This window comes from Plectropomus leopardus, chromosome 4, assembly GCF_026936395.1.
Source record: "Plectropomus leopardus strain MGB_pleo_1.0 chromosome 4, ASM2693639v1, whole genome shotgun sequence".
Taxonomy (NCBI): domain Eukaryota; kingdom Metazoa; phylum Chordata; class Actinopteri; order Perciformes; family Serranidae; genus Plectropomus; species Plectropomus leopardus.
In genome coordinates this window covers 8,018,016-8,090,104 of record NC_142179.1, presented here as the reverse complement: position 1 = coordinate 8,090,104, position 72,089 = coordinate 8,018,016, and the positions used below count along the sequence as shown (strand labels likewise).

The following is a 72,089-nucleotide window of genomic DNA, read 5'->3' as shown; positions in this document are numbered from 1 at the left end:
TTCAAGCTCTGTTACAATCAAGATGGCAGAGAAGCTAACAAAACCTGACACTAATTATTGTCTTAACATGCCTGATTTTAGTGGATCTTAACATATGGCGTACAGATCTCATCTGCAGATACTCCAGCTCAAAATGACACTAAACTTTTCTATGTTTGTCAATTTTTGAGCCAAGACAAAGGCCAAAATGTCACCTACAACAGAGGGTAAAGCATGTTGTTTTTATTCAAGCTAATTGATGGAAAAGTTGTGGCCTTTACTGGCTGGTTAAGAGGAGCGAGGAGTCAGCAGTCAATGACAGTTTAAAACAGTCAATAACCCTGGTTTTTCACCAATTTATTAATCTTCGCAATCATAAGGGATCCTTGAGCATATGGTCATACATGTTCACATAAAATATGAGGCTAATTGGTCCAGTAGTTTGCCAGATTAACCTCAGATAAATGGAACTGCACACACACAAATGCATGATCCCCTCCAGGCTTATGCCTGATGGAGATAATAATGGTCTGACCAACAATGATCAATGGTCACTGCAAAGAAAATAAAATTATGCTCATAAAGTCACAATGGAGTTTTCCCCACATGATTTTCTCTAAACAGTATGGGAGCAGCATGGACTTGATAGGTTGTCTTGGGAATTCCACTGTGATTTTGTTTAACAGTGTGGGCAGTAGGAAATACTACAAAGTATTTAACCACATAGACTCAGCCTTAACCTGACAGTACTTTTCTGTGCTGGTTGGTAATCAAGATTTGTATAATGGACACAACAATACCATACTTCAGGGTCTGGCTTTCCACTTCATCTTCTTTACTACAGACTCTGATTTTCAACATGAATATTACTAATTGGTATTTCTGGAAGTATACCAGATTTATATAATGTCAAATGTTGGGCTCTTCCCGGCGGAGCCTGTGTAAGAGGAGACACAGTGTAGAGAATAAGTAAGCGAGGAGGCGAAGGATAAAGTGTAGGAGGTGCATTCAAAATGCCAACAGCTACAGTCTCATCTGTAAAACACCCAGATGGCATTTACCTGACAGCAGGGCAGTGGATGAGTATAGAGCCTTTGCCTCCTTTTGAATCTCCATCCCGAGTGTTTCCCTCCTCCTTCTTCATGTCCTCTTTGTCTTTCCTTTTTCTGTCTGCACCAATTTCGCCCCCACCTTCATCCTCTCGAGCCTCCCCCTAAACTCCTCTCCACCCCTCTGCCACTACTCCTGATCAGCCGCACCGCAGGCGAGGGCGCTGTCTTCTGCAAGACATGTGCCTGATAAATGAAGATCCAGACATCTGCTACAGAGGGGGCCCTGGAGCTCACGGGGGGCTAAATCACCACCATTGATTGTGCAGCTTCAACGCACTGACAAAAGGCCATGATCACTCATCTTGTTAAAAGCGGATTATCGGCCTGTTTGTATCTTGTTACACCCATAAAGATTTTTCTTCCTCCCTTTTCTCTCCCATTTTAACACATTAGCTGTTTTTCTTTGGCCTAATTTGCTGAACGGATAATCCTCCACGTTGGGTTTTTGTCTCCAATGGAACTATGGATTTTAATGCTGTTTAGTATTGTCTTCTCCTGAAATGGCTGACTGTGTGGAGATGTGCTGATTCATTAAGTGGCTGCTTTGATTTTCTGGCTGGCAAATAAGACGTGTACACTGGATGTGTTGTTCAGCCCTTGGCCTTGTCGGCTTTTCGTTGCAGCAGAGAGATTATCTGTTCTGACCCCGGTGGTTGTCATACAAGAGCGCTTTGTTGGATTGAGGAGATGAATTAATCACACTGTCCTCGCCCCATTGTTTTAGTGTTGCAAGTTTGCAGAGTTCGTGTAGATCATTTTTTGAACATCTAAATGGCATCAGGTTGATCTACTGCAATTAAGATTTACAGATAAAGTTATTACACTTAACATTGTGCTGTGCTCATGGTGCAGGATTGCATCATCTGTGTTAATGATTTATAAGAGAATTAGACATGATGGTGTTACTGTTCTGTCTCTGTTGTGAAGGACTATGTCATCTGCATAATAATTTACAATCTGTCCAAGATGGTATGAAAGCACATGTGTGGATGTGTGTGCATGTTTAGAAGCAGGGGTCTAATGACATATCACTGCCAAATCCTAAACTCCCTCTTAGAGAACCCATTTACCTCCTTGAGCTCTTTGTCCAAGCTGAGTCGTCAGCGCAGACAAATGACAAATGAGTCACAGAGAAAATGGAACAAAAGCAGGTTAAAGCTGTTTGTATATAAACCCATTTTGCAGGAGTGGAAGTGCTCCATATAATTACAGCAAGTGGAGGTTAAAGTTTTGCTTCCACTTAACTACTGAAAAAGCTAAATAAAAACACTATAGCATATCTTGCACATTGCACACCATTAACAAAAGTGGGCTGTTATTGGATGGATATCAAAGCAGTGATGTGAAGTCGCCACACTAAAGTCAAGCTCACAGAAAACTTGACAACAGGCATCACTCAAACATGTCATTAGTCGTTAAGTAAATGCTATGAATAGTGTGATAAATCATAAGTTGGTCTTTCTGCACCAGAGTTCTGAGGTATGTTAATATAATGCAGCTTATATCATGTGCACGCAGAGCATATACACACAATGAAATGCAAAGGCTGAATGGGCATTAAATCGATAACGGCTTCAAAAAAGTATGGAAAAAATAAAAAAGGGAAAGAGACATTTACAATAAAGGTTGCATACTGATAAGAATATGGACTGATTATTTCATTTCCCTTGCTACATGGCAGTCACATCTTATCTAACGTTTATCAACATAATATCCTGTATTTGTGTTGTCCGTTTGATCTGAGTCCAATGATAAGATATTTTACTGAAAACATATCAACCATTGGGTATGGTTTTCATTCTGAGGCAGACGCTGATGCCAAAGGCCATATACAGCACATGCTGAGCAGATAGGAAGGTTTAATTGCTTGAAAGTGTATGAATATGTGCATGGATTTATTCCAAGAGTCATAGATGGTTTGAGGACTAAAAGGAAAGCAGACAGTGCATGAAAAGTTAACCATGGAAACTGAGTAGTGTTACACCCACTGGTCAACTTGCTGCAGGCTATCCAGCTAGCCAGGTTACAGATGTCTGAATCACCACCCACATTTCAAATGTTGTTGATTTAATAGGTCTGTTGTTGAAAAGATATTTTCTCTTTTAAGGAAAAATAGCAGCATGTAGCTCCAAATCCTGAAAAAAGCATGGGGTGCATGGTTGCGGCAAACAATAATGGCTTTGAGCTGAAGCATCTTCTTTTTTGTCCACATTGTTAGGAAGACTGGCCTATTCATCTGTAAATGCTGCAATTCCATTTGATTTTCTCTCATAAAGGAATACTTTCAATACAACAAATGATCAATTACATCAGTCACCCCATTTTTTCCCTTAAACTTGTGAAGAAAACTTGTTTTTCTCACATGCCTCCACAGTGAGCGAAGAATCCAGAAATGTAGAAAGATATTGGTGAAAAGGGGGAAAGTGTAAAACAACAACAAAACTATAACTAAAATATCTGTTTAAAATTTCTTAAACAACTTGTGCCATATATAAAGTTTCATTTATCCAGTCACAGCTTTCCAAACACAAGCTGTTTTGCTAAAACCTTACTATTTAGCACATTTTGTTTATTTCTTACAAAAACTGAGTCGAAAAACATCAAATGGTGGTTCTGTGGAAAGTTATGTGCACAAACCATTTCTCAGCCAGGTACAGTGACTTCCTGGAATCTCTTTCTGCTTCAAATAATATTTATCTACAACTAAGTTGCAACAATAGTCTTGAAAGAAACTACCCATTATTTCCTGTTTTGCATGTCCTTGAATTTAATCTAGTTGTTTTGCCCATATTATTTTCACTTGATATTATACTCATAGGGATATTTTAAAATATATTTGTGTCAGATTCAAAAAACACACCACAACCACAGAGTGCCCCCAAAATGAGTGCTAAAACCCAGAAATTAGCTAGCATTTCAGCCCCCTCGGTTTCCTCGTCTCAAAGTCAATGGATTTCTTAAACAGGTTTTTGATTAGATTGCTGAAATACGGTCTGTGGTTAACACAAGCTTAAGAGACTTTCACATTTGTTCTATGATATTAAAATACATTGTAAATACCCTACGTGTGAATTTTGAAGCTTTTATGTGTCTTAAAAAAGACGGTTGCTAACAAGTGGCTAAATGAGACTACAGAACATCATCAAACGAAATTGTGTCGAACGCGGCTTTATAGTTTTGTTGTGGTGACAACATCAAAACAAGTCTGAATAAATGGTCTCACGCATGGATAAATAGTGCATCTTGGCAAGATAAATGAGACTTGGATTATACTGCGTTCGGTGTGAGAGTTTGTAAACTGATTTTTTAATATAGCTTTGGTGTTATTAAACCCAGTCCACTTTTACTCCAGTTCATAAAGAATTTTATGTTTTTGGATTCTTCATTCATTGTGAAGCCATGTGAAAAAAAGAAAAAAGTGTTTAACAGGGTGAGTATTTGACTTAAAAATGATCATTTTTTGGATGAAATATTCCTTTCAAGCTCTGTGAAATAACTTGAATTGGAGGCTTTGTTGACTGGCAGTTATTATAGCACCATAAGTACTAGAGCCAGTGACTAGTCAATTAAATCAAAGGGAACAATGAGAAAGAGCATGTGGAGATCACCACTTCTATGCCTGATTATATTCTGCTGTTATCGGCAATTGAGTGTAATTAAAAAGTGATTCACAAAAACTCCAGCATGTGAAGTGCTGTTAAATGATGCAGTGTTGTGTCATTTGTGTCATGATATATGGCTGCCTCTCGCAAGAAGGTTTGGTAGCACACGTGTTTTGTGTTTCGGGGAGTTGGGGTCTAATGACAGATCAGTGCCAGATCCTAAACTCCGTGGCACAGAGCCCATTTACCTCCTTGAGCTCTTTGTCCAAGGCGTGCACTCAACACCGACAAATGACAAATGAATCACAGGGAAATTGGAGCACCAGCTTGATGGAGCTACTGGTACACAAATCCATTGCAGTGGAGTGGAAGCGACTGCTTCATCTAATTACAACCAATGGAGGTTAATCCCTGCTTTCGAGAAAAAAAAAAAATCTCGGCTGCGCTCTCGCTCAGTGTACCTACCACATCTATCATGTCTGGAAATATAGAGAGGATATGCAGCCCACCTTTTAACCGCAAACCCTCATTCTGATGCTTAATCCTAAAAACATCCAGTTAGAGGCCTCAGCCGCTGTGTCAAAGCAACCTATCACTCAACGCTGATTGCAATGAGAGCAAAACCATTTAATATAACCTTCTATCAATTGGAAGGGTTGTCAGATATTTGTGAAAAATCCTAAATTTATCATCATGACCCAGATTGTGATTGACCTGCAATTTGCCCAGCTGGTTCTCGCTTACTTATTGCCTTTAACAAGCCCTAACTGGGCTATTAAATGTTATGTTATGCTACTCTTAACTATTCATTTTATATTAATATTTTAATGATTCCCTGATTTGTGTTAAGAGTGTTTTTGAGATAATTATCATGGCATTTAGACGTCTGGATAAATGCCATCTCCAAGTTTGCAAATTGCTGAGGATGCCAGTTGAGTCCCAGCTATAATCATCTCACAGGGGAGCTTTTGAATCTCCGTGCCCATGAACAATGAGGCAAGTCAAACTGGAAGAGCTCAACAGGATTGCGTGATTGATGATGTGTTTTCCCTGCAGTGTCTTGGGAAATGAAGACCTCTTTGGAGGAAATATTTGAATTAATGTTAGTGGCTCGTGGCGTATGGAGTCAGCCATGCCAAGAATTACGTGAGCCATAACGACACCTCTTAAATGAAGTTTCACAGAAGCCGATGCTGCACTGTTGTTACATGTGATCTTGTGACAAGGTTGGTTTTTTCCACTTTCACAGTATTTGCAACTGATTGCATAAATGTAACGGTGTCAATTCTGTGACACATCTGACTGAGAATGTATTGCGAATGGTTATACAGTTATAACGCCCTGGAGCTTTTTCAGAATTCGAGCTGCTACATGTAATCTAGTGGGAGAACTAATTTTCCCTGACACATAATGGTGCAGAATGAGAGATTGCTATGAACATGCATGACATTAGATGTTTGCATGACAACAACACCAAAGCCTCAATCACGCAAGGAGGTTCGGATGGTTGAGGAAATTGCTGCAGCAAGCAGTATTGCCCTTATCAGTAGAGTAATAGTAGGAACTGACAGTATTAAAGAGAGTTGAAGTCCTGGTGTCATGTCTGGGTTGGCTGTGAGTCAATCATCTGTCATTAAAGGAAGTCTTCATCCCCAAACTCTTTTTTTTTTTTGTATTTCAGTTACTTGTCCCACCATCTTACTTTGGATTTATGAAGAAAACTTTTTTCCAGTATGCCTTCCACAGTGAACAAATAAACCAAAATTGCAGAAAATGATTGATGAATTGAAGTATATGGGGGTCATGTTTAACATTGGCTAAACTTTATCAAAACATTTACAAGCTCTCACACAACTTGTGTGGTGTAATTAAAGTCTTATTTACCCAGTCTTATTCATCTGGCATCCTTGGGCTTCACTTTTTGTACAGTCGAGGTACACAGAGACATGTCATCCACCTCTCTGTACAGTGTAGCGTTTTGACAGCTGTGACTGATAATACACAACTCTGTTTGTGCATTCCATTGAAATCTCGCCTCCTAGCTCATTAGTTGGCCAGGAAATCTGCTTTCACTCACCCACGCTGTTGCTTCGTGCTATTAAAGATTTAACGAACTGACCCCTCAAGTCACCCATGGAACAGCCTCTTTGTTGAGCCATGATGGCTTAACTCACAAGTTATGGGAAATGATATTTGTTACAGGCCACTAAACGGAGATATTGAAAGATTTTGATGACAATGATTATTATTACTGTTCCTGTCTAGACATATGGAGTTAACCCCTATGACATATTGTTAGTAAGGTTATGTTCCAAGGCTGCATTTTTAGTTCTTTGCATTGGGTTTTTTGAAGGTATGGAATTTCAGTCTACCCTACTGTCCTCATAAAGTACTCCTTAAACTGAAGGTGATTGGGTGTTACTAGTAAGCCAGTAGCTGAGTATGATGACACATGCACACACACAAATTAATGCATGCGAGAGATACACTGATTGATTAAGATAAAGTGAGAATTTCTTTATACATACTGTTTCTGTGTATGCTAGAACATTTGGTGACAGAAACTGTCTTAATGTGAGAGTGTCAGACGGAAATGACAGGAGTGTAAAAACAGTGGAGAGAGCTGACTGTGGCTTATTGCAGCTATAGTTACAGCTGAGGGAAAGACGTGTTGATAATTCCAGTGGGGCAGTACTTTGCAGAGCAGAGCCGAGCTTGTCTGATTTATCCAGAAGGCCATATGTGAGGAAGATTAAAGTACCAAACCACCAGATTAAAAGACTGCTGTCCCAGCTACAGCCGAGGTCTAATTAAGAAAATGTGACGGCTCCTTTTTTTAAAGGGAGAGTAATATGTTTCAAACCCCCTGACTCGCCATCAGATATGCACGATACAAAGATTAATGGTTTCAGGAAAGATTTCTAGTGAGAAAAGGGACCAAGAACTGTAGCAATAGGGGGCTTATAAATGGTTAAATTAATTTTTGACCCGCCTCCCCACCAAGGTCTATGAAACAAGGATTAACTAAAAGAGGGCTGTAGTTTGTCCTCTGCTTTTGCCCAGCTGAAAGTGTTCGTAGTGGTTGTCAGCGCTGAACACTCACAGGGGTTTTGCAAATCACTTCCTGTTGTGCTTAAACACGGTGAGACATATTGAATATGGCTCACAAACTTGAGTGAATTAAGCTGCTGTGTCATTTAGAGGGTTGCTCAAAGCTGCAACGCAGCCCTCTGTGCCTGTGGATGTGCGCTGAACCTGAGCCAAGTGGTGAAAATCACAATTTAAAAAACAGAGCAGCAAGACCAATGCCACTTGAATGTAATGCATCGCTGAAATAAAGTGAGAAACTGCATCCTGAATGTTAATTGGCAGTTTTCCTGCATTAGGGAAATAGCAGAAGAAAGATGGTGAAAATCAAAAGGTCTCACAAGCCATGTGCGCTGTCCATGTGTAATTAAAGAAACGGATGTGTTACAATTTAATTGCTGGGGATCTGTATGCATGCATCCGTAACAAGATCATTCACGGTTCGCATTACATACATCACTTTGATGTCAATATCACTGTACTGATTCGTATCAAAGCATGCCATCTTTCACAAAACAATATCTCCCATCTATCTAAAGTGCTTTGAAGTTGCACCACCTGCCCTGTCTCCACACTGATACCATCACACAGAGCTGCTGCTGTTTTTTTTTTTGTTTTTTTTTTTTTAACCAGCTGTCATGTTCCCGTCTACGCTTTTTTTTCTGTGACACCTGAACCATCACTTAGACCATGACCGAGAGTAAATGTAGCATAGAACAGGTCACTGGAAGCTGGAAGTACAACATGGAATACACATCATGCTATGGCTCCAGCCTGCCAGATGGCACATGTATCAGAGAGCCACACAACTGTTTACTTACCAATAGTAGAATATGCTGCCTCGTCTATTTTCTCTATCATTATACATATGTCAATGCTCTGTCAATTAAAGTTGGTTATTTGAACTATTTGCACTCTTTTGATGCTTCTGTAAGGCATTTTAGGTGGATTAAATTACATGTTCCTGGTTTAACTGATGTGGACCGAGTTACAGCCAAAATGCCAAACCAAGGCTTCAAAACGGTAGTCCATAAAGCAGTGGGTGATGTCAAGGTGAACTTTGTCCATTATTTCATGAGTCTATGCTTATGATGTATATATACAGGTGAGCTCGCAGCATCTCCTCCACCGCCCGAAGCATTCCATTTTAAGTTCGTTTGTTTGTTTGTTTGTTTGTTTGTTTGTTTTCACCTTAATCCTTCCTCTGAACACCAAATTTCTTTTTTTTATCTGGAGTATCCAATCCAGAAACTTTTTTGGAAACATCCTAGGGTTTTATGTCACATATCTTATAGCTTCCATCATATATTTAGCTCCTGCTCTGTTGGTCTTCACCCACTACCTGCCCCCTGTAGCTCTAGTTTATTGACATAAAAAGCATCAGTTCTAGTGTACCTGTGCTGGAAGACACCATAAGCAAAAAAGAAAGAGCTTTCTGTGGCAAGGATAAACTGTGTGAACGTTTTTGGCAATGGCTTGAGCATAGTGGACATTCATTTACAGTATATGTAAGAGTCCTACATTCCAGTTGTAAAATTATTAGATACATCTGTTCTTTCCCTGCTATGACATGTCAAAATGTCTGCAGTGCAAAAAGGTCTTTTGAGCTGGACTGAGAGGAAATTGAATCTCAAAGTGCTTACAGCAGTGTTAAGGATCAAAGTCAGTTAATTCACTGGGCAGTTAGAGAAACATTACGAGTAGCTTGCACTCTTGTCTACAAGCTGACCTGTAACCTATACAGCCAGAAATAGCAACCCTGTCTTAGATGTGGAGAACAAGACCACACAGTGCTGTGAGTAGCGAGATGGGTTTGGGTGAATTTTATCTAACATGCCAGATCTTGCAAAGGCTGTAATTGTGTACAGCTCATTGAAAGCAATATGTGCTCAGCTGTGGAACTAGCTAAGGTAAGAATAAAGAGCTGACATCCAAACAGACTCATGAAACTGAATTCTTCAATCTGCGTGAATGGCTGACTTGTTGTTAACAGTTAAGTCAATAGCTTGGTTGTAAGACTTCTTGGCGAACAATTGGTTTAATTAGCAATTCCATTTCGTTTAATGTTCTTCCTAAAACCACATGAATGATAACTTCTTTTGACCCAATCAGTTTTGTTGACTGCAAGCACATTCACGTTCTTATCGACTTTGGATGCAATTTTCGGGAAACATAGTAAAGCAACCAAATCTTACCCCCAGACTCATAATCCATCCAACACAATATACAAACAAAACAGTCAATTCTGATGTGTTACCACTATCTTCTCTGCCTGCCACTATCAGTTAATAACTCACTATCTTCCCTATAACCCAAAGAGAACATATATGAACTAAATGCATTTTAGCTAAAGGCGCAAAACAGTGGTTTGATGATATCACAGTAACTGCTTCAGTGACGTGTGTTGCATTCTGGGCTTTAGAGGACTAAAGAACTTATGATTACTTTTCTGGTGGATTTCTTCCTGTGTGACACTCAAACATCAGTGCAAAACTATGACACAAGAAAGAAGGCTTAGCTCTTTGATATTGAGGGATTGACATCAAAGCCTGACATTTACTACTGATGTTACAGACAAGCATTTTTTTTTCCATTAAGCTCTATATTATTGGTATACTCACAAGTTTTTGACATGCCATTACTTCATGATCAGTTATCCCTCGTAATAGAAAGAACATGCCACCCGATAACAAAATAGACCTAGACATTAAAGCTACATTGCCAACAGCTGTATTTTACCAGCGCTAAAATGTTTCACACCAGATTGTTCCTTTTAAACAACCCGAGGGAAGGGCATGTGAGGTGTGTGTTTTTGTTTGTGTAGCATTTCTTGGCTGGCAGCAGAAGTTGCATAACACCAGTACAAGCGGGTGGTGGTGCCAAGCTGCAAGCACATAAGGATTAGGAGAAACTCACCCTACAGAGATCTGGGTTAATTAAAACTGTTTTGGTGAGCTTGGTGACCTAAGCAGCGAGATGCAAAGAGATGCCGGCTCCATCTGTTTAAGCAATGATAAAGCTGCAGTCCACAGTCAATGACTTGGCTCAATGCATCGACGTACAGCAAATAAGAGCAGAACTGGATTGTTTTGGCAACAGCTTTACATCATGCAGCTATAGGCATTGCCCCTGTATAGTGTAATCAGCATGGGATTATGTGGGTTTTTGGGCAGAGAGATTTTCCTTATCCAAACGGAGGGTCTTTACAGATTGTAAAGCCTTGATTTGTGCATATAAATATAAAACTGACTTGACATTAAGTACACACTGTTTGTAGAATACAGGCATGCATGTAATATGTAGCTTACATGTGGGTGACATGTAGATTTATGTCATATAAAGACCTACCTAGTGGGTGACGTGGATTTATGTCATATTAAAACCTACCTAGTGGGAGCATAAGCATGTATTTATATGCAGTAATTAAGAAATAATTAGATTTGTTTACTTAAAGGACCAGTGTGTAGGATTTAGTGCCATCTTGTGGTAAGGACCGCATATCATAATCAGGTGAAACTTCTCGCGTGTACCAGGAGTGAACTCCCTGATAGGATTCCCTGAATGAAAACGTTTCATGTTACAAATCTTCTCCTATGATGTTTAGCTCGTCAGTAATGGGCCTCTAACCCTGCACCTAATATGTGTGCTCACCTTTTTCTCTCTTCTCTTATAACTTAAAAGTAAGATGTTCAAGAGGTTTTACCATGAGCTGAATTATCCATAGAGGTCCCCTTCTCTCCAAAAAAAACCCAGACCTGGTAATTCAAACCAGTAAAAACACTGAATAATGCAGCTTCACATTAAAAAAACAGTGTTTCCCTGACCCTAGTCATTGAGGAGGGGCTGCTTATAATGGCCAATGGGACCTCTGGACCTTTAAGTAAAGGAAAAATACACAGAAATTCTGAATGAAATGACCTAAATTGAAATGACCTAAATGACCTAACGTACATACCGAATGGCACTTATTATACATTATACTTATACACTAGATTATAACTGCTGATGCATTACATGAAAGCGGCAATTACCTTTTGACTAACCACTGTCCTGCTTATGGATCCAGGCCCTCAGTAGAACTTCTACTTCATATACATCTACTCTCATCTTTTCAGGTCCCTTTTCAAAGAGAATGCCATTCAGAAAAGAATCTTGTTACATAAACATCAGAGTTTATGAGTAAAACCTTAAAATAAGGCATTTCCCTACTTTCAAAGCCAGCTGGCAGCCCAAACAATGGAATGAATCCATGCAAACTTTACTTTACGTCCAAATTCATCACAAGGATTTAATGATCAAAAGTCCGTTTGTTTTATTATTTAGGTGATTCAAACTTAAAAATAAGAAGTTTTAGCTGTTTTGAGGTTGTGATATTTTTTAACCACTTGTGCAGTTGAATCTACAGCATTGCATCATATGTATTATATGTAAAAACATCTGCTAAATGGCTGGTAAAAATGGCAAAATACAGTATTTCCTTGTTTAAAGCGAATTGTAATTCAGTAAATAGTGGCAAGAAATAGAAATATTCAAATAATTCAAGTACCTGATTAATGCACTTAGATCATTTCCACCAAAACTGATAAAACCTGGGTGCAATATGAGAAAATTGATTCATTTGTCAGAAGAGAGTTCAAATATGCATTGTAAGGTCATGATTATGGACTGTGCATGAAATGTGGTTGGACTCATATGATGAAAAGTAAGGCTTATTTATCTAAATCTGTCTGTTTGCAACTGTTATAGATATAAATATGATAGATCTTGTATTCTGCTCTGGATGAATTTAAATTTCAGAAGCAGGCATAGGCATATATCTGCTATATCTCTCAGACATACACGTTTCCACCTTGCATCATTTTCCCCTCTGTCCTTCAGGTTTGCTCGCTTCTCTCTCTGTTAACTCTCCTTTCTCACATACATCCTCCTCCCTGTCTGTCTCCCTCCCCTCCCCTCCCTCTCCCTTCGCAGCACTCCGTGTTCTCTCACACACATTCTCTCTGTCTGTCTCTTTCTGATTCTCTCTCTGATCTCTATCCTCCTGAGCATGTCTTGGAGGCGGATCGGCTGCAGCCAGCCAGGCAGCTGTGTGTTGTTGGTCTTGTGCCACCACAGAGGCGCTTTGGCTAACCCGCTATCTATTTGTTTAGAGGAATTAAAGGATGCACTCTCTCCAGGGACCTCTGGCCTCCGAGTCGCCAGAAGGGGCCCATATCAGAAATTGCACTCAGTAAACACACATGCACTCAGACGTAGATAGACAGAGCTGGACTCACATAGAGGACAAAACTGATAATCCATCGCTCATCTTTTGAATGATCATCACATCTGATTACACCACTGACCACTGCAGTACAGGGGTGGAGGTTACAGATGTGAGCCTTTTGAGGTAGTTCTCACGGGTGCCATTATACTTACTACTTGACTGCCTTCATTTTTTTCCTCTCTGTGCTCGTGGGGGACCACAGGAATGATTCAATATCCATTCTGCCACGCAGTGTGCACTGCACGTTAATGCAATCCATTTTCTATTTTCTCCAAACGCTTTTAGTTACGGTGCAGTGGGGAAATTGGTTTCCCTTCCAGCTTACCCATAGACTGTATATGCATATGTATAACATGGTGCGACATAAATATGATTTGTGCAAACTTAAGTGGGCGAAAAAAAGTAGTTCTGTACCGTATCTGTAGCTAAATGAGAAAAATGAAAGTGGCAATCAGATGCCTAATATACTTTGACGAGGCTGTTGGCTTGGAAATTGCCTCACTGCCTTTTCCAAGCTCAGTGTAGATGGGTCTTCTGGAGCTGCTCAATGTTTGTTTGTTATTTTGAATGTATGGAGAGAAGCTTCCAAAATGGAAGGTGCGTAACTCACTCAATGGGTGGGAAAGACCTAATTTTCTTCTGTCTGCACCTTCACAATCACAGTGAATGGGCTCAGTGTACAGGCATGTTATTTGCTGCTCCCACGCTGCGAGCCATGTATGTAGAGCCTGCTCAGCTGCTGGTGGGCAATGAGCGGAGAGCACATGGGGTTGATATCTGCTCGCCTGCCAGAAACTCCACAGGGAATTGCTCTGAGGCTAGCGAAGGTGAGATTTAATTCTGACAAAAGACGAGCAGAAACAATAGTCATATTCTTGGGAGTTCTGTAAAATTTGGCCAACTGGCGTGACTAAAACATGCTGGGAAATAAAGCTATGTTTTTACATGTGGTGCAGAGGGTAATAGAAAACACAGCTACAACTAATTAACTGCTATCTTGTTCATTCCAGAATCTACACACACTCTGGGATCCCGCTCCTTGCATAAACTTGTACCAGGAGGCTCCAGTGAAGTAGGCTCAGGGGTGTTTCTAGGATTTGAGGACGCTGGGGGCTTAGCCCAGACCTCTGTAGGGGTGTCCAGGGGGGAAATCCTTCTTTTTGATGAACAAGCTCTATTTTGAAGCTTTTTTATACACTCTGACAACTTATTTAGCCTGAAAAACTTTTTTTTTTTAAACTTAAATTATGAGTCGTGATGTTAAAAATGTTAGTAGTTGCTAGGTGTTAGTACTGAGTGGAAACATAGAACAAATGCTCCCTTTTTAAAATGTATTTACTAGAACTGAAAGAATAGAATGTAGTTTTGTTAAAAGTGGCAGGATCTAACGAAGTACATTTTGTCAAGTGTGGATGTAATGACAAATAATGAGATCTTGGGATTTTACTTATTATTAGGGTATGTTTGGTAAATCACAGAGAGGCTCAAGGATAAAATACTTGCAGTTTTGGGAAAGGTCAAAATCAAAAATCAAAAACAAACAAAACAAACAAACAAACTAAAAACAGCTACATATATTCAGGGCTGAAGCCTCGGACGCCCAGGCCTAATGACGCCTCGGAGTAGGCTAATGCTAAACTTTCTTTCCAGTACTTCAGTGGAAGTAATTATGTTGTATAATGGTGAAAGAGAAACAACCATCTATATCCATACAGCTGGAGAGAAGGGGTGAGACAGAGTGCTCGGCACGCACTAATCATTATTGATGGAGATTCACTTTCACTTAGCCACCGGATGGCTGGCTGACTGCTGATGCTTGGAAAAGGAGGACCGCACGTGAAGCGCCATTGGCTGGTTTTCACGGCCTATTGAGTCAATCAAGGTGACTGTGTGAATGCCCGCTGTCGGGTGCCACCGAAACCTTTGTGGAGTCTCGGGTTGAAATTTGGTCCAGTTCCACTGCACTCCTATTCCCTCCACTTCAAAGCGATGGGTTTGAGCAAAGTGGCAAGATTAAACTCTCTGTCATATCAGCATTAAACCACTCCGGGGTGAAGTGACTGCCTGTCACGGCACCAGGCATGGCTCATTTTTAGATTAATTCGAAGGCATTCTTATTGTATAGAAAAACTTTTACCTTCTGATTTTTTTTCATTTATTTTCATCTTCAAGTTCTATAAGTTTGTCTCTCCTCTTATTGCCGCGAGGAAAGAGCCAATCTCCAGCGGGGAGGCATGTGCATAAATCATGTGGATGTATTTACAGTGATGTTTTTTTCCTGCTTGTGTTGTTATGTTCATGCTTCACAGCATTCCAGCATGCTGCATACTCATGAATATTCATGACTCATTCTATATTTGATCTTTATTAACCTTGTTAGCTGCATACAGTGCTCTACGATCCACCCGCCTCTCCTTATCTTGCTCACACACAACTGTGCACACTCATATTGTATAAAGGTAATTACTGTCATGAACAATTGTTCTTTTTGTCTCTTTACATTTGTGTAGTCCTATGGATCTGCATCACGCAATTACTTAAGGACTTTCTTTTCACCTGTTGGATGCAGATTACGATGACCAGTTTGCGTGCTTTGTCGCCATCATGTTGTTGTTGCATTTGTGTGTGCAGGCCGTTACGTTGTTCACAATGCACTGGAGCATGAAAGCATGTACCAGCTTAAGTCATGCTTCATTCACAGTAACATCCCCGCTGTGAGTTGACCATACAGGTGAAAGGCCCATCTGTGGCAAGTGTAAGCTGAAAATACTGTACAGGCTCTCTGCACGCAAAGAATAAAACTGAACCTTGCATATTGCACGCAATTTCAGTTCTTCCACACAATAAAACATTCAACCCAGAGTCAGCAAGTATAATGTGTAAGAGAAACACAGGGCTCACGTTTTGGTGTTTTCTTCATTTAAATTTGACGGGTGGTTGTAATGGCCAAAGTTCCAAAGAATTCATATTGTTAATGGCCAGGAAAAAGGTGGGTATACCACACATAACTGCTTATGTCCTCCATTACACCACTGGCCAAAAGTCATCAACAGAATCATGTAGGAAAAGCATAAAACAAACGTGTTTCTGGAAATCGTCTCAGCTTAAGACAAGAAGCATTACCGTGAGTTGCAGATGACATTTTGGCCTATGTCTTGGCTCAAAATCAGACAACCATGGAAGAGTTTTATCTCATTTTGAATCAGAGCATCTGCAGATCAATTTCTATAACTGATATGTTATGAACCACTAAGATTAGGCACAACCAAAATGAAAGAAAAATGTATTATTGGTTTTGTTGCCACCATTTTGGCTGCAAGAAAGCTGGGAATTCCACCACGCTGGACCACATTAGTTTTCTTGATCAGCTTTGGCGGCCATAGCCTGAATGCGACCTCCAGGCGAAAAAATCCACTCCCTACTGATGCACCTTTCTAGTTATTTCTTTCATCATTTTTTTTGCTTGTCTTTTGTTTTGTTTGTTATGTTTTGTTTTTGTCATCATTGCTGTTTGATCTTGTTCTCTCATTGACATTTCTTTTCTTATCGTTTTAGTTGAGGAGTCATCTCTGCATTAAAGTTGCTGTAATGTAGATATTATTACGTGATAGTGTAAAGTATACTGATATTGAAAGTTTCTTATTGTGCTTATTAATTGTGTCCTTAACCCACAACAATACCTATTTGACTTTGACATTACATAAACAATTAAAGTATTTCACAAAATACAGGAAGAGCTTGTGAAACCACATGCAACTGCATTCCTCTCCTAACCAGGTAGCAACCATCACTGTCACATATGACTGTGGGAAGAAAGAGCCTCCCTTGAGACATGGGAAATGCATTAACACAGAGCACTGTGGCTGTTTAAAGTGGTCCTCCCACCCAAATCTATTTTTATTAAAGACAGATCTGCACTAGCAGCCTTGAAAGAATGTTAAAAGTTTTTTTATATGCACCTTCACAAAGAGCAGTGGTTGTGGCCACCTTGATTTATGGTGTTTACTGTATAGTAGAATCCAATTGTGACAAGTTCTTACATCAGGGAAAAGTATCCAAACAGAAACTCCTGCTGCATAATCCACTTCTTTCATGCCCATCCATATTCTCAGCATATTTTACAATTTTTCCATATTTTGGCGAACTTCCGGAAGTACTTCAGCACACAAGAGGGGAGCAACAATGATTATGATTAATGGTCAATTTAGTTTCCAACTAAAACACCCATCCTTATGTGCAGCTTTTTTGTTTCCTTGCTGCAAGGGAACCCCCACATTTCACACCTTCAAGCATCTTTTATTAGCGATATCCGGTCAACAGGCATTTCCCAGAATGCTGCAGAATTTCACCCCTCCCCATCACCTCCATCACGACCCGCTACCATCGCTTCTGAGTCACAGGTACTGACAATTTCAATTTACCTCTGCGCTCCTGGCGGGCTAGCTGTTTTGAGTGCGTTGCCAAATTAAGGACCTGGGAATTACTCTCGGAGCGGAATAATGATGAGGCGGCCCCTATCAGGACATGGAAGTGTGTTTATAATGAGATCGTAAACATATGCTCGTGCCAGCGCAGCACCTACCCATCAGCTTAATTGGCTCGATGTGGAATCTCGGCTCTCGTTGGTCCTCTCCAGAGGAGGAGGGGTATGTGGAGGAGGAAAGTGCAGAGGTGTGTTGTGACATTAGTGCCGGGCTGCAAAGCGGTGTTTATGATTGGAAACACACAAATACAAGTGTTAAGACATCCACAAAAAGATAAACCTGTATGATCCATACATGCGAATATGAGGTTTTGCCAACACAAAAACACAATGCACTAACCAGGGAAAATGTAACCAGATACAGTAATTGGCACCTACATGGATAATACTGTAGGTAAACAGATGCATTGTGCATTGTACTTGCCTTTGTGCATCAATGTAATTAATGCTTAGCCATGTGGGATGCAAAATATAATGAATTGGCCCAACAATTGACAAAGTATGATTTATGTATGTTTCTTAGCATAATCAGTCTTGCTGAGTCTGGATTTAGTCCAGAGGGGAAGAGAATGAACAGAGGTTAAACTGTACTAACCTCTGTCTGCTTAGGAGCTGGTGGGAACAATTTGGCAGCCTGGAACAATATAAATGCCATTAATCATCACTCTGCTCATCACACACGTAGCGACATGTGAACAACGGAACACAGTCGTGCAAACACTGTCTGTCCATGTATCTGCCTAACAACATGCTTAAATATCCATAAATGTGACTAAAGTGCAAAGAGGAAAAGCTATAAATTGTATTGAAATAATGAATGTAGCAACCCTGACAACACCCATTGGTTTGTGGACTGGTTGTTTTAACAGACCTGGATACAGCATTCTCAGTGGTGCACAAAGCCAAAAGAGATCATTTCCACTGTGTAAAATTACCCAAATGATCAGTGCTGCTTCTGCATCATTGGGTCCATAGAAAAGGGGCATTAGAGACTTACAGCCCCTGAGCATGGGCACGCATGGCAGAAGTTGGTCAAGCACCTGACTTCCAGTTTAGTGTACCACCAACTTGAATAAGGATAAAATAATTTTATCTTGCGGCTCCTTTAGTCTTTCCAAATTTTATGGGACCAAATGGATTAAACACTGACAGGGAAACAAGTCATTTTGGGGGGGTTATGGCACTCAAAAAATATTTATCCACTTTTAGAGACATCTTCTTTGCTGTGTCAGCCAATTAGGAAAAGTCTTTTTGGGCCTCATGGCTTCAGGTGACGGACCCTGGAAATTGCAGTACCACTGTTGGCCATTATGGAAATTTACATGGAAGCCTGATGCACTTTTGGGGGGCCTGCATAAGAAGCCTCAGTATTGGCATTTTTACAGTCACCATCTTTGAGTTTTGGAGCTTAAATTTACTATATTTGGAGAAAAGTGTGGAGCTACCCTAAAACCAGCTGCTAGCTTGGTTGGCATGGTGCATTTACAGCCTTTGGTTAAAGTTCAAGTGTTTAGGGTATCTTTTGAATCTAATGGTGTATAATATTTATCAATATGTTTTCACTAGTTCATCACCTGAAAATGAGAACATCATGTTGGATGGGTCCATTTGCGTTTTCACATCAGCCACTGTTGTTCTCCCACATGCTTGGGAGAAGTTTCATCTGCAACCTCACTGCTAGATGCCATTAAATCCTACACACCTGACCTTAAAACTTAACATCATTAAAACAAAATAAGTCCAGAAAAACTGAACGTCCAACTCCGTTGAGTGTCTTTAATCAAGACTAATGGCTGAACAAGACTTTTTCAGGTGACTATATTCTTACGATTAACTTTCATGAACTGAAAACATGCTGTCATCGTGGTAGCAACTTTTCAACAGACAGCACCCACCTGTCACTAATGTCCTTAATGATAACTCATGAACATGAATATTAGCTATAGAGACCAAATCTTTTTTTTTTCTTTTTTTTTTTTTTGTAGCAGGCTGTAAACATATTTAATTCTTCTTTAAAGTTGGACATTTTAACATGTGAGTCCATGGGGATTGACTGGCTTTTTGAACCAACCTCAAGTGGCCATTCAAGGAATTGCAGTTTTTGGCACCTCTGCACCGACTTCATCATGCAGCCCTAGAGGTTGCCCCTTGGGGAAAAAATGCATTTCCATCCTGACTGACTCACTTAAGCTGCTCAGCCATCCGAGCATCCAATGCTGACATGTTATGCTTGGAATATATGATATGAATATTAATGTTACAACAAGAAAATAAAAAAAGAAACAATAATTTTGTATTTGACACTTTTTCTCACACATATGTGTTTCTGGCGAGCTGCTGTCCATGTAATTAATGAGAATTATGGTGCCAAAAGCTGAGAAGAGAATTACATTTTACTTTCAGCCTGACAAATTAAAAATTCCAACTTATGCTCTCAGCAGATGGACCCTTTGATTCTTCATTGCTCATCTCTGGCAAGCTGTCCACTCTCTCACCGTGCTCCGTGCACAGGCATTTCCGGTCCTCCACTGCTCCCGTACAGCCGGGGTAATCACACATGTCATACTGCTATATGTATGGCACAGTTATAGGCAGATTATGCATGCAAGCGTGTCATAGCTCCCCTGAGGTGGCACTTATAAGACGCTAGCTCGGCTGCACACAACTGATACATATAGCTTCCAGCCATCCATATGGAATGAAAGTTCATTACAGGGCCGAGAAGCCACCACCTGCAAGTATTGACAGAGACGTGATGAGCCTGTGAGCGTACTCTCAAGTGTTAACTGCCTGCAAATGTGCCATGACATTCTATTGCACATAAGCATGGATTTGGTTAATTTCATATTGCGTTCATTTAATAAACTGGGCTGGTAATGTAATCAATGTGGGCAGATGTGTTTATCAATTACAATTAGTGGCTCATTATTCACCCAAAGATTGCACCAAAGAGATTTGTGTGTCGAGTGTGTGTGAAAGGATTTGCCTTTCTAAATGGAAAAGAAAAGCATCAGAAACAACAACAAAAAAGTGAGTCTGTGAAATTAGTGTATCATTGATTTTCTCCACCATTCAATATGTAAACATTAAATTGCTAAATGAACTCCTGCAGTAGTTGATAGGTTTAGTCATGAGAGCAGTAAATTCAATATAGGGGCAATTTGGTGTGTTGTGGGTGTAACCAACCATGACAAGTTGCTCCCCTTCTGTTCCGACACAGACATTATGTGTGACTGTTTTCATATGTCTATATCATTGTACTGTATATGCTTATGCAAGCATGTCATTTTACCCTTTGAAACCTGGACCAGCATTACTTTTCTTGTGTTGGCTCAGACAGCTTTCATCAATATTTTAACCTTTTGAACCCTATGCAAATTGGTTTGATTTATTTGGAAAACATGGCAGTGAGAAAAAAAGTACTTGACGTAAGTTGAATTACAGAAAAATGATTTTGAAAAAATGTCCACATTTTTTATCATAATTACCACTCTCAGACAGAAGAAGGATATCTAAACAAATACTATTGCAAAAGAGAGGTGAATATCTAAAGAATATATATATATATATATATATATATACAGTCATGGAAAAAATTATTAGACCACCCTTGTTTTCTTCAATTTCTTGTTCATTCTAATATCTGGTACCACTAAACGTATAATACAATGAACACAACAAAAAATGCAGCTGGTCACATAATACTTTATGTCCAATTTGACATTCTTAAGCTTAATTGATTCCCAGGGTATATAAGAGGCCATTTCATGTCACAAGCAGCACTGGACATGCAAAGGCCTAGAGTGGATTCCTGCTTACATTCAAGCCGTAGCACAACTCAGAAGTTGTCAGCTCTCACATAATGCCTAAAACAAAAGAATTATGTGAAGCCACAAAGGCAACCATCTTGGCACTGCTGAAATTGGCATGAGTGAGAGACAGGTAGCGAAAAAACTGAAGATCTCCAAGACAGCCGTTCATTACAACAAAAAAACCAAGCTGAACATGGCACTACCAAATTGCTACCTGGCCGTGGCAGGAAACGTCTTTCTACCCCACGAGATGACCGTGCACTCATCCGTTCCTGTGTCAGGAATCGTCGTCAGACCTCCAGGGACCTTAAAAATGAGTGGGCACTGTCGAGAAATGTGACTTGTTCGGCAAGGACAGTTCAAACCGACTTGTTGAAGCTGGTTTGAAGTCACACAGAGCACGCAAGAAGCCCTTCATCAATGAAAGGCAGAGGAAGGCCCGGTTACTCTTTGCTCGAGACCACAAGGATTGGACTGTTGATGATTGGGCTAAGGTTCTCTTCAGTGATGAATCCAATTTTGAATTGATGCCCACTCCAGCCAACTTACTGGTTAGGAGGAAGCCTGGAGAAGCTTACAACCCAGACTGTCTTGCCCCTACAGTAAAACATGGGGGTGGATCAGTCATGATCTGGGGTTGTTTCAGTCTGAGTGGAACAGGGCAAATGCAATTGTGTGAAGGCCGAATGAACCAGGTCATGTACAGGACTACCCTTGAAAACAGTCTTCTTCCATCAGCTGGAAAACTCTTTCCTGCCTCGAATGACTGGATTTTCCAACAAGACAATGCCCCTTGCCACACGGCAAGGTCAGTTAAAGCCTGGATGGAGAACCACAACATTCGCACCATGCCTTGGCCTGCTCAATCACCAGATCTTAATCCAATTGAAAACCTGTGGAAAATCATCAAACTCAAAATGGAGAACCACAAGCCCAAAAACAAAGAAAATTTGTTTGAATTTGTCCAACAGGAATGGGCTGCTGTGACAGCAGAACAATGTCAGAAGCTGGTGGAGAGCATGCCAAGACGCATGGCTGCAGTCATCAAAAACAATGGTTATGCAATCAAGTATTAACTCTTGTGTGTATCATGTGTTTAAAGCAAACAGAAAAGAAAACATGGAATGCTTAAAAGTAGTGTTTTTGGCGGTACAATGCCATAGCTATTGATGTAAGAATTTAAGTAATTTTGGTTATTATCAAGAAAACCATGGAAAATGAATAGTTCTTAGTTCTTAAATTAAACTCTCATGAGCTATTTTTGTTGTTATCATTATAATTGTCCAAACAAATGTACCTTTAGTTGAGCCAGGCATTAAAATTAACAAGAAATTGAAGAAAACAAGGGTGGTCTAATAATTTTTTCCATGACTGTATATATATATATATATATATATATATATATATATAGGTTAACATTATTACACAACATTATTATTATTATTATTATTTGTGTGTGGTGGAACTCTTCATTTTCCAAGGTTAAAACCACAGCATAATTTTGCCCAGATCCACCCCTCCATTCTCCTTTGCCTTCCAGCTCGCCAATTGGTTTACTCTTTGCAATAATCCTACCTTGTATAGATATGAAACATTCTCTCAAAATGACATTTTATTGTGACGTTAAGGGGAATGCCAAACACATAAGACCTTTTAGCCATAAGACACACTGTCGGTGTAGAGTTTACGACAGACAATAAAAAAGGTGATTGAATGTCTGTGTAATGAATAGGTAAATGAGTAAGGTTGCCAGAGGGTGCACTTGATGAATGTGAGTGCTGAACAGAAGAAATTATCACAGAATGTTTTTTCTCTTTGAAGCTCTATCATCATGTGCCGTCGGATACACGTAACCCTTTTTACAGCACGCTTGCTAAACTTATTGCTTTTGCTCCACCCCAAAGAGACAATCTGCTTGTTGCTATAATGCATTTAGCTCGTATCTAATCACCCTGCTGTCGATGCCAACCAGGGAACAGCTTCTGCAACTAGCTGAAAACTAATCAGATGCGGCCACAACAGCATGTTGATACAAGCTAGCTAACAAGCTGAAGAAGCAGAAATTGATTTGATGCATCAATAGCGAAATGATCAGCTCACAGTCAAAAAAAAACACAGTGCTCTTTTTCCACTGAGAGAGGGCCAAGTCGTATTTTTAGTAACACAACCAGCTGTTCACAGCTGTTCTTGCCCGAGAGCTTTGAGCCTATCGTATGGCTGAAAGAAAGTGTGTCATATTACCTGATTGCGTGACTTTTACAAAAGCCCTCACACTCAAAAACATGGAGCACACTCAGATGCTTTTAACGAACTGAATCCACATTTTGCTTAGTGACACTGAAAATACTGTCTCTGATTAGTGTGCAGCTGTTACAGAACACAGGATTAAACTTCCAAACGTCTACATAGGAAGAAGGACCTCTTTCTCTTTGACTGCTAAAGAAATATAAAGAAACATTCACATCAGAGGATCATTGTTGTGTTGATTTATTTACCCAATTTTATACTAATGATAAAACCTTTACTGTTGGATTAGGCCAACTCTTATTGAAAAATATGATTTTTATAGTTATTTTGAGCAAATTTAAAACACTTGCTTAAGTTTAAGCAGTGGTTTCGGTAAAAAAGTCGACATTGACTTGGAAGCACAAGGGTATGCATTGATTTTCAATATTAAGCCACCCTGACTGACCTACTTCTAGTGACCTGCCATACAGTAGAAGAATTAAAATTAAAATTATTCCTGTATTTTAGAAAATATTGCCAGTGAATGTGATCAACGCACTAATTAATTTTCTTTTCTCCCAAATATATGTGGTAAAGCAATAAAATATAGCAAGGTTTTTTTGTAAGACGCTGAATTATTTTACACATATATTTGGGAAATTTTGAGGCAATAATAACGAAGTACAAATGTTTAATATATATGTGTCCAAATAAGTGGAAAAGGTCAAAGTACATTTTATTGAAATGTCACACATGCTGGAAAAACATCAGTGCCTCTGGCCTGTCGGTTCGACTGACATCAATAAAGTCCTTGAGTGTGTGCAGTTTTTTGGTCATTTTTCGATCAACATTTCATTCGTCAGTCAGATACTTTATTGGCTGGCCACTGGTGGTGGCTGGGAGGCGGGGCACTGTGTCTTAATCAATCGGAAATGAACTGCTCTCAGGCTCCAGTCACTGTGCCCTGGACCCACAGGAGCTCTCCTGCATGGCTCTTATTAGACTCAGAGAGAGGGATTGTGGGAGTTTGTTTGAGAAGGGAGCCGAGGGAGCAGAGGATGGAGGAGAGTGGAGTTTTATGCGAACAGTTACGGGGGGAGGAAGGGAAGATCCAGAAAAAAGAGAAATTAAAGCTACAGAAAAAGAAATGGAGGAAGGAGGATGATAATTATAATGAGACCGAGATGATGAAAGGAAGGAAAGCGAGGAATGACCACAGGGTGAAGTTTTGATAGAGCTGGAGAATATTGCAGCAGAGGCCACACGTAATCCACATTGATGCATATCAGATGGTGCTAAAGTGCAATTTAGTGAGTTAATCAGTTTGGTTATTATGTTGTAATGTGGCTGTAATATAGATAGATTTTGATCACATTTTACTGGGTCAATTAAAAAGACAGTAAGATTTTGCCTGCCCCAAAGCCAAAGAAATGAATAATTTATCTGCACTATTGCTGATCAGTACCAATGACTAAATTACTTTATGAAATTACAATTATATTTAACATTGATAGCTTTCACTTTGCCGGCTCTATTGTGGTTTGGGAGAGAAGCTTCACCTTGCAAACTCAGCTCCGATGCCTTTCTCTCAAGCCAGAAAATACAAAAAAGAAACTAAGCAATTACCTCCTTTTGACACGTTTTTGTTGGATCTTTGTCCTAATTAGGAAGCTGACTCATCTCGAGTTAAAATGGGACTTTATTACTTGGATGTTAGAGCAAGTTTTCAGCGCATGTCCATTATAGAATTTTGTAATTCACTTTTTTGTGAAGCCTATGCTGTGTAGGTAAAAACTCTGTAGCCTGAAGAGTGACACCAGAATAATCATAGACTTATTCAGTGTTTAATTATAGTCAATTAATAAATAGCTAAATTAAAAAGCTAATTAAATAACAAATAATATTTTTTTAATTATTTTTTATGTAACTGTGAAATAAGCTCTAACAAATTGATTGCATTTTCTGCCTCATAAAACATTTGTGAAGCATTTTTTGCTATAATTTGAAACCTGTATGTTTATGTTCATGTTTACATCGGTCTTCTTTTTCTTCCTCTTTAATGACATACTTACTCCCACTAACAGAACAGTCAGCCAGGTGCACATACAGTACAAATGTGTCTTTGTTACATTCACTGACTTCATTTGGCCTCTTATTTTGGAAGTGAGCTATCTTTCTCTTACACACACACACACACACACACACACACACAGCCCCGCCCCTCTCTGAGTTCCTTTATCACCCACACCTGCCTGTTCAGTGCACACCTGACCTGCATCCAGTCGTCAGTGGAGCAGCATATAAACCCCCCAAATCAGTGTTCATTACAAGTGATACTTGCTGGTAACCTGTAGAAGCCTTGTTGGGTTTCTCTGTCTTTTATTTTGGCTCCATTTTGACAAACAAAACAGTGCAGTCTGATCTCACTTTCAGGGCGCTTCAGCAGTGTTGGATCAATGCACAGTGTTCCCTTTAGCATCTGTATGAGACGCATTGGGCTTCCAAACAGCTCCAATTTAAAACATCTCAAGATTCAAGAATACTTTATGTGTCCTTGAGGGTATTTTGTCTCAAGCCCTATATTTTAATCCTGTGCAAATCACCCATGTCCATAATTTTTAAAGTGAAAATTCCAGGGCTAATGATCTATCATATTTTGGCAAATACAGAGGTCAAAGGATCACATTGGTCCCATGTGAACTGGCATCTCTGTGATTTACTGGTGAATTGGGGTTGTTTTAGGAGGGGTTTTTTCTGTGAAGGGGAATTATGTCTGTAAATTCAAATAAAATGCAGACAGGACTTATCCTGTGCGAATGAGCCGCATGAAATACAGACCTAATTTTTAAATTACATGGGGTCTACAGGTAATACTAGTTGCATGCAAATAGGAGTCTTGACATAAAGACAAACATGGTGCAAGAACAGACAATTGCAATGTAAAGTGCATTCAAATACAGGCAAAACTGCCTCATTTTACATCCCCCTTATTTCCTGAGTTAAGGAGATTTACATATAGAAGGATGAAGAGTTTTAATACCTATTCAAGTATATCCTCTTATATTTATTAGGGACCCTACAAAGCCTACCTGATGGGAAAATGTGACAAAAGTTTATTCCAGTGGTGTAATACTCCAAGCTGTTCTGAAAGTTCTGCTGGTCAATAAATGTTAAATGTGACATATTAAAATCTGCCACCTGATATAATCTAATGGAAGAACACCATTATTTGCTGCCAACCTGATACACCTAAATCTGAACTCAAGCCAGGTGAGCCATGACTCACTCCTGTGCAGAGACTGAATTTTTTGCCTGCATAGCTTCATAATGTTAAAGCTGATTACAGGCGCATACTTGACAAATGGAAAATGCCACCAATGTGTCAAGAACAGGCCACAGTAGAATACTTTAAGAATGTGGATGTAATGATGAAAATTGGCCCCAGGCTACCCTGTAGGCAGGAACATCAGACGCTGTAGTTCTCCCATCTCGATTATCTATTGAGATGGGAGAAGGGCAGAATGGTGTCAAGAGGAACGAGTTCCAGGCCTCTGTTGGATCAACACTGATTGACTGACTCATATGTGGCTGATTGCTTGGATGGTTAATTCATGGGAAAATTGAATAATTGATTTGTGGAGTAATTGTTTCATACATTTATTAATGATGTGATTTTTTTTTTTTTTTTGCCAAACCTTAGTGAAGATGTTCACCAAACATACTTGAGATTTGTTTGTTCACTCAGATATGGAGGAATAGTGTAGAGATAGCATATAAATCTTGCTTTCATATCATTACATAAAACACAATCGCACATACAGTAGAGCTGTCAGCAGCATCACACCTCGACACTCAACACCTCTTTTAGAAATAGATGCAATCTGACAAACCTTTTTTTCTCATCCTACACCTAACCCCTCTCCTCCACTGTGTGATGAGCAATACAAGATGATGATGCATCACTTTGACACATCACAGAATCAAAAGCTTGTACTTTCACCAAGCTAAACTTTGCCACAATATGTGGTCTGGCAGAGAGCCAGTTCTGCTATATATGTACAAATGTTCTCAGTTTAGCCCGAGGCTGGTAATGAGCTAGTAAGCAGTGGAATTCTCAATGGAGAGTGAGACGGAGATGAATCCCTGGACTTCCACACGGCTGCTGGATAAACCTGGCCTTGCTGAGACTGAGAACACCCACTCACATCTGCACCATCTGCTTTGTGGCTCAGTGGAAATCCCTACCACCCCCACCAGCCCACACACGCACACACACATACACACACAAAAACACCTCCTTCCTCTGCCCGACCCCCTCCTCCTACTCCTCACCCACGCTTGCACGCCCGTACACTCCTGACACTCACTCACACACACCACTGATGGTGTCAAACGCTTAAATGCCAGACCACCTTCCACCTACCGGCAGCATCCCACATGCACAGAGGAAGTGAGTGGAATACAGATATGCCATCCCTAAACACACAAACATGCACACGTACTCAGACAGACACGTGCAGTATCCTGCTGTCCTGGAGGAGAGGGTTAATCCCTTCCTTTCTCTGCATCCGACTATTCCTCAGCTCAACTGCTTTTACTCCACTGAAGTCGAGGCAATAGATTACCTTTTAATCCATGTGACTTTTTGTCAGGTCACTCCTGCAAGCCCAGACTCAGTTATCCGTTTTTTATCCCATTGTTAACATTTCACCAATGCTGTGAGAGGTAATTTTTTTTCCACAGACTATATATATGACAATAATTATTACAGTTACTGTGACATCACCCATTGGTTTGTGGATTCCCCTTTTGAAGCTTTGAGTTCAGCATTTTGGCTGTTGCCAGCTTGGTTTTTGGAAACAGAAGTGATGATATTTGGACAAGAGGATGGAGCCATTCCTAACACTCTCTGCCAGCTTGGTTAGCACTGTACATTTACAGTCTATATAACTATCATCATGCTGATGCTAAGATAGCAAAAAACAGGTTTAAAACCATTTAAAGAAAATGTACTCACCAAGAAACAACTTGCATTAAACTCCTAACAGGGTGTTTTAGTATGACCAAATGTTGAACAAGACTTTTGTAGATCAGCTACGGCTTCGCCTTTTCACTGTTTTGGGGTTACAGCCTGGTTGTTTTCAAACGCATGTAGTTGTCATGGATGGCACCAACCTTTTAGGCTATTTAAAGTAGCCATTCCTCTAATTATACATAATTGTTAACATAAATGGATGCGTCACAGTTACCATGTGTGGAAAAATTAGCTATAGAGGGTTTTTTTTGTTAGTTTTTGTGTTTGTTTGTTTTCTATGAAGTCGGGCATTTAAACATAGGGGTCTTTGGGGACTGACATTTTGGAGCAAGACTCAAATTGGCCATGCAAGGAACTGCAGCTTTTGGTACTACTGTGTTGGTGTTCATTCTTCAAGCACCAGAGATTGTCATTTTGTAGGCTATTTCAAAAAAAGAAATTGAGGGTCTCTTTTTAATTGGCGAGTTCCTTATTTGGTTATTCAAAACTCCTTTCTCACCAAAATTAGCTCCTAAGTGCAGGGTTTTTACACATGGAAAACATGCAAAACTAGGAATATCCTTAAAAATAGGGTTAGTAAACAGTAGAAAGCAGCATGGAGGCCTGTGAAAATATGACACTGATTATTCTTTTTTATATCTGTAACTTATTCAGTCTCTCTTTCAAACTCAGTGCCAACTGATTTTAGACGATGTACGTGCACTACTTTCGGAGATGAACAGAATTTTTGGCTGAAATTAAAAAGAGTCGCAGCATCATCGTTTAAATGGAAAATGAGGTGCCAATCTACTTTTTACTCTAAGTGGTCACTGCCTTTATTCTTTTTTGGAATGGCATGCATTTAAATATATTTCTCATCCTTACTGAACAGAGCCCATTGAATATTCGGGTGACTGAGAGCATGGCAGATAGCTGAAAAAGAGAGAAAGTTGATTATTTCCAAACACTCAGTGCAAATAATTGTTCACCAAACAGAGCGTTTGAACAATAATATTTATGTTTAAAAGATGTTGAGTGTGCACCGTTTAACACAAAACACAGACAAAGTATGGATTATTTAGAATGAGAAAAATAACAGAAGCATAAGCATATGGAAATTTATCAAAAATATGTATTACAGTATAAAAAGAAAACATAGAAGAATAATTATATTTTTTATAAAATGTACTATACAAGACTGGGAACGATATGTGTGAATTTAAAGCTGTGTAGGATGTCCAGAGGCGCTCCTTGTAAACATTAAATTGCACCTATGTATTTGGCAAGAAAAAAGGCAATTTAGTTGAAAAAAAATCTCTATGCTCACAGGTTCCAACAAATGCTGTCCTTGTTACTACCTTTAAATATGGTGACCTCTTTGAATTGTGGAAGCAACATATTTTATAGCTTTAATGTGCAATATTCTACTTATTTATTTGTTTCCATTAAATTGCTTCTGGAACAAAACTGTGTGTCCAAACGCTTTGACACCTTTTTGCTTTCTGCCCACAAAGTTCACATTTCTGCTCATTTCTCTGTCTTTTCATGTCTATTGCTTCTGGATACAGCAAATGTACTTTCAGTGCTTTCACTTTTTGAATGAACCATAGACGTATCAAAACAGTACTCCACTGATTTTGTATATATGCACTCATGTAACATGGTTCGACTCACTTTACTTTTTCAGGACATTTGTTTTTTTGTTTGTGATTTTTTTTTGTTCTGTGGATAAATATGGATGTATATGTTTCTTCCTTCTTAAAACATGGACATTATCCACTGTTTTTGACCACTGACAGATAAGTCAGAGAGATTTATGTGTGTTATGCTAGAAGCAGTTACGTAGCTTTGAGCAGCTAACCTCATGCAGAGATGAGGAGTCGGCTACAGAACTCTGGTGAACTCACTTTGTACCACCTCCATGCACAGCTCCCAGATTTTTCTCTGAAGCAATAAAATGCTTTATAAAACTCTACTCCACATATGCAGTAGTACTGTACTCCCTAAGACCTGTAAACAGACTTTGATCTCTCAAAACGGTGCAGTTCCCCTAAAAGACAAATGGATACAGTGCAGCAAATCAGCCATACTACCAGTTTATGGAAGTGACCAAACACAGCTATGCAACACAAATTTCTCTGCTGCTAAAAGAGCATTTACCTTATAGAGCGCAACAATAAAAGAGCTAATAAGAAAAATTACAATTACTCTTTGACTTTGTAAGCAATGAATGTTTAAAGAGGCTCTCCGAAATTCGGGAAGGCCTTTGAGTTGTGTGGACAAGGTTTTCAACTTAGAGGTGACTGAGCTAGCAGTGCAAAATCTATAAACAGTGCTGAAAAATAAAAACAGTGCTGACAAAGCTAACAGTATTAACCGGGGGGTCTATAGGGTGTCTGCTATGCTTTCATGTCCAAATATTAGCTGTAACTGCTATATGAGTGCAATGCAAGCAGCAACAATAAGCTAGCCCGAGTGATAAGACTCATACACTAACACGCGCTTGGGCAGATACCACAACAAACCACAAAGAAGCTCAAATTACAACACACACAACAATTCATGAGTTCATCCTCTGCTCAAGATGCCATAGAGTGCTCCAGGAGTGAGTCCAAAAATTCAGAAATGAGTTAGCATTTTAGCACTCCTGGTTCCCTCATCTTAAAAACCATGGGTGTTTATGTGGTTTTTAGTTTGAAGCCTGTGGTTTACATGTCTTTAAAAAGGCAGTTGCTAACAAGTAGCTAAATGAGACTTCAGAACATCATCATGCCGAATATCTCTTTACAACCTTGTTGTGGAAGGGATATTTAGTCATGCAACCTTGTAGCTTAATTATGGCCCAATGCTAGTTTTTCACTTTTGGAGATTGCATTAAGCTTCAAAGATCATAAAAGTGGTGTTCGTTTGTATAACAAAATAATATTTTGCTGAACAGAGTGTAATCCAAAATCCAATGAAAAAATCCTATAGGCTTTTTGACGAGGAAACCAGGGCAATGCTAACTTTCACATCAGCTTCTAGAAAAGCATCATCCCAAGAGCACTCTTTTACTACAGTATATCTTTACATAGCAAATAGTGGTTTGCATTAATGCTCTGAATGTCGCATGCAGAGCCTTTAATATTTATAGAACTTTCCTTAAAGCCTATGCTTTTGAGTGACAAAAACATAATGCAGGACTGTCTAGTGGGATCAGACACAGAGATATTAATTTGCATGTGTTGTGGACCACACAAAATAGAAACTCTTTTTTGTCATATGGGACCGGGCTTGCGGGTTTCATTGAAATGAATGAGATGCATCTTGGAGTCCAGTGCCCAATTCTCAAGATAAATCCAGACTTGTCAGATACCAGGGCCTGTACGTATCTGAATAGATTCCTGGCTGAAGCTAAAACAACAGCTTATGTTGCGGTCTAAGTGGCCAAAGTTAATTCCTGCATCTCGAAACAGAACCCAGGTGTACAGAGCAGAAAAGCTTTCCTGAACAAACTGTAGGTTGAATCAATAACAAGAAGTAAAATAAATGTTCATTTATAATAAAAAAAACGAGTATTTAATTCTTGTACATGTGGCAGAGTGGTAATGGCAGAGAGGGACTCATTTCCGCTAGGTGTTACAATTGATGAGATTAGTCTGGTGTGTGTGTGCATGAGTGTGTGTGACAGAGGGAGGGAGAGACGGCACAAGAGGTGGACAGATTAGGGAAAACACTACTTTTATGTGAGGCTGAGTTAAGAGAGGGGAAATTGAAAAAGAAGTAGATGAGAGGAAGTGCGTGTACATGCTTTTGTAAAAGAGAGACAGAGACAGATGCTGAGCCAGACAGCTTTCTATATCTCCCTCTAAAAGCACCTCAAGGTCAGCTGAGGTCGTGACTGCTGCGACTGGAACCTGCGTCGGCTGCTGCTTGGCCAATATCTGCTCTCTCAATATCTGTGTTATTTTTTCCATCAGCACTGTGTCCCACAATCCTCTGCAGTGATTAAACAACTGAAAGGGAGCGTGAATTGGGATGATGGGATAGAAAACGAGATGAATTTATGTGTGAGCGTGCGTGTCTGTGAATATTTGGGGTGTGTGTATATGTGCGTATGTGTGTCTGTGTGTGTGTGGGGGGGGCTGCATGTGGGGAAAAAAAAGACACAGGCAGATCTGCAGACAAAGACAGATGCGACTCAGTGGTCGTGTACGCCTCTGTTTACATTTAGAAAATAGTCTCGCTCAACTCAGCCACACCTCATCGCTCCTTTCCCCCTGCTGGAGCCGTACCGGCGTCAGGTGAAATTTCCAGCGCAGGCTCTTTGTCAAGGAGAACTACAAAAGGGAGGAAAACAACCAGAAAAGCGCTTAAACACATTCCATCTAGGATTGTCTCTATATGTCATTGTCAAATGAGCTGAGATAATAACCATTGTCGCTTCCTTCGTTTTGCCCTTTGGGTTCTTTTCTATTCTTATGTGCCGCATAACACTGCAAAATAGCATTTAAAGAAGGTTTTTTTTACTTGTTTTTCTTTCTTTTCCTGCATTTAAAAGGAGAGCAGGATCAGCTCCAAGAAAGTATCCCCTGAAGCATGTGTTTCTATGCTGCTGTTATTGTATGAGTGATTGAAGTTCATCCATCAGATTCAATACTTACAGCATAAGGACGTCTCATTGGGATGTTTCATTGGCTATGTGCCAGGCTGTAAAAACTGTGTGTTTAACTGCTCAAGTTCTTATTAAACTATGTTGAAGGCACATGAAACGTATTAGTAGTATTTCTCTGTCTTGCTTATGTGGGCTGGTGCGTCTTATTATTCTCCGGGCGTGTGGCGCGATAATCACAACTTCGGCTGTTTGAGATGACATTATTCACAACCCACCACTTTTCCTCAGTCAACATTTAAATGTAGGTGAAATGCGATTTGATGTCACTCATGAATAATAATACGGTTGTACTTTTAAGGACTATATTTCAGCTCGCAGTAAGATCTAGATGACAGCTTTCAGCGTTTCAAGATTACTTTTTGACAAATAGTGAAAAAAGGGGAAAAAAGGTTCACTTTGTTGCTGTGACAAAAGCCTGGCTTTGCTACTGTGTGGCATATATTTCCCAATTTCATAGTATTTTTCCTTCCCCTTCTGTGCTTCTGATGTGTAACTTGCCAATCTTAAACGAAATAGTAGGGGTTTTTTTTGCAGGAAAAACTGAGCTGTAGTGGTCCAAATAAAAAAACAGGAACCAGATCACGACAATCACATTAGTCACAGTCAAAACTGGATGATGACATGTGCACTGTAGCCTCATGAAGTCACGCTTTAATGCATTTGTGCTGCTGCAAAGTCTACATGCTAATATCCCTGTCTGACATTTTGCCTTTAAACCTTCTGAATCACTCTTGGAATGTTTTCATCTTCACCTTGCCAGAAATGGGATTAAAACGACAATATCGCTGAATTACCATTATTAATATATAAAGGGTTCATACACAATTTTACCAATAAATTTCTATGACTTTTCCATGACTTTGAGGCAAATTTTAAATACCATACATTCTCTGAAATGACTGTCGATACTCCTTATCGGTTCTTTTTCATCACTATATAATAGCTTCTTTTAAACATAATGAATTCAGAACAGAATCAGAACTGAATATTATATAAATATAATTTAGGGACTGTTCATTACTACATGTCATTTTTTTTAAGCACTGGTGGGGGAATTATGTCATTATGGAATTATGAGGGGACATATGTCTTTAAATGGCTGCATTTGGTATTTATTTTAAAGTCAAAAGGTTTTGGCTCTTTGTTTTTCTTTGAAAAGATTTTGGTGAGTTTCGAAGAGAAAAGGTTTTTTTTTTCCTTTCAAATCTTCTGCTTCATCTTCTTCTTTGTCTTCTTCGTCTTTCTTTTAATCGGTTTTGGTGATTTTTAAAGGAAAACCATCAGCAATGCTTTTTCACTTAAATCAAAAACAACACCTTTTATCACAGCTAGAAACTGTAAAAACAGAAATTATCATTGGATTTTAAGAATCCTGACTGTTCTTGAACAAATCCTATTTTGTGGAATAAATTTCCATAACTTCTCCAAAACTTTCAGGGTATGTTAAGTTTTCCAAATTTTTTTCAGACCTGGAAATTGCTGTTAAGCATTCTATTGATACAATTCTATTGTTTTTTTAGGTTTTTCATGACTGTGTAAACCCTGTATATACATCTATGCAGCATTTACATCACAGAGCCATAGATCTACCGTGCAGCTTCTGTCAGGGAACAATGCATTCGATGCAGAAAGTGAGATCAAGGGGCGAGCTGGCTGCAATGCCCACACGGGACACAGAAAACCGAAAACAATGGGCGAGAGGGAGGTCCGTGAAAGTGAAATTGTTTTCCAGAGACAGATTTGTAAACCGCTGGAGCAGCTTGTAAGCAGCTTTCACTCAGACAAAACAATACCAGCAGCGGCAGAAACGTCTGCCCGCTTCCGAGACGCATGCTCTCCATGGATGAACAGCTAATACTTTTGTTATCTTGCTTTTTTCTCTTTCCTGATGGAAGCAAAGCTGCGAGCAAGCCTCGTTTTATGTACAGTATGTGCCCTTTCATGCTCACTGCAGCCTGCAGTGTGTCTCAGAGCAGTGTGGGTATTAGCAGTGAGTTACTGTTGGGAGGTAGTGGGGAGCCACGCAGGGCAGGCAAGGCTATAATGATGATCTTCACCATGAGTGATAATGAGTGCTAAGGTAATCCTCGCCTGGGACAAACAAACACACACCAAAATGCCACCAAGATTCTTCACAAACACACATCCAAAACCGTGCACTTTGCCTGTGTCTTATCAGTCTGGCTGCAGAGCATGCAGGGAAATCAGAGTCGCACAATCTAGCCCCCAGGAACCGAACTTGTGGCCCCCCAAAGGCTGTTATGATGATACTCCTCCTCCTCCTCTTCCTCTCCTAACAGCTTCATTCTTTTATCACACGGGCAATCAGACAGATAGCGGTGCTCTGAAACCCTTTCCTCCAGCTCAGCAATGGGGACCGTGGACCGAGGACCTTGCTAATGCAACCCCGGAGCCCGCGCTTGTTAGCCATATCTGAGAGAAAAGATAGAAGAAGAGTAGTGAGAGATGAGTGCTGGAGGGGTGTGTGTTTGTGTGTGTGGAGCAGAGAGAAAGGACAGTAGAGTGCGGGGGTGTTTTTACAACCCTGTGTGTGTATGTGTGTGTTTGTGTGTGTGAGCGTAGAAGAGACACTGTAGTACTTCCGTAGATAAAAGGAAGGAAAAGCGAATCTTTCTCCCATGCGTCATAAGTCTGTCCCTTTGAATAAGAGTTAAATCCATCAAGTGAAAGTGGAAGAGCTCCACCCCCCCTTGCTTATTCTCTCACTTCCTCTTCCTCTTTGATCTGATTGTTTCTCTCTCTCTCTCTCTCTCGCTGCTCGACCAAATCAATCTGCCACCCACAGGTCATGCCATCACGGAAAGAAGACAAGGACACGTGTGTTTGAGCCAGCCCGCATGACACTTAATGGTTATTTGCTAGTATGCTTGTGTGAGCGTCCCTCAGCAAGCACAACAGCAGTCTTCCCTCTATGCTTATGAATAAAGATGATATTAATCCTTAAAACATGGAGGAGGAGATTACTGTGTTTACTACGATGCATGTCTGTGGAAATGGAGTGCTCTCACACAGCGGCAGTGGCATGTTTGGACTTCCAAGAAGCTTTGTGAAATGGCAGAAAAGACAGAGAGAGAGAGAGCTGTCTCTGGAGACAGAGCAACATATCCTGCTACAAAGTTCTTTACAAAAAATTACATGTAAACACCAAGATTTTGATGCACTGACTGACCAGATTAAAATGCATCTAACATCTACTTTGAGAAAATAGTGTCAACGCTGTAGAAGCAGCAAGATGTGTCAGTGCATGTTACAGGCTCAGAGATAACCAACACAACAACACATAGGCTAACAGCTGGAGTTCATCTCCTCACAGCTCACACTCTGACTTTTCATTTCCTTGATTTTCTCTACTGCTTTTTTGTGTTTGTTTTTTTACACTTGATTCTGTGAATTGGTATTAACCCTTTGAAATCTCAGAAAATTGGCTTGATATCTTTCTAAAACATGGGCAATGAGCAACCAAAGAAGAAATGAGCCAAAAAAATTGCAAGAAACCAGTCAAAAATACAAGCAAAATACCAGAAAAAATAAAATCTATCTACAGCTAGATTTAAAAATCATTTTGTGTTTTTACTTATTTCTTGCAATTTGTGGTACATTTTTTATTGCCTTTTTTCCAGCAGTTTCAAGGAAACCAAGCCAATTTTCAAGTATTTAAAGGTTTAAATACTTGTGAAAGGCATCTTAAAGCAGCACAAAAAGTGCTAGACCTATTTTACTACTATTGTTATTTACGTGATCTGTTGTGAATTTTATTCACTGTATTCTAATTGTAATTATATTTTGGCAACACATGTCAAATGTCCTGCCAATAAAGCATGTTGAGTTGAACTGAGAGAAAACAAGAAAGAGGATGGGAGTGTTTCTCTGGTTTCCATATGTTCTTCAGGTAATTCATAGAGTGACGTGTTGGGTATTATGGTTCTATTTTTAGCACTGATGCTCTTACACTATTGCTGGTGCTTCCATGTGTTTAATAATGCTTCAGCAACTTGCCAATATTTCCTCTGTCTTCTCAAACTCCTCATCACGATAAAGCGAGAATATATGGGAGAGAGGGGAAAGAAGAATTCAGAGAAGCCAAGCAACCAATCTCCCAAAATAGGTCAGTTTGAAAGCACGATGAATTTTCATACAGCCTTTTAAAGGGGCTTTTTAGGACTGAGGATTGTGGAGGAGAAGATGCTGCTGAGGATCTCTTTCTCACACACGCACATACACACAGCTGGGTCGAGGTTCGTGGAAGGGCCGAGAAGACTACTACTGCCCCCTGGTGTTTGCCACTAAGATAACACTTTTTTTTCCCTTGTTCTCAGTTTAGGCTTGCATCCAGAGGCTCACCTCACCAAAAACCGTGTGGGTTCAGCTTCCTCATATGGGCAGCACGATCGGCGCTTCAATGAAGATGTGGGTGTCCAAAAACGAGAACGGATGAGATGTCCATTTGTTTCCCCTTCACACGCCCTCTTTTCTGCAGGCTCCCCAGAACCGGAGCCTACACAAACACAAGGGAGAGGGAGAAATCAATGAGGATATGCCAGACTTGGCTCTCTTATCCAGAAAAATCAGTGCTCTTATAGGCTGCCGCATCACGTTCAGCCTGGGGGTTGTGTAAGAATAGGGAGGCGCTCTCTGACTCATCATCCTGAAATAAAATAAGCAATTATTCATACCCCTGTTTGGAGGAGAATCAAATAAGTTAATATTGCTGACACCGGGCTCTCAGCTCACCTCAACTGCTCCTCTTTTCAACTCTATTCAGTGTATCTGCTGTATAGTCTCTATAGTGTGTGTCTTTGTTCCAAAATCTCATCACAATCGAGGACCAGACCTGTGATTAAAGTGTCAAATCAGTTCCATTCATTCAAGATGCCCATCTAATTAATTCATTTATTCATCATGTGCTGAAAAGGACAGCTCAATCCAATTAAATTTTTATTCAGGCTATTCTTTTTTTATTTAAGCTTATTCTGTTGGAAAAAAAAAAGCTGAGGAGAAAATGCTAGAAAATAAGCAGAACAAAATTTTTGCTCATCAACTCTCATGACATATGGTGTTATTATAAAGTGTGTTGTACAAATTAAGGGTTACAAGCAAATTAAAATGAAAGCTACTTAATCAAGTTTTATATTTAATGGCTTACATGATTTCTTGAATGTAAAAACCGACATGTTCTCATCCCAAGTCGTCACACATTGCGGCTTTGTAGTGGACTTCCATATTACGCTCTATGTATCCTTCTGCATCTGCTATTTACATTCCCTGATGTCAACAAAAGCGCATGGTGGGAGGATGTTGCCAATGGTTATGTTCAGGCAACAAAAGCACATGGCAACCAACACCAGGATGTCATCAAACACACATGCTATCACTTATGGTCAGGAAGAGGGGAAGGAGGTGCATGATAAGGTGTAAAAAAAAAACCAAAAAAACATCACATTCAGACGAAAAGCAAACACCGGGCTCCCACATGAAAGTACTGGGTTTGTTGGACTCATCCACCGCCCCTCCTGCCCAACACGCACCCTAATGCTCCTTATATTACAGCATTACTGGCAACATTTCAACCAGACGCCGTTCTGTGGCTTTCACATTTGGATGTGAAAGGTGGCTAGTGGTGTCAGGATCATATGCCAAAAGCACGGCCAAAGCAGTGATATTTGATGACTTCAGAATGAGAACAGGCTGGTAAATGTTGGACATTTGCACGTGTTGGGTTTTGTTTTCCATACCTACAACTAAATGTCTGTATTCTTCGTCAAGATGATGTTGGCATGATACATTTGGAAGATGCTGGATTTTTGGTTACTTAATAAGACAACATAATGCCAACAAAATATCAATGCCATCTGTTGTCAGTATTTTACGTCAACTGACATTGGTGTGAGATGTTGTCTTGACAGTGAATTTTGGTCACCTGACATCACAACCTAATTCAACCAAATATCAACATCAAAAGGCATTAATGGACAGCCATGTCAGACATGTAGTTGGGTGCTAGACCATTAAGAGATTTGTAAACCAGTGAAAGAATCTTTCAACTCTAAAACTAACAGGTAGCCAGCACAGAGATTTTAAAACAGCTGTAATGTGTGTTGCCTTCTGGTCCTGGTCAACACACAAGCAGCTGAGTTTTGTATGACTTGAAGTTGATTAATGGCCTTTTCTCTCAAACCAGAAAGCACGGTATTACAATAATCCAGCCTGCTAGTAACAAAAGCGTGCACCAGGCATGCAATATTGACCTAGTAAAGAAACTGCCGCACTCTAGCAATATTTTTTAGGTGGTAGAAGACAGCTTTGGTCACATTCTTGATGTGGGTATCGCAACTTAAATCAGAGTCAGTGGTGACACTGAGGTTGTCGGCCTGGTACTTTGGAATGAGCGCCAGTGATTTCAATTTAGAGGTAAGTTTTTCTCTCTGTGCCTCTGCTCTAACAACTTTGTTTTATCCTGGCTGAGCTGAAAGTCTGAGTCATCCAAGCATCAATATCTAAAACACACTCATGGTTTGTGATTGACTCTTTTGAAGGGTTTTGTTTACAGTAGCACAAAACATTTCAAGATATTTTTGCATGCTTCTGCCTTATTGCAATGGATATTGGCACTGAAAAAGATCATGATTTAAAGTGTAAATTATTGCATTAAAGGGTTAGTGCACCTATATTTTCATACTTTTCTTTTTTACTTTTCTCCAGTGGTTTCTAGCTATTCCAATTTTTTTTTCTCCCGGTTTTGAGAAACCTGCCTCTGAAATGGGTGCTGACATGTTTTGAAAAGCAGAAATTCACCCTCATTTTATTCGGATGTAGGAAGAAATCTCAAAAGATATCTCTAAACCTGTTCAAATAAAACCCAAACTATTTGCCAGATATCTGAAGCCATGTTATTTGTATGCAGACTGAGGGAGAGCAGACTAGTGAAAATATAAATATATTTTTTTGTGTGGTATGCCTGAACCAAGCTTTTGTAGATACTGAAAATAATATGAATCTAAAACAAATCTGAGGCTTAAACAAATGTCAGTGAGAAAGTGACAGAGAAGAAAACGTACATTTTGGAAGTGGGTCAGACCCAATAGGTTCAGTTTAACATGGTTTACTTCGGTTAAGCTCTGCTGCCTTCACAGAAGCACCTCAGTAAAATCTCCAACAAATCCAAACACCAATCTGGTCGATTGCTGTTTGTCTGCTCACCACAGAGCAGCAAGAAAAACCAGCCTGGCTGCTTCACTCTCTCCGCTTTCATCTCAGCATCACTGGTCTGGTAAATGTTCCTCCTACTGTTCTGGCATGACAATTGGATCCCCAAACCAAGGAGCACCATGCCGGGTTTGCTTGGTAGCATGCTGCTTCTTATAGGCATGCATACACATATCCAATTACACACATGCAAGGAAACAGACAGAGGTACAGAGGCTCTTACGTATGCATAGCAGTGTGTGGTGGGGGTGTTTCTGTGTATAAATAGTATTAGAAAATGACATTTTTCATTCTGATGTAGTTTACAGAAATGATGATAATTTATGAGGATTTGATAGGACAAAACGATATTTAATATAAGCGTTTTCTGTCCTGCTATTTTTATAGTTATCATTTCATTTCAACATCATGCCACTTCTTAAATATGCATAGCGGTGTGTGTGAGGGTGTTTCTGTGTATAAATAGTATTAGAAAATAACATTTTTCATTCTGATGTAGTTTACAGAAAGGATGATAATTCATGAGGATTTGATAGGACAAAACGATATTTAATATAAGCATTTTCTGTATTTTTATAGTTATATTTTGATTTCAGCATTATGCCACTTCTGCCTTTGCTTCTGAGAAAGGCTGTGATTCACATGTTTTTCGCACATGCTACAGTATCTGTGCATGGCAGTTATGATTCAATGAAGTATTGTGGTCATGGTAAATAAACTGTTTTTAAAGGGAAAGTTCATCCAACATCAAAAATACAAATTTTTCAATTTCCCTCTGCTGTTTATCAGTCTAGATTATTTTGGTGTGAGTTACCGACTAATGGAGATATAAGCTTTCCATAAATCATATAAAAACAACAGAGCAGAAGTTGACTTTGGGAATTATGACACACTTTTCACCTTTAATTCTTGTACTTTGCATTTAAATATAAATAAAAACATTATTTGTTAATTTTTTTCAAATGTGACTTTGTCTTTGACAGACATTGACCCGCACTCTTACATTTGTTCCTGAGCTAAAATATTTTCCAAGCAAGAAAGCTAAACTGGTATATGTCTGACTTACTTTCAGACTAAAAGGGCTACTAAATAATTAAGATGGAACATTGTGTTATAAACCCAAGTTAATATCAAACATTTTCTAACCAGAGGGCAAAAACATGTCCTCAGCTGTAGCTCTGTGAACAATAGGCAAACCTGGAGGAGAGTATGTGGCAAAGACAATGAAAAGAAATGTGCTTGCACACTCTGGTAGCTGATCTATTCACATGTATCTACTGTATGATCTTTGTTCACCAAGAAGATTTATGTGCTACTCTTAGCCTGGCTCTATATACCCACAGACATACATAGACAGAATTGAATTCAGACACATACGCATGCAGGCGTATATAAACACTCAACCAAGCGAGCACACACACCAACATGGTTTTCTCCCCCAGGCATCAGGTAGCCAATCCATCCTGTGATGGGTAATTGTTCTTTTTCTTATTAAAAGAACAGGTGGCCATGAGATAGCAGTCTCATTTTTCACCGCTGCTGCACTCCATGCGTCCAAACTAATGATCAAAACATTGAGCCGCTCCAAATCATCTCTCACCTCAGACTGATAGATATGGGAACTGATGGGAGGAGAGTGTGCGTGGGTGCAGGCGTGTTTGTGCGAGCCCATACTGCTAGCGCGTGGATGTGTGACTTTGTATTTATGCGTCCACATCGATATGTTTTCTAAACTGTGTTTTTGAATGTGCTCATGTGGTTATGCATGTGTGTCTTCACGTGTTTGTGTGTTTTTGTGTGGGATGGGAAATGTGGAAAATTCAGTCCTTCAGGGTCATATTCAAGTATTGGAACAAGGTTGTTTGGCCAGCGGCTGTGACGGATCACTTGCTCTGCTTCTTTTCCACACTGGTGGCATTCTCTAAGAACTTTCCTCTTGAACACCCCCTCACACACACACACACACACACACACACACACACACACACACACACACACACACACACAGAGAGAAACCTCTCGTCTTCTATGTCTTTTTATGCCTCCATGCCGGCGACTGCCATGACAGGAGGCATTACGTTTTTGGGTTGTCCGTCCGTCCTTAAGTCCGTAAACATAATATGTCAGGCTGACTCAAAAACACCAACTTGGACTCAAGGAAAGAATTTGGTGGTCAAGGGTCAAGGTCACTGTGACTTCACAAAACATGTTTTAAAGTCTATATTTCAGCAACAGCTGGTCCAGAAGTATTATATTTTTAAGTTTTCTCTCTGCATGTACGTCCCATTCTTGTGAACACGATATCTCAACAGTGCATTGAGGGAATTTCTTTAAATTTGGCAAAACACCCACTTTGACTCAAGAAGGACATGATAAGAATTTGGTAGTCAAAGGTCAAGGTCACAAAACTCATTTTTACACCCTCCACATTTGGTGACAGCTGTGGCCAAAAGGCTTAATGTTTCTGGGTTGACCAAGAAATAGCCAGGGTGACACTAATTTTGGCTGTCCACCTTGAAAGTGTGCCTAGTGCATAGACCATCGGTGCTGTCTGAATGAAAATTAACTGTAAATATTTTAGAAACTGTAGCTCCCTTTCAACAACTTCCAAATTTGAAGCATTGTCTGCTGTCATGAGTGCAACTTTGTGCTCCATCCTGTTCCTCTGGTAATACACCACAAGCTGATTGGTTTTACTGAAATTGAGCTTTTTGACGTTGCACCACGTGATGAAGCTGTCTGTCAGTCTTCTTTAAAGTTAGTCTCTAAATGAAGGCAGCATGTGTTTTGGTGAAAATTATTCACTGCGATCATGTCAAAACAGTGATAATTTCCATTTAAAAAAAACTTGATGTATTTTTTAATTCAAAGTCATCACTGCAGTATTATATGAGTGTGGACAGTAATGGATGATGATTACAACTTGACTGGTTGGCGTTCGGCAATCAACTGCGAGGCAGTAATTCTAGTTTTTCCAGTCGTGGCTGTTTCGCGCTGCACCATGCTTATCACTTTCAAAGGGAAACCAGTGTGCATCTCAAAGAGAAAAGATGAAAGCAGCTTAATGATCTATTATACATGGGGGCCATTCATTGGCACAGAACAAAAGCTTTATGTGTTGGAGGAGAAACAGCAGACGTTAAGAAGTTGAGACAAGATGGATTTTGTGTCATCCACCTTTACTGGTGACTTCCAGGGAGAGAACCAGGAGGCCGCTATTATGGCCTTTGTGTTTTCCATTTTTCCTGGACGGCTTTAGTCACATGCGAATGAGCTTACTAAAAACACAAACCAGTCAGTGATGACAGAATGACTGGAAGAAAAAAAAATTAATTTCAAGGATGTGTGAGGCGTGTGATATGTTATTTGCATTTTTTTCAGCCCTCCCTGTCACAAAACCTGTGATAAGTGACAACGCTCCGCTGCACACATCCACTCAGGAGATCTGGCAGATGATTTCGGTGATTTGTGTTTGATAGCACAGTGATGACACCGATGGAGGCGGCACGATGTGACGCTTTGGTGTGTGAAATAAAAGTGTTTCCCGTCATGCACACTTGACAGCGTGCACTACGGAAAACACAAACTTCCCATCTCTCCCGCTCTCCCTCGGCTTTTGATCGTTTGTGCTTCGTTGTGCCACTCTATTTAGGCCAATGAGATTAGTCATCGCCTGTCCCATCTGTTGTGTTTACGACTCATTTGTTTACTCGCTGGTTCACATCAGAGCGTACTGCGGCCAGGGGGATTCCTTCAGTGCAGGACTGGGTTCAGGCTCTGAGGTCAACTTAGCCCACTGATTCATTACATTTCTCACTAAGTAGCTATGATGAACAACACAGATTCCCTTCATTGCTGTAATAAAAGGCAAACGAATGGGGAAAAAATGCAACTTGAAAAGGAGACTTGCAAGTTTTGACAGTGCTGTTTTGGTCTGATCAACCAACTTCTTAAGCAGGACTAACAAGTGCTAATTTACAAGACACTGTTTCACAAGTTTCCTTGTGGTTGCTGTCTGCAGGGAAATAGCTCTGCAAACACGAACTTGACAGGATGTGAAGCAAGCCTGCAATAGTTTCCCATTATGCAGATGAGCAGTACAGGCGCAGCTGGAGTCATTCACAGTCAAATAAAACTCTGCCAAAACCCAAAGTTGTCCACCATGATGTTTTAATGTATGCCAGATGGGAAACTGGCTCTCTGTCGAAAGCTGTTTTCCACAAGCTTGTGATTTGTCCATCCATCCCTGCATCCATTTTTTATTTCCCACATGTACCAATTCTGGATCACAGGAAGCTTATGATCTTCATTCATTTTGTTATATGAGATTATCTTCACACATCAATTGCTTTTACAAGTTTTATAGCCTGAAATATCATTAGTGAAGAGCTAATCCTCAGCCAGAGGTCACATTCTTCATGTGCAGTCAAAGCTTCTACAGCTTCAGGCTACAGTAGCTTATTTAGACCACACTACTTGTACGCACATAAAAAAGCGAAAGCAAACTCTTCTACATGAATAAATATCGTTAAAGACTTACATAAATGCAAAAACAACCCTTTGATGGACTGACTGAATGTCCCTGCTTGGTCTGCAATGCATTAGAAGTCATCCATTCCTGCAGCTTAAATTATTTTACAGATTTAACTCACTGAAAAATGTTATTTTGGTACATCTATGTATCAAAATTACCTTGTGTGTCCGTTTGTAGGTAATATAAATACCTACCAGCATCTCTACACTATTTACCAGTTTAAATCTCAGTTTGTGCATTTTATTTTATTTTTTATTTACAGAGTGTTATGGGCTGGACTCTGTCTCGGCCGGGTGCTGTGACTTCCTTGTAAAGCTGGCAGCAGCTGCTGTCTACCTTCATATCATTTTAGGCTACAGACAGTGATATCAATCTTGTTATCTAACTTTCCCAAAAACAAAAGTAAGTGTGTTTCCCAAAATAGCCTTGTCACCAAATGAAAATGTTGCTGGCATTGTACACATCCAGCAAAGATATGTTACATTTGTACTGTTCATACAGATCATATTTTTACAGTGAGGCAGAAGTCTAAATGATTTGACCTTGTCATTGAGATGTGTACATAATGTTGAACAGTGTGACATAAGATCCCTGCCAACTACAAACCTGTTTAAGATCAACAAAGAACAAAACTGTTTTTGTTTTTTTATGAGTCTTCGCTTAGTGATGTGAAAAGTATCACTTAATTACATCAATGTGTTTCCAGCCAGTATAATGCCACAAAAGACTGCTGTATTAATGAGTCATCTCTTGTTTCCGGTTGTTTCAGCTACCAAATGACATTTTGTTTGTTTTTTCAAGCAACCTGTCGCTGCGTTTAAGATAGTGATGTGAAAAGTGGTAGTCTCCAACCGGATATAGTGCCACAAAAAGTGGTAGGGTTTTAAAGAGACTCCACTGCATTTCCTGCTGGGATTGTGCCATGAAAGTTGTTGTTTTCTACTAAGACAACGCTGTGTTTCCAGCCAGGACAGTGTCACCAAAAGCAAGTATTTTAAGCCAAAACATGATCTTTTCCAAACCATAAATTAGTGGTTTTTGTGCTTAAACCAGCCTCCTACTAACCACAGCATATCCTGTACATAATAAAATAGAAATGTAGCATCTGTGGTTTGCAAAAATGCACAATTCCACCAGTCATGGTGATTGTGACTGGGTTGTCCAAAAATTGTGACTATTTTTAACACCATAGATTATGGAATGTAGTATTTCCTATTAATGATTTATTAATTAGCACTTTGTTTCTGGTTTGTGTTTCAGTTGTTTTTTGGGTGAATTGGGGATTTTGTGTGCACCTCATTGTAAAGTGAAGTTAGTTGTTTTCTGGGGAAATGTCAGCATCTTGCAGAAACCTAACTACCCCTTCTCCTTGTTTCTCCTTGTTAGACATTTGAGTCAAGTTAGCCTCAGATGTTGTTATAAAACATTGACAACGTGTCTTGCAGCATTTTCACTGATGCCAATATTCTGAGTTATACAGCGCTTGTCACTCTGACTGGCCATGTAGAAATGATGTTGCGATTATGTTGCAATGCCAGGAAACACAGCCAACTGTCTATTGTTAAGGGTCTTTTTGAAAGATTTCCCCCATCTCCACTTAAAGTTACACTTGTACAGAAGAACCAAATGATTGAAATATCTCAGCAAACCTTTTGTCATGCAGACTACTCCTTGTGACTCATTCAAAAAGCAGCAAAACTGGATTTTTCTGTTGAGGTTGAAGGAAAATAGCCGCCAAAGGTAAGCCAACACAACATGTTCTCATTCCACCTTGTCACATGGTGCCGTTCTGTCAGTGACCTTCTTTGTCTACTTATGACATTTTAGGTATCCTTCTGTGTCAGCTGTTAACGTCCAGGGATGCCGTTATAGTGATGTCAATAAATACACATGGTGGGATGACACAGCACTGTCCCTTTGTTTACATGGCAACCAACACGGCTGCATTCTCAATAGAAGCTGCCCAGGCATGTTGCATGTGTCCCAGCGGTGTTCGTAAAGCAGCCAGCATATAATAACAACGCCACCGGTTCTGTCCAAGTGCATTCTCATTGTTGGATTGGCTGGATGCAGAGGGATGCTTTTGGCGTCACTCTTGTACACCAAAAGCACTGACAGAGCAGACAGATCTGACGAGTTTGGAGTGAGAATAGGCTGGCCAACAGGCATTACAGGACGTTCACCCCAAGAACAATAACTATGACAAAAATTGCTAATGACTGTAGCACCACACTGATCACTGATCAAACTCTGTAAAGAGTGGTGCCAGGCACAAGCTGCTATTACACCCCGTCAGTTCGGATGGATTTTGATTGGCTGTCAGTGTGTCTATTGTTCATCGAAACGCTTTGAAAGTGATCCAATCATATATCCTTATTCCACCTGAATTATTTTTAAAAATATATATATGAATAGTTATTGTAATAGTTATCATTTTTGGTTTGGACAGCCCTTTAACTGAGTGAGTATTAGGCTTAGGCTGTCACATGTAGGAGTATACTAATGGACTCTTGCTGATGATTCATCTGTGGTTCCAACTAAAATGTCACTGAAGTGAGAAGATAAAATTGCTGATGTAACTTTTTAGGATGGGTTGCGGGGTTTAAGCATTGTGCTGACAAATGAAAATCAATTTATGAATAAGCCTTTTACTGTATATTGCAGAAATGATTTCTTTATCCCCTCTCAGCCCTCCTGGAAAAAAATAAAGTTTTAGCATCATCTAATTACTGGAGGAATGGTTATGGGTGTTGAATTAAATGAGTTTTCAGTTTTGTGCACAGTGAGCCAGTAATCTCTCAGTCAAACAATAAAAATATACAATACTCCTGGGCAGCTCAAAGCCATAGTACTCCTTTCTCTCAGTTCATCTACTGGCGTACAAATGCTGGTTAGAAGCAAGCCAATCCATTCATTGTTCTACAGAAAAGCAAAATCTTTTCAAATTTCCAGACCAGGAAAACAATGCTCAGTATGTTTTCAAATTAGTGCTTGTCACAGCATATGCAGCTTTGTTTTGAAAATCATCGGACCGCTGTGAGGTCCCATTGAATCCACAAAGCCAAGGACACAGCCAAACAAACAATCCAAGACATTGGAGCCTGATGTCTTGGACTGTTTTCTGACAGTTAGGACAATGGATGTATAAAGAGAACTGGATAAAGAATTGGAGTTGGGGCACCGTTGAGTCCTATGAAGGTTGCTTAGTGGCACATGAAGCCAAAAAATGCTTGATTTTAGCGGAATGAAGTTACCTGGAACTTCCGCATCATACAGCCCATAGAGTAGGTGCACAAGAGGACTTTGGCAGCTGAGTAGCTAACTTCTAGTGTCACGCTTCGCCAACTTAAACTTGAATGATTCAGTTGTGTGGCTCCTCTAGACTTAGGAAAAGTTACCGGACTGACTTGATCAAATCCAATTGTGAAACGAGTCATTTCGCAGAGATAATGATGCTTGAAATAATGTATTCAGTGTTTACATACACCTCTTTTACAATGTATTTTTTTGCCCAATGCCATAATGTGATGGACTCAGAAGTTGTAATACCACATTTGGTCACTATAGTGCGCTTCAGAGAGGATGTTTTTTCTGTAGGCCTAAACGAAAGTTAGTGTCAACCCAGTTCCCTCAAAAAGCTGATTATTGCAGAAAATAAGCTCTGTGGTAAACAAATGCTCATGATACGTACATGTTTTGTTCAGCTAATCTCCACAAATGAACACCACTGTGATATTTAAAGCCTAGATGCAGTCGCTAGAAGTAAAAAGCTAATGTTATGTGGCGAGAGACAGGGATGAGAGTATACGAGTTTTCGGTCAGATTGTACACTTCAACTATATTGTTGCCAACAACGCCACCTGGGGATTTTTGCCCCAGGAATTAGTTTTAAACCAATTTCACCTTTAAGGCACGCAGTTCGTTTTACTCAAGGCAGAGTAGACACGGTTCCGTTCAAACAAGCATCCTTTATTTTAACAATCGATTTAAAACACTAAAAACACCATTCACACAGGGACAAATCAACAGGGGGAACTAACTTAAAGCTGAGGCTTACCGGGGTGCGTGGGCTACTGACTGATGCGGAGACTAAACTAAACAATACAAACTACCAACCACAAATGAAAGAAATAAAGACAAATACTGAAAGAATAACCCTCTGCCCAACCAAAATATCAAAACCAAAGAAATTAGATAACAAAACAGGCAGAGAAACTAAATAAGTGACTAATGAGAACAAACACAAAAGAAACAAATAAATGTGGGGAGGGATCTAACCCCACTATTCAATCACTACATTAAAATGGGTGAATTAATGGTGATTAAAACCTTGGTGCAGAAGCAAAGAAAAACAGGAAAAGCAAAAACAGAACGCAGAGCACCAAAAGCAGCACCTAAAACAAGGACAAAGCAGCAGCGATAAAACAAAGCAAAGCAAAGCTGCGAGCAAAGCAGCGGTAAGACAAGCAGGAAAAGCAGCAAACAAAGCAGCAGCGGCCCCCTGTAGCTGTGGCGATGTGTCGCTTTAAACCCCCGCACCCGATCAGCTGATGCCGACGTCACTCGCGCACTGGACCCGACAAATCATCATCTACACATTCACACGTGCTTATAACAATTAGGAATGCGGGAGGCTACATACGGGTTAGCAGGGTCGGCTGGGTATGACGCACCAGAGGAAGAGGGAGAGAATCGCGCAGCTACTGGCGTTCACCTACAATCATGCACTTGTTAGCCGCGGTCATGACCAGCAGTTTACAGAGAGGGAGAGAAACGCTCCGCAGCAGGCCAGGTGACACACACACACACAGGAGTCTCTGGAAGCCCCAAGTCAGCCGCTCTGCATGACACACAAACATTAGCTCCCGGCCACATGTGTCGAAAGCAGCAGGTGAGCAGACAAGCCGCGTTACCTGTCCAAGCGCAAAAGGTCCGACCCGGAAGTGACGTCACCGCCAGGAGCAGCGAAAGAGAGCTGGCAGGGAGGGATCGGCCCTTGTTATAGGAGGGTGCACCTCTGGTGGTTGGCAGTGGTGTTGCTAATTAGGCAGGCTCACCCACAGGTCTCTATACTGCCACAGTTAGACTGTAATCAAACTACAAGATGGTTGCACAACTTGATATCGTCCCCGCAACAAGGCTGTAAAGCCGTGTTCAGCACGCCGCGGCAGGTTGACAATCTGTAGTCTGCTTTAGCCAACTGTTAGCAACCTCCTCTTTTAAGACCCATAAAAGATTCAAAGTTTGCAAGTAGGGCACTGATGCATTTTATATCGGAGAACAAAATGTGAAAGCCTCTTATGCATGTGTTAACCACAGACCTTATTTCAGGCTTAAAACGAATAACCCATTCAAAAAAACCATAGACTTTGAGAAGAGGAAATGAAGCGCTGAAATACTGACTAATTTCTGGGGTAATATACATTATATAAAGAACGTGGACAATATGTCAACTCCCCAAAAGTGAAGTCAAAACAGCTCACTTGCCTCCCAGTGGCTGGCTGCAGTATAGTTCATAAACTCCACCCCCTCCATGTTAGCGGATTAGACATGGGTTAACTAAAAAAACAAAGTACACATAAAAAAATGAAAATAAATAAAAAATCTGAAAGATGGTGTCTGTCATTATAGATAGATGATATCATACTGAAAAACGTTTATCTGATAAGTTTGGTTTTAATGTTATCTGAAAGGTGGTTTGATGTCATGATTGACAGCTTTGTGTGCCAATCAGTGTGCTCACAATCAGTATCATTACTCGTAACTGGGCGGACATCAGAACTCGATACTCGAGATCGCAACTGCGCAGACTCTGGCTCCAAATGACGTCACCAGCTCCAGATGGAAGCGGCAGTATGGATACTTCTGCTTCATTTTTGTACGGTGGGAGGAAGTAGAGATACGTCATCCATCTTTATATATTATTTGGCTGAGGAGCTCAAAGGAATCTGCAACATATGCCATCCTTCAAACTTGCATAATGCAATGTCAACACTCATCACATAAAGTAAATTAGCCTGGTTGAGTCTATTACATGCCTGTGTGCTTCTAAAGCTGGGAGACGTGTTGATAAGTCCCAGAGAAAATGCTGAGCTCATGCACGTTTTGATTGACTTGGAACTTGGAACAAACACTATAATGTCTCCTCTAAATCATCTTTGCAACTGTAGCTAACCAGGAAAACTCCAGCGCCCTGTAAGAAGAGATTTGTTGCCAAACGTATACCCGCAGGCACATCGAACATCTTTTAAAAAAACAGCCGACTTGATTCTTAATTAAACCGATAGAATACAGCAGCAGTGACAGCTCTGTGGCGCTTTGCCTCACTAAAACTTAACAGCCACTAAAGTTTCTTCTGAGTGATGATTAATGCATCCAATTTCTGTGATCTGTATTGAGCGTAGCATCATGGGTAATTAAATGATGGTCTACAGAGCACTGACTGCTCTCGTAAAATGACAAGGCCGTAATTATCATGAAGCTTGGTTACCCTCTGACTCAAATACTAATTGTGTATTGATAACTAAGCGGAAGATGTCGCAGAAATAAAACCCAAAACAACCCGAGCTCCACAAATAGCTCACAGCTGCAACACTGCAGTCAATAACACCCAGTCCTCCTTTTAACAACAGTTGGAAGTAGACTTCTGCAGTTCTTACAGTGCATATTTATTCATTGAGCCATTTTACAGGTCCATAAAGTGAGACATGTAAAACCAACAAATGGAATTACCCGCTTCAAACATATTTACATTGTCAAAGATAAAAAACGGCAGAGTTAATCCATCAAAATGCAATAGAACTAAAAGGCAACCCTCTAACTTATTATTCCCCTGAAATGAAAAAATAAAACAACCTGCCAGACTCGCAGGCATCTGTATTAAAAGCAGATTCACTCCCTGAATACTGAACACTGTATGTTCTCTTGTAACACCTCAGTGACCCAGAATATAGCTTCCTGCAGTAAATACAATAACAAAAGCATTGCACGCTTAGAAGAAGAGGGATGTGCTGTGAGGAGCCATTTATACTCTCTCATTGATTCATAAACAGGCATCATTTTCAAACAAGCAACACAAACACATATACGAAGCACAGAAGCCTCCTCTGGGGACTGCGTGGCCATCCAAGAGTCAAAAAATCATAATATAGGAGGGGAATATTGATGTTTCCTTTACTACCATTTAAATCAAGCCTGTTATTTTTATTATTGTTGTCCCTTTCAAAGATGAATAGGGTGATAAAACGAGACGCCCGCCCCGGTCTCGTTGACATTTTAGGGAGTCCTTTTGGAGCAGTAAAGATGCCCACTTGATGGATACCAGAGCTCTACAGACAATGGGAGGACAAAATGAGGAATGCTTATGGATGCAGGGGCGGCTAAGGCAAAGAAATAGTGACAACATGGGCAGTACACAAAAGACAAGGTGGTGGGTGAAGGTGGGTAACAACACAGAACGGAGGGGAAAACAATAGAATGAGAGAGCGACATGCTGAAATAGTCCGTCAGCGAAAACTCCAGGACAGGGTGGAACAGGAGATGTACATCCAGGGGAGAGAGCTGTACAGAGGGAGAGGCAGAACAGACAACCACAACAGCAGCCGTCAACTCAAGAAGATAAAAAAATGTAAAAAAAGACAAACTCGACACGCTGACACACTCTTTGTCTCTTCTTCTGTGTTTTCAGTACACCGGTCTGTAGAGAAGCTCCCCAGAGGCAACTCTGCGTTTCAGCTCCTTCCACAGCAGCTCCCTCTCCTTCTGGGCGCCCTTCATGAAGCCTCGGTTCTCCTGGGCTCTCCGAGACAGGTAGGGCATCACCTCATTCACTGGTCCATAGGGGACGTACTTATAGACAGGGAAGCCTGCCTGCCCTGAGGTTGAAGTGGATGACATGGGTAAAAAAGAACAGAGAAAAGGGGCTTTGAGGCATGGTTTGGATGAAGATGAGAAATTCAGGTGTGCAAATATCAACAGAAAGATTGTTCAAATGTGAGTGACTAGTTACATTTTCAGTTGTTTTGTCATTTTTTACAGGTTATTTTAGTCAAACTCCAGAGAACACATCCCAACTGGACGTCATCTAGATTGGCTTCCCTCACTAAGTGATTGCTACAATCCTTCTAATCAGGCAGGTTTGCAGCGTTTGCACAGGCACCCTCAGCTTGCTGCATTTGAATTAGAAGAGCTGCTGTTGTCTGCCAGTCAGGCTCACATACTGTGACTGTTTTTGCCAGGGCTTACTCACTGGAATAAATGTCCTTTCAACTAATCCACAATAACTAGCAAAACATCAAAACACAGGCTCTTCTCGTGCTCTGTTTGTGCACTTTCCTACGAAAAAAGTAATACACTGCAATTTGTGTATAACCCACGTAATCTGGAAGGCTATAATCACATAATCAATGCACTGACAGAGTAAATGAGGACGTAGTCCACGTGGTGGATGGGTCAGAAAACAGAAGACCAGGAGACCAGTTTTTGGAACCTTGTGCTGCACTTTCATGAGTATTTAAACTTTTAAACCCAAAGCTGGTTTGATTTCTGTCAAAAACATTGGCAACTTGGCAAGAAATGTCCCACAAGATTCAAGAAATTAGTGGATTTTAAAAAATATTTTCAAAAAAATAAAAATAAATACATGAAAAAAAAAGGAAAATGTCTAGAGAACTATGTTTATAATTATCGTGATTAAAAAAATAAATTTAATTTTTTCATTTTTTGTTTTTTGTTTTTTACTTTCCGATTTTTAAATTTGTGTGTTTGGTGTGAGTTTTTTTGTACTTTTTACTGAGTTCTTGGTCATTTTTTTTAGTTGCTCTTGCCTTCTTTACATGTTTTTGAAAGAAATGTTTCAAAGGGTTAACTTTGAGTAATTTTTAAGGTACCTCACCATGTTTCTTTCCCTAAACTTAACTTAGTAATTTTAAATGCCTAAACCTACCTACACATATTAACACTATGTAACTCAACTGTCATAGTCTGCGGGTCAACTGGTCAATACAAGACTTATTTAAGTTGCCTCCATGAGTTAGTCTTTCTTTTCACTCATCTGGTTTATTATTTATTGTTAACATTGTGTTTTGTTTTTTTTTTTTGGTTTTTGGATTTCTGTTTACTTTGCTCTTCCCCTCATTCACCCAGCCACACACCTGCATTGCATCAGTCTCATTAGTCTCCCCCTGCTCCTAATCACCTTAGTCCCTCACCTGAGCTTCTCCCCCTTTTTCTCCACCTGCATTTCATCCCCTCGTCAGACTAGCTTGTATTTAAGTCCTGGTTTTCAGTTCAGTCTCTGTTTGAACCTTGATCTGGTTGAGATGCTCAGTTGCTGTTTCTTTAAAACAAAGCATGATCTTTTTCAGTTTTGCTGCCTGCAGTCTCCTGCATTTGAGTCCAACAGCTCCCACCTCAATTAATTCTTAACATCAAATGCATAAAAAATTGTAAAAGCAAACTTTTTTAACACCAGCGTTCCAACACATTCATTTATTTGTGGCGGCCTGCCACGATTGGAGCTGGACTGTTCAGTAGCTGTGCTGTTGAAATCTATTTACCATTCTTTTATTCATGGCACACTCTCGTAGAGCAGAGCGTACTGTAGGCACAGACGGTGCAGCAGAACACTAGGCACATTGAAACTGACACTAAAGTGTTAATTTCAATGGGTTTGGAAGTTTGCATTTGCTCACAGCAGCTTCTCTAATCCACTGATCTGATCAGCTCTGATCAGCAAATCAGTTATCAACCCTGCAACTCAAACCCCTCAATCTGCTGCTGATGGTAAAAAAAAGTAATGGGAGGTCTGCCTGAGTTGCATTCAATGACCTGCAAAAACTTCCAATTTAGAAAGGGGACACTGAATGATATAAAGGGACAAACACCTATGTAAAAGAAAAACAAAAATAATGATACCCCCCTACCCCCATAAGCTCAGCTTCGGCCACACATTCACTCTAGTTTTGTGGGAAAAACTGAATGCATATGTATTTATTCTTTATAGTGTAACAGTTTTCCTCAAATGCAATATATCACAGTAAAAGCAATATATACAATATCACAATATAGCACCATATGTAATCATAACCCCTGTATCTTGATACATATTGTATCCCCAGATTATTGCCAGCTGCAGCCCTGTACAGCACCTTAAAAAATGGGTTTAGTAAGTGATGTCCAATCTTAACTTCAGTCTTTTTTCTTTCCATGAAACAACTTCTTTATTTTCTCTAGGTTCAAAGGACACAGAGCTGGCTGTTTTATTCCTTTGAGAAAACAGCAAAGAAACATGTGTGTCTGTTTGCATCGATACAGGGCAAGACTGCTTCAACTTGAGCCCCACACTGACAGACAACTGCCTGCCATCGCTGCATCTGTCTTTGACTGACAAACAAAATGGTGAGAGCCGGCAGCAGCGCTGCATTAAGACAGCTTGTCAATACAGAGGTATCTCACTTCATATGTCATGTTACGGACTGCAGACCGACTCCTACATGTGCACCTCACGCAGTCCTATTGGTGTATGGGGTATAGATGTGTAGCTGAGAGGTCTTAAGAGACACAGCTGTGAGTTTTGGGGAGGACAGCGGATACAGATCCTGTGCAGGCTGAACTTAAACTGTCAAATCATCCTCATGTAGGGCGGAAAAAAACGGTGCCTAGTCATTGTTGGCTGTGTGAGAGAGCGTGTGTGTGTGTTTTTCTCACCCAGTGGGAAGCTGATCTGATCACACATGCCCAGTAGCTGACCAAAGTACACCTTGTTCTCTGTGGGTAAGAGGCCCAGCTCATTCATTCTGAATGAGAGAGAGAGAGAGATGCAAAGCTTTGTAAAACAAAAAAAAAAAAAATCAATCAGAAATATATTTTTCCGGAAGTATGTGTCTGGATACAATTAAAACGGTACCTCCTCAAAGTGTGTTTCACAGTGTCCTCATTATGGGAAGCCACCATAACGTTGGCATTTCTGTTGAGCGCAATCTCATCCAGCACATAGTCCAAACACCTTTCACAAAAACACAGAGACATTCAAATGCACACAAGGACGGCAATTTAACCGTGCTACTGTCTTTGAGCCTGTATCTGTGCACACATAGCTTTTTTGTTTTGCTAAATTACTTACTATAAAATATTAAGAAACACAGTAGTATATATGTAGTATATTGTATAAATATTATGGCACACAATTTCATATCTCATCCAAACAAATCTTTCTAATTAGCATGAAAGATTCGCATGTGGTACAGAACTATCTTTACACAACGTAACAGTATAATTATCCCTCAACACTGAACATATTTACCAAAAATCTTAACCAATCCATCCAGGGAGGATCTCTGCTTCCCTGCCAGTGTAGCTGTATTAATATGCATGTGATTTACCACCATCTGCATATTTTGAATCCCACCTCATGCTGAGCTGTAGCCCACCAGCTAAAATTTGTGTCTCATATGTTGATGTTTACCTCTAAATCCAATCAAATGCTTGGGGTAGCCTTTGCTCTTTTTTTTGCAAAACATATTGATCTCCACAGGGTGATTTCTTTGCCTTAATCTAGGAAGACATGTAAAACCAAAATCTAGAAATGTCAGAAAATTGTTACAACACAGCACCCCCAGAGCTGGATGGATTTCTGTAACTTGCACGAGGACAACTCAACAGGATGGAAGCTTGTGAACAGAAGATGTTAAACTCAGAAATTCCAATTGAAGGACAACTTCCTTTAAAATTAAATCCCTGTGCTGTCCATTGCAGCAGATTTATGGAAGGAAGGTGAACACTGGAGTGACACAAGTTTTTGTTTTTTGGTTTTTTTTTCCAGGGGTATGTGTGTGCAAAAAACTTCAACTCAAAACTATACACTATCCAATAGCAAAAGGATATAATGGCAACTTTTTAGTGTGAATATGAAATACCAAGAGCTTGGCTCAGCTATAAATAATTCAACTTTGCAGATGCAGATTTGGGCAGTCATCAAAAGTTAAAGGGGACCTTTTATGTTTCTCCTTACATTTAGTAATATATGATTTTACAATAATGGATGTTCATATTAAACGTGGCAAAAGTTTGAAATGAGGAAAATGCATTTAAAAGTAAATCCTGTGAGCAGGCTTCACACGATTCTTATTACTCCGTTTCAAACATTTTTTCAACGTTGGCTATAAGAATGAGGTCAGATCGTGACAGATTATGGTCATTGGCTCCAAGCACGCTACTGCAAGTGAGGGGAAAACATGTAAACTTGGCTGCTGATGTTGTTAATCCCTTCCTGATTTCGGATGATAGTTCTGCTGGAATATTTCTGGTTGTGTAGATTTTGGTTTAGAAGCTTTTATTGGTGATTTTTCACTGTAGAAATTGCAGCAATACTCAGTTACAGTCATTCATTGACTGCAAGTACATCACTACATGTAGCTAATTGCTAATGCCACAGAAACATAATCTTCGTTGCCTTTGGTTTTTGTTTATCCCAAATTTTTAATCATATTCCTGCTGGAACATGCTCTGTGTAGAAGCTGGTGAAGTTTAACAGGAGATAGGACAGCTACACAGTCAGTTCTCGGCTGCAAGTCCACTACCACATGTGGCAACATGCTAACATCAGGGAAACTTGTAAACTTGGTTGCTGATGTTATTTTTTCCCAGTTTTAGATTGTATTAGATTTTATGAGTGATTTTAACAGGATTAAGTGCAGTTATACACAGTCATTCCCTGTCTGCAAGTACATTGTGACATGTAGCTATATGCTATGCTAACTTCAGAGAATCTTGGTTGCTGATTTTGTCACTTTCTCCCTGATTTCCAATACTATTTGTGTTGGAACATGTCCAGTTGTGTTTAAAAGTTGGGTTTATTTTGTGATTTTTAATGGGAGAAAGTGCTGCTATACACAGTCATTCCCCGACTGCAATTACATCGCTACATGTAGCTATATGCTAATGTCAGCCAAACATGTAATCTTGGTTGCTGATGTTGTTAATTTGTCCCCTTTTAATAAACAAAGTAACAATCCTTGGCTCTTACCTGTGGTACATTACATTTGTCGACTCATAATCGGGGTTAATAGGGTCCTCATAACCAATGTCTTTGGCCCTCTCTCGCTCCTGATACATGTAGGCCCCACGCACCAGCTTGGCAGCAAAATGCCAACCCTCACGCCGAGACAACTCTACGTCCATGGTGACATTGTCGTAAGCCTCCTGCAAAGAAAAAGAGGATGATTCACTCTGCAGCAATGATTAATGCAAATCAAAACTTCCAAGTTTAGATACACTATATGGGCCTACCTATTCTACCTGACCTAGCTTAGGCGACCTGTCACAACCAACCCTGACAACCACTTGCAAGCAAAAATAAAGAAACGATCGGAGATGAAGCAAGAGGATCTCCTAAAAATATGTCTCTATATCACTTCCATATCAGTCAAATAGTGTTATGCTTCATAGCATTAATGGCTTCATGTAAATAACTGAAGGGGAAACAAACGTATTTTTGAGAACTTGCTCAAAAAGCCTTATTCTGCTATTTGCAATGTCAGCAACAATGCAGTGCTGTGTCATTACACACAGCAACTAATTGTGACAAAGTGAGACTCACAATAACCTGTATAATTATATTTCATCCGACAGGTAGAATGTGCTATCTTTATGTCACAACACTGTATGTTTTAAGTGACAGTTTGGTAAGCCTGCGCACATTTGATGGCATAATAATAAGGTTGAAAAATGGATGTTAATCACAGTATGAAAACTGTACTCTGACTTAAACGGCTTCTCATTTGAAATGGTGTATTTAAAGAAAATAAAAAATAAAGCACCATAAATCCCTCCAACATTATCCTCTTCTTGTCATCGTTTCATCCTCAACCCAGCTGACTCACCGTAATCTCTTTACACGTTGACATTTGGAGTTACATGATTCGTCACAGCATGTTCCTCTATCACAAGAATTATAACTGTGTTGTCTAGATGCTTTGTGTGCAGCTTTATGACTTACACATTTCAACCTCTGGTATTTTTTTTCCAATTGTGGATTCTGACCTTAAGATAACACTGGTAGGTGTTGAAGATGACAGGCTTTTCTTTGTTATAGATCCTCTGCATCTCTAATGTCAGTCTGCTGATGGCCGGCTGGAAGTAGGTTTGCTCTGCATCCACCATCAAGCGAACATTATTCTCAATGGCATGCTGGAATGAAAATACAAAAAAGTTGTATTTATTTAGAATAATATCACAAAACAATATTAAATGAACTAGTGCAGTGCCCTTTCAAAACATGTTTGGTATTGCTGCTTACAGCTTTCTTGAGAACCTTCATGCAAACAATTTCTAACTCATCACTGTGCTTCCTTGGGCCTCGACCAATACACCTGAGCTCCAAAGAGCTACAGATTTATTACAATGTTTAGATGTGAAAAAATGTCGTCTTGTGCTGCTTTTCTAACTCTGCAAAATAATGTACAAAAAGCACCCTAAAAAAGGCAACTCAACTGTGTAATTTCCTTCTTCAGAGGAAAACACTGGTTGGATCTTTATTTCAAACATGCCATATAAAATGGGAAAACAAAATAAAATAGCAAGAAAAACAACACCAGAATGCCCATTAGACATATTCAGCAAACAAACAAAAGTATTTCATGTCCAAAAAGGAGTAGGAGGGGGTGAATGCTTATCAAATCCTACCCCCTTCTTTTCAATTTCATAAAAAAAAGTAAATTTTAAACATGAATACTCCAAATTTCTGCTCCAATATACACCATACACACCTTGATCTAATCAAACAAAAATGAAGACAAAAACAAGAACAGATCAATCTCAGTAAACAAATACACACACATACACACACACACATCACAGAACAAAGAATCATCTCAATACAGAAAACAGTCAGACTACTCACATCATTACATTTACCTGACAGAGACATATTATTGGATACACTGCAGATTCAGAGTTTACAATTTAAATATGATGAATTATTAAAGTATGCTGCATTATACTAGAATTGAAAGTTGTGCAAGTGAATGAATAGTAAGTGGACTTGCACTTGTACAGTGCCTTTCTATTCTTCTAACCGCTCAGAGCACTTTAACACTACATGCCATAATCAGAGATTGGGTAAATTTAAGTACACTGTGCTGGTAACGCCTCTCTTTCACTCTTTACTTCAAGTACTAATTTGAATGCCACTGCTAATGCCAACATTCCCTGGTAGAGAAAAGGGGAAATGTAAAACAAGATGGCATTAGCCTGGGGCCCCCAAATCTGGTCTCTAAATCTGCCCATGAAAAAACTCACATCAAGGCTACTTGCACAGTAAAAAAAAAAACCTAAATAAAGTTAGTGTCTGTGCTGCCTTAATCTTTCAAGATGATTGAATTTGAGAAAGCAAGTTGAGGTTATTTTGTATTGATTCAACTTTTCTTCCCGAATTCATGGCTTCAGGTGAAATATGATTTGTGGATGTATTAACACTGGTGAAATACACGTATGCATTAATTTTAGTAACTTGCTTGCGTTTTGGTAACTTGCTTTTACATAACCACTGCGGTTATAAAACAGAGCATGGATCTGGTTAGTAGATTTTGCCGGCAGTAACGTTATTGTGTTAAGTACATAATGGAAGGTGAAGGTGGATGAAAGGTGAAGACATGCTCGAGTCAGTTTGCACCACTGCAGTATGAATTTCATCAACAGAAGTATTTTGCCAGCGGTAACATTATTGATGTCATGAGTTTGTATATCAAAGACAAACACACCCAAGTGGCTGTTATTTGCGGTGAAAATACTGAATGTGCCGCATGAAAAAATTGCATCATATTCGACATAGTACATCCGTTGATTCCCAGCAAAAAAAAAAACGCAAAGTGCGATGAAGATCGGATAAATCATTCTCTTGATATGCCATGGACATACATAGAGATTCCTCGCTTTAGAGTTAGATGGCTGTACTTTAGTGTTTTCTCTCCACACACACATTGTGACTTTGAATACAAATAACACCTTGGTTTTATTATTGTGTTTATGTTTCCAAAGGTCAGAGACACTGCGGTGGCCTTGGTTTTGTCAGTGAGTGTATGTGTAGCTTAAAAAAGCACAGTGCTGCAAGGAAAACGTCATGGAAACCAAGACAGCACAGTTTGCTATATATTCTCACACTGCGGAGGCATGTTTAAGCAATAAATATCCCACCGTGTTCATAATAATTCAATATACAGTGGGTTTTTTGTGATCAGTCACTGTAGCTTGTGACTTTACCTTGACTAAGACGTCCATGCGCTGTAACATCCTCTTCATCTGTTTCTCCTCCTCTTCAGTGAACTTCTCCAGCAGAGGCTCCAGCTCACCTAGCTGTGGAAACAACCCAGGAGAGCATGCACCATGAGATGCTAATCAACCAAATATCACACAGCAGGACACCTATCAGTGCTTCTCACTTTATCTACCCTTCAGCTCTCTTTTGTCCAAGGTCGACAGATATGTTGAGGGTAACTTGCACAGATTTTGTAGAAATGCAGTTAAACCAGGCATTTCTCTTAACTCTGAGCAAAGTGATTCATATTGGATATCTCTGTAAACCCAATATTAAATGGCAGTTTGCTCTAAATTTACTGAAAAATTAGGTGTAACCAATGACTGTATATAAAGATGGACAGCATGACAGCTCCCAATAAGTGAAGCCAAAACTTTTCGATTGGCCCGTGGTGTCTAGCTTCAGAAGAAGTCATAAACCTACTGCCTCCATGTTTGTGGACTGAACATGGGCCAAACTAAGAGATCAAGTACCGTAAAGCCCGGGCTATTATTTTCTTAAAATCAGCGAACTCAACAGGCTTATATTTGAGACAGGCTTTTATTTCCTTTCTCACAAAACTGTTGCTCACAAAGATGGGAAACACAATTTAAATTGTTTATTTCTAGTTTTTTTTGTGTGTCTGATATATGTTCAAGAGTTTGTTTTTCTTGTAATTTTTTTGAAAATTAGTTATTTGATGCTATAAAAAGGGGGTGTCACGTTGACAGCTGTGTGTGTCAACTGGTATGTTCGCAATGGCGCTGCTTGTGGCAAAAAATAGGGTATATGGACAAAACACTTAATGCCCAGGGCTACATGACAGTGAGCAATCAGTTATTAAAACATTTTCAACTCCATCAACTTTTTATTTTTGTTACTGCCAGATTTTTTTCTGTCTATGGGAAATGTCCCAGATGTGTCACAGGATTGTTTCTCTCCTGTTTTATGATACTGACCTCTACATTTGGGACAACCAGCAGGTCCGATATCTTTGTTCTGTCATCTATTAGGCTGTTCCAGTCGAGCATGTCAATGGTTCTGTCAAGGTAGAGGACAGAAGGGTACAGAGCTATGACATCTATTAGTGAGTGTAAAATATTACCAAATATTTATTTTCATAAAAGTGTCTCACTTTATCATGAGTTGGTGTGTCTTAAAAACTGAATTCCATCTGTTTTGTTATTGTATATGTATTTATTATTTTTAAAACTATTAAAACAATCAAATGCCAAACAAACATATTGTACAATACTGTGCATGTACTGTAATATGAACTATAAAGATGCATTAATTAAGAAAGAAAAACATGTATTTTATTTATTTGTTTGTATGTTGGGAAAAGTGGTAAAAGAGTGGTAATTGGTTTGTGGTTTAATGACGGGCTTAAATTATATGAAGAGCTGGTGAAATACTACCATTGCAAAAAGCATTGCAATCCATTAGGGTGCAATTTGTCCTTGTCATCATTTTTCATTGAATACATTTTCCTCTAAATTACCCTGGATTTAATGAAATATTCCTCTGTGTGCAACACTGACTGTTTTAGCAACAATTCAGAGACATTTCATGTTGATTTTTGTATTCTTTGGTCATGCTTACCCTGACAGTTTCTCTTTCATTCCAGTAAACCAGCCATAGAAGTCACCTTTTGCACCCAGTTTGGTCAGGAATTCCTAAATGGACATAACATTATCATATTGTGGATGAAATAGGAGTGCAAAGATTATCTTTAACGTAAAGTTTGGTTGAGATTACACATGTATCCATATAATTAACAGAGGAGAAAAAAACTTCACCTGCATTTGTTTGAGCTCCAGCCTCTGCTCTAAAGCCTCCATGCTGTCATTCCCCTGCTGCGATGCCAGGAAGGTGAAAAATCGCCGCCATTTCACCAGGACCTCTGAGAACTGAAGCTTTAAAAAAAAGGCGTAATGTCAGCCCATTACCATAATAGTATTAGATAAATTAGTGTGTTGACCTCTTTATAACCCCCTACTGCCTACCAGAAACTGAGGTCGTCCTAGAGCAGTCATTTTGATGGCAGAGAAACCGTCCATTGCACTCCCACCTAGAGGTCAAACATACTTAGTTGTAAAATAAATTAAATGATGTAGAGAATTACCGCTTCACAGTTGTATACCTCCAAGAAGAAGAAGAAGTTGCAGCTACAAGTCTGTGATAACAGAAGATCTAAACAATCAGCAGTTTCAAAATGATCAGTGTCACAAATTCATTATCCCACCAATTGACTCCTTCTCTGTTTCTGAGTTAAGCCTCCGACAGAGCTTTTGAGATTTTAGAAATCTTACAAGTTTAGTGCAAGCTACACTGTGTGACATGGATCTAATTAACTTGGGTACGACATCAAGTTTGATGTATTTTGACTGTAAGATGACAATGCCGACAACAGGCTACCACATGAGTCTACTGACGTTGATACGCAAGAGCAAAACATCAACAAGCATCATCAAGCTACACCCTTGTAGTGCTAAGAGAAAAATGTTAATGAAAAAGAATCGAGCACTTGCTATAATGGCATTTAAGTGTGTTGAAAAAAGTCTGAAGCAGAGGAGGAGGCAGAGAATGTGGATATGGTTGTGGTTGAGGAAAAGACTTGGCAAATTTGCAACAAGAGCTCAAAGTATTTATTAGCATTTACTAACATTTAGCAGTGTGGCGCAGATCAGTGCATCATTTAATGCTGCATTTCTACCGTTTGGTCAGTAGATTTATGTTGTGACAGTGTCACACAGTGAAATGGTCATCCCAAATTTCTGACATTGTCAGAATTTTATCCAAGGCTGTCTTTATTTGCAAGACTGTGACAACGGCCATCCTTGAACCCCTCGCACTGTCTGCAAGGGTCACTGTTTTAAAGCCACATTGGTCATGTTTCATCTGGAACAGCCCAAAAGTGCACAGTGTATACCAGGCTTCATGAGGCTGAATAATGTCCAGAAAAGTGTTTCTGCTGATTATGATTTCACAGTGAATTTGACCTTTGATCTTTGGGATGTAAAATGTCATCACATCATTAATCACCGTTAGATATTTGTGTGAAATTTTGTCATAATTAGCAGATGAGTTCTTGAGTTATGGTCAAAAACATGTTTTGTGTGGTCACAGTGACTTTTGACCAAAAAATTTTATTCAGTTCATTCTTGAGTCCAAGTGGACGTTTGTATTAAATTTGAAAGAATTCCCCAAAGGCTTTCTTTAGATATCAGGTTTACAGAAATGGGATGGACGCAAGGGGACAGTGACCCTGACCTTCGACCACCAAATTCTAATCAGTTCATTCTTGAGTCCAAGTGGACATTTGTGCAAAATTTGACCAAATTTCCTCAAGGTGTTCTTGAGATATCATGTTCACGAAAATGGGACGGACAGATGGACTGAAAACATAATGCTTCTGTCCGTGGCTGTTGCTCACGCAGAGGCACACAAATATTTCCATGATGTAAATGCATGTTTAAAGACTGGACTGCGTGTGATAAATGGAGTGGTTTACACGAGACCACTTGTCTAGTTGTTAAGGGATGACAATACTGACTATGTGGTAGAAAATATAAAAGTATATGGAAAGAATAATTTCAAAAAATAGATAAACTGTTAAGTTGCATTAATGACGAAGTTCAGTTTCTGTTTACTTACCAGATGCTTTGATACATTTGATGAAGGTCTCCATATGCTGGTCACATTTGGCCTCATCTGCGTAGAAATACGTGCGGGCTCCAGTCACACCCCCGCGACGGTCCCCAAATTGTTTGTGCGCTTTGTATTTTTTCTCTCTGTGGTCCTCACCTAGGGGAACGACAACAAATTTGCATGCCTATTACTTCTAATTACATCATGCACTGTGTCCACCAAAAAAAAACCAAAAAAAAAAACAAGGCATCTTACCTTTTTTCTGTTTCTCTGCAGCAGATACACAGGAGCTAAATTTGAAGAAACACAAAAGGATAAGATGAGTTAATGTGCCCTGTATTTTGGCAACATAAGAAATGCAAGTTTCATCAGAAATATCCAGCATTTTTGGGTTCACTTTGGGAACTTGCCCTCTTTATATGAACATTTTGGCCTTGTGGCAAACAGCAAGCCAGGGGCTGATTTTGTGTTTAGTGACCCTGTATATGCTGAACTGTCCAACTGTCAGCCTGCTGACCCTCCAGTGAAGTTGGTTGTAGTGTCTCACCACACTTGACCTATTCCCTCCTCATCACAATGAACAGGGAGCTCATGTAACCAAATGGATGAATAAACATTAAACATGCTGCATGTCAGGGATGTCAATAGGTTTTAAAACCAGGAAACTAAAGGGAGTTATGTTCTTTTGACATCATATGCTCTTTGCCAGGCACTTTTATTGCAGAAATCTGGATTGAACTGCAATAGAAGCCATTTGACACTGATGACATTTGATTGTCTTACACACATTTTCTTTATTTAGAGGATTTGGCTGCTTTTCTCTGTATTGTAATAAAAATAATAATCATGATGATGATGAAAAAAGCCCCTAATAGGAAATACATAACACTATATTGTGCAAGTTCATAAAAAAAAGAACAAAATTGAAGAAACTGCACCCACAAACAAAGCACCAGCGGCTCCACAATCTGTATGAAAGCCCGACTGACATCAGCTCATAGTTGGTCAAGATCTGAATAATAAAATTTTCTGAAACAGAGTCTGTGTATATATCAATAAATAAGATTTCATATAATGGCAGAGCAGGTAGGCAAACAAACATCTGACTGGAAATACACAATCATGGAAGTTTAAGAAGCAGTTTCTCGCCATCATTGTAGGCCACATTAGGTCTCTGCGTGTTGCTTTGCCTATTGGAGCACCACAGGTGGGCTGTATATGGCTGGGTACAAAATGCTCTACATAAAGTTATCTGCACTTATTATGCCCGACATATTATTGAATATTTTTTGAAAATCTTGCGTTGAAGTTAAAATTCCACTGTAATGTCAACACTTGACTATGAAGTCCCAGACCCAACAAAACTGACATCAAAGAACTAGAACCAACAAAGGCCGACTGCTGCCTCATACTGCCTTATATAGCATGTGTCAGCTCATTCAGAAAGGGAAACTAGAAAAAAACACCAGGATAGATTCAAGATGCTAGTTAGCCTGTTAGCACATTAACAACACAACCCGATCGTAAACAATTATTTACTGTGCACAAGTGAACAATTACACAAACAATGAGCTCAGTGACTAAAAACACAATCTTTCCCTAATATAACATGTATTTTTCAGTCTTACACCCACTTAACTTGCTTTCCTCATACCTGTTTATCTTTCGAGCACCTAGCTGAACTATCAAAGTCATTTTATTCACCAATGGGCTGCGATGGGTCAACATGCAGAATTGGCAAAAAAATAGCCAACAATGACCGACAAACTGCAAAAACTATGGCAAGAAACGCTCACCAACATCTGACGGTCTGCTTGGTGTGTCAGGGCCCTTAGATTTTCTACGGGTTTCTGACATATTTTAGACTAAAATACTAATAAATTAATACTAAACATAAAGGTGATTAATCTATAATGAAAGCAATGCTCAATGCAACGCTTAAAGATGGAAACCATTTTCAGAGTTTTGCACTGAATATCTGGGGTAAGTAACCCAGCTGTCAGTACTGGTTCCAGTTGAGATTTTAACTGTGCCATGATTTAATTGGTTTCAAATGCTTTCTGTGTTACACTGCCAAAAATTTAGATTTTGCTAGAAGCACTGATTATTGGTAATCTTTTGGCATGAAAAGATACATTTTAATATGATTTGATTACTGGCACAATTTATTGTTTTTGGCTTTATTACAAAATCTAAGCACCAGCCTTCAGAAAGCATGTATTAATGAAACTGCTAAAATCCCCAATGTATATTCAGGGTTCCTAAACATTATCATGGACAAAATTTTAAAACCTTCCCATGGATATTCAAGGACCCCATTTGCCTAGCGTTTTCAATACAAACAACAAAATTCCATTACTTTTCCAAAACTTTCAATGGTACTCTACTAATTTCATTTCATTTCACTTTTTCAGGCCTGGAAAAATCTGATTGTTAAATTCCAAGACTTTCCAGGTTTTCCATTACTGTGGGAACCCTGTATATAAGTTTGAACACCCTAAGCAACTGAAGCCAGGCACTGTAGGTATCATGCTCTCAGCATGCCAGGACTTGCCTCTGTTCTGTTCCTTATATCTTCCTTATATCTTCTCTCTGTTGCGAGAACTGACTAATGTTGTTGTTGCTACCTTGACAGATCATTCGAGTGCCTGTCAAACCCTGCTGTCTGAGATCAAGCTGGCTTAAAGTACTTTGTCCTCCCGCTTTTCGGTTTGAGGGTGTATGTTCACCAAACAAAAGCTTTCTTGGCTGGGGTTTGATACTCCTTTTGATGTTTCCAAGCAGACATCCCCAAGACAAAGTATATCAAAGCTGCACTGTGATATCTTGTTACTAGCTATATGGTATAAAAACACACATACGCCGAGTTGAAATACAAGAAGGGGTCGAAAAAGTCATATCAAAGTGCTTGCCTGGGAGCTTTATCACCTTCCAGACTGTGTTAAAACAATATTAGAGGACGTCTGGCACAGGCTGACATTGCAGTCAGCTGTCACTCTACGTCAACAACCTTAAGCTCAGGACACTTAAAAATACAGCCTCACAGTCTTGTTTATTCACTATGTCTGACCTTTTTTTATCTCACATGATATCTGTAGGTTTATAAAGGTCATTCTTATAAAAGGTCAGTCTGAGTATTATACTTATGCTAAGTAAATCTGACAAGTGCATTTTTCTTTTTCACTTCAATGAAACGGGCATTAAATGATATTCACTTTACTTATTTCATTCACCGAGTTGACATTGAAGCAATCCCTAAATGAGCCAAAAAGTCCATATTTTATTTTTGACCATGGGATGTCCTAATTACTCATAATGCATGAATGCCCAGAGCTACAACTTCAGCAACATTGCTGCAGCGTCTGCCTACAGAGAGTGCTTGCATAAGGTCTGTACTGTCATCCAAGTTAACATCGACTCACAGGTCGGATAGCCGCCGCCTTGTGCTGCCCATGTGACAGGATTCCAAACGAGTGAGAAATACTCCGCAACCAGCCAATCCGGAACGAGGGGCCATGACTTAACCAGCGAATCATGCTGTGAATGAGGAGTGTTTACTTCCTGGTTGTGTAAGGCATGTGTAAAATGAACCTATTTTTGACATCCAACAAGTGGAAAATACTCTGCCCTCTTCACAGAGCACAGTAACTCTCAGTTTGCTTTAAAGAATTGAAACAGGACAAGATCTAAGCAGTTCAATAGCCAATGTTGCTCTTCACTGAACTTATTTCATGTTTGTACACTACATAAGTTTTAAAATGATATTTTCAGTAAATCTGTTGTTATATTAATTGATTAATAAAAAAATAATAGTTAGATAAATAAAAAAAATTGATAGATTAATTGATTAATTGAAAAAAAATAGCTAGATTAATCGATAAAAAATAATCGTTAGGTGCAGCCCTAAATGTTTTACATTTTCGCTTGAAAAGTGACCGGAACAATTAATTGGTTATCAAAATAATTGGCAATTTATTTTCCTTCGATTGACTAAAAGATTAATTGACTAATCGTTGCAGCTCTAATATCAACTGACATCTGCCCAACAACTCTTGAAAAGCACTGACAATGTAGACTCAAAGATATACTCAAAAACATCTTTTCTTTTCTGTGATATCTATTGAAATGTTTGGTAATACCACTACTTTCGTACTCCATCTCTTTCTGCTCGGCCTCTTCCTGGCTGATGTCTTCCTCCACGCTGTAGTCCAGGACAGAGCCCACACCGAAGGCCTGATTCTTCTGGATCAGCGGTCTGATGGCCATGTGGTCCTCACCAGCGACAAACTGGCCATAAAATGTCATCTTCATGAACTTTTCGAATGCTTTCTGGCCCAGGACCTTCTTACCGAGATCCATTATCTGAGCAGAAAGGGAGAGGACATTATAACCAGTTTAGTATTTTTGACAAGTTATAATGTGCCTACAACTTATAATTAGTAATCCTAATGTTTTCTGAGTGTCTTTTTGGCACTGTTCTCACATTTATACCCATGAATTTTCAAAACTGGATTCTTTGCAAAACGTCAAGGCCACACCTCTTTTTCGGGGGATAGGAAACATTTGTTTTCAATGCATTTTTGTGTAAATTTGTATGTATTTATTTTCTTGTTGATCAAAGTTGTTTTCTAATTGTTTTGTAACCTTGCCTGAAGCTGATTAATTGCGATATCTTAATAAATCAAGGTTGATTGCTGTTTTGGCTCCTCAGTTTTCCCCAGTGATTTACCGCACTGACAGTGAAAATTCACATAACTTATGTGCTTCAGATTTACAATTCAGCCTTGGTTAACACACTTAACAACATCTTCCTCTCCACAGAAGACAGCACATTGCTTTCTGCTAAAAGGGGGCGCAGCATTGGTTGATGATGCAAATCTGGTCCGGTCATTGTGTATCATGTCTATGATACTAGTGATGTTTTGTTTTTGGATTTTTATAAACACAGTGTAAACACCATACAAAACATGCATATTCAAAAGTTTTCCATAACCTGCTGTAATTCCAAACCATTTCTAGACATGGAAAACAGTTTTTTCCTAATTCAGTGACCACGGGAACCCTGTTTATTGGATCTTATGCGAATAATTACTCCAGATAAGACAGGCTGTGTCTGGACAACTCTTGAAGGCAACCAGTTTACATGACACAAGACAAAGAGTAGCACGTTGTTCTTCCATAGACAGGAATTTAAATCATGCTCTTAGCCCCAAGCTATTAACTGTTGCACGCAAGGCTATAACAGCGACAAAGTATGGAACATTACAGCTACATAACATCACAGTAATGCCAGATTATATGACTATGTCACATTTGGTGTAGCTACTCGCTTTCACAACCACAGCTAGGCTGTCAACTGATTTTTATTACGTGAAGTCATGACAAGTGTGTAAGAAATGAACCTGCATTGATTGCAAGTACCACCATAGATCACAACATGGGCTGAAAGGCCTCTCTGAAACTGAAAGTGTGTCTTGCGGCCAATCCATTTATATATTGTTCATTAACAATATCAGATACATTAGCCTTTAAGATGGGCGACCACCTCTCCCTCCTCCCTCCCCATAATAACTCAAAAAAATGACTGCAGAGAGCAGTAACATGCACACATACTTGCATTGGCCATGTTGTACTGTGTGTTTTTAAGCCTTAATTTATTTGCATCATTTTGTGTTTTTGCTTCTGCTGAGGAGTTGCCAAACTTGTTGTTTTTAACAGTAACAATAAAGATCTTATCTTTTCTATAATGGTCTGACATATAGCCTAAGGTATGGTAACATGCTCTGCAGAGAGGCAGACTTGCCAGCTTGGAAAACAGGTTGTAATTTGAGAGGTGGCTGTTACATAAGCCTGAAGTGCAGACAGTTACTGCAGGTCTGTGGGTTCACACTTGACATAAAGCTGACTGAGGTGTTTGCTTACCTTGAAAACGCATAGGTATAGCTTTTTAATGACAAAAAAATCTCCCAAATAGACTTATGTCTATTTAGACACTGGTAAGAATTCAGATGCTACTCAGTTATAACAACTAAGACAATTTTGCTGCTATTTTTTGTCACACCTGTTTTGTTTTGATGGTGACCCCTTTTTCCCGCCAATGTGAAAATGTCACATCGAAATATTCTGACCTTTAAAGTCACCTTAGCAACTCACAGTAACAAACAAAGTTAATGGCGGAGTTGCAGGGTAAGATATCACCTCATTACCTCTTTATTCTTATCAACCAGGAAGTCATAGGAGCAGAGTTTGAAAACCACCAAACTTCTGAGCAGCTCTAATGAGTCTTTGCTCTTATAAGCCCCCTGTGTCTGGTCAAAGTCTACGGAGATCTCATTAGCGGCGCGGCCGTCTCTCCCTCCTCTCCCCGGCTGTCCTGGGAGCTCCGCCGGTGCCGAGTCATGTTTTGCGCCGCCGCGGCTGCTGACATCCTCCGCCTGGGTCGCCGAGGTCGAGGTGACGGTGGAGCGGAGTCCTCGGCTGGAGAGGAGCCGTTTGAAGGGGATGTCCGCCCCTGCCCGCGTCAGGGCTGGCACGGTTTTGACATGAAACATCAGCCTGGAGGAGGTAGATGTCAGCGGAGCCGGGAAGTTTCGCGGACCATCTGGCGGTGCAAGCTGCGCACGCTACAGCGGTGTAAACAGAGAGGGAAGCCAGTGAGTCACATTTAAAGAAAAATCACATGGTCGGTCTGTGGAGCGTGTGACGCAAGAGTTTCGTTTCTCACGCCTAAACTTTTTCTTACATCATAGGCTACACTGCGCAGGTGCACATCAGGTTTCCAGGTTAGGTGTTTTCCATAGCTGGTTATTGGTATTGCAGCAAGTGTAAAAACATAGGAAAAACACATAAAAACACAAACAATATGACATAGATACATACAAAAACAACAGACATATATGTGTACACAGGGTGACTTGCACCTATGCACATTCAACCTCCACAGGAGCAGATTAACAACAGTCCACCATAACTCAATACGGTCTGTAACAATTTACTGTCATCTGTCAGTTTGATGACATCTTCTAAAAACATAACCATTTCCAATGTAGTACACATCACCAATAACAGGTCCAGACAGTCGCAACAGTGCAGCATCAGCACCGGCACTATGAAGGCTGATGCCACAATGTAGCACATACGTAAAATATGTACTG

General features: G+C 39.7%; 1 protein-coding gene across 1 annotated transcript; it reads right to left on the bottom strand.

Annotated features, from left to right (window-relative positions):
- Positions 1-48,941: 48,941 nt before the first annotated feature.
- On the bottom strand, positions 48,942-71,609 carry prodhb (proline dehydrogenase (oxidase) 1b). The gene is made up of 14 exons (XM_042488869.2): positions 71,142-71,609; positions 69,089-69,297; positions 65,191-65,225; positions 64,942-65,091; positions 63,291-63,355; positions 63,084-63,200; positions 62,887-62,960; positions 62,244-62,325; positions 61,251-61,343; positions 59,034-59,180; positions 58,018-58,193; positions 55,900-55,998; positions 55,701-55,789; positions 48,942-52,867 (listed from the first exon to the last, which is right to left on the bottom strand). The coding sequence occupies exons 1-14, from the start codon at positions 71,484-71,486 to the stop codon at positions 52,677-52,679; spliced, it is 1,872 nt and encodes a 623-aa protein (XP_042344803.2). The 5' UTR covers positions 71,487-71,609; the 3' UTR covers positions 48,942-52,676.
- Positions 71,610-72,089: the final 480 nt, after the last annotated feature.

Coding starts and splice junctions, on each gene's coding strand:
- prodhb (XM_042488869.2), bottom strand. CDS start 71,486: ATGTTTCATGTCAAAACCGTGCCAGCCCTGACGCGGGCAGGGGCGGAC. Junction 65,226..69,088: donor GCCGAGCAGAAAGAGATGGA/GTACGAAAGTAG, acceptor CTTCAAATTTAG/CTCCTGTGTATCTGCTGCAG. Junction 55,790..55,899: donor GTGAAACACACTTTGAGGAG/GTACCGTTTTAA, acceptor TCTCTCATTCAG/AATGAATGAGCTGGGCCTCT.